A 72,089-nucleotide genomic window follows, 5' to 3' on the forward strand; every position below is an offset into this window, starting at 1 on the left:
AAAGGCTGGCTGGAAAGAAGGAATGGTATATAGGGAGAAAAAACAAGTCTACTGTGAGTGATGGGGACTATAAGGATACAAAGAATATATAGAATATTAGAGTCTATAGGGCAGGGTACAGAGGCTGAGATGATGAAAAGAACAAAATTGGGTACCTTCAATGTGGCTTAAGCATGGCCTTAGAATATAGTGCAACGTTTTTGAGCACAGTTGTTAAAATCACCAACCACAATCCTCTTTCCATTTTTTGCTACATACGGCTTACACACTTGTACAACAAGAGCCATGTTTCCTGTGAGACAGGCAGATGATAAGCACCATGTGCATTCTATATGAAAGAACTGAATGAGGAACAAAAAATATAGCTACATAAATTAAAATAATCAGTGTTGTTTTGCTCACGATGAACCCAGTCATAGTAAATGCAATCGCAACCCTTCGAAATAATTTAAGATTTTGAGATACATTATAAAAATATTTGATAAATCTAAGTATGAAACTAATTAGTACAGCCACATTACCAATAGTTAGTTCCTCAGTGAGGGGAAAATGCATTAAAAAAGTCACCAAGAGTTTGTTTCTTCAATGACCAAAAATGAAACTTATATAGTTTTGAAGGTAAAGTTTGATACTGGAACTTTGCTATTGTAACAAAAAGACCTCAAATATCAGTGGCTTACAGCAACAAATATGCATTTCTTGCCTATATTACAACATTACGTGGGAGCGATTGTGGATGACGGCTGTGACTTCTGCACGTGTATTATTCTGGGATCTAGATTAAGGAACTGACCCTATGTTGGACATGTCTTTCTCATGGCAGAGGGAAAGAGCAAGAGAGTTGGTGGAAACATGCAATGACTCAAAGCTACAATGTTACTTCCTCTTATATTGCATTGGACAAGGTAAGTAATATGACCAAGATGATGATGTGGGAATCATAGCCCTCACACAGAAAGACAAGGAAGGCCCACTGCAGTGGGTGGGAATATATTAAGCACTTATAGGAGTGGCACGTGATTAAGTTTTGACCATCATAAAATCTGCCTCTGGAACATAGCCACAAACGACACTTTTGATGAATCAGGCTTACATTATTTGAGGGTCGTAAGTTGTGGCACATAACAAAATTAATATAGTAAATCCATGAGAACAAGAGAGATACCAAAAGTCTAAAATTGGGCATAAATTCAAGCTTTCTATATGGAAAAAACAAAGTTGATTTCTTAAACTTCAAAGAATTTGGAAATGAGTCTCAGCGAAAGTCTAGAGCATAATTTTCAAGGCATATTTAAAGAACATTCAAGTAAAAAAGGCTAATCATTTGGATCCAGCATGGTTCATGAAGAACAAGTCATGCCAAACTTTGTTGATATAGTATATCAGAATGCAACAAGGCATCTGACAGATTTTCTCATGATATTTTTGGACTAGAATCCAATGAGATAAACTGTCATGCATCCCCCTCCCTCATATTTCCATCTCAACCACAAAAATTTTATGAGAAAATCTGGCAGATTCCTTTTGAAATTCAGATATATTAAGTCAACAAAACTTGGCATAGGGAAATAAGGCTGAAGCAAAAGCAGACTCAAAAGAGAGATGCAGGGGTGACTTTGTTGAGTACCAGAGTATCAGTCTAGAGTTTCTTCAAGTCTTCCCTTCTAAGTCTCTAAATCATCCTATAGACTTGTGCTAAGTCTGCAGGGGGAGCAAACTGACTCTAGGGAGAAGGCAGCCATGATGACTGGGGAGACAGAGACTGAATATCTTCAAAAAGAACTACAGTCTGGTTCTATTAAAACTCCACATTTAATAATAGACCAGCAGTAACCATATGTTATGAAGTGAAGACTTCCAGATATTTTAGCAGTTTCCTCAACGCACATACTTACGGACTGTAGCTACACTGGAGATCAATTTCATTTGAGACCATTTCCTCCCCAATATCCCAGGAAGCTGTGATTTTTTCACGTTATTCCAATCCTGTATCATCTCCTCTACTGGATCCTTTGGTGTTTCCATGTTTTAACCCTTGCCATTTCACAAATCATTATTATTATTTAGTTTTATCTCTGTTTTCTTGATTTGATTGTACTTCCCTTATCATTTATAACAGTTCCATTTCCAACTCTTGATATTGAGCTTCTATTTAGTTTTCCCGTCTTCCTAGAGCTGCCTTTAGTTACACTTAGGAAGATGCTTGTGTGACAGTAGAAACTAGGTACATTAAAAAAAACAAAAACAAAAAGTCGTAATGTATCATTTCCCCCTTCTTCCAACAGTTTTCAGGTTCCTGAACTAATAATGAGACTGCCTTCAAGTTTGACCATCACTGCAACAAGAATTAAAAAAAAAAAACACATTTCTTTCATCCAAAATTAATCCCATAAATGTTTATTATTCTGATTTCACTGTGTTTATACTGTCAGTTTCAGTAGATCAAATTTTATGATGCAAATGTCCAGTAGTGGGGGAAGCATATATTTAAACAAATATAAAAATATATAACAATGTTAAATATTAGGGAAATAGATGTGTTAAAATGGAAGTATGTTGGAGTGAGAAGTTTTAGAATATTTTCAGAAAAAAGGTAACATTTCAAATAAGCCTATAATTGTTAAGACGTATTGGATGTCCAGTATCTAGTGGACATAATTATAGGCTCTTGTCATGTTCTTTTTAATTCTCACAATACTCTTATAAGTTAGGTCTTATTACTTTATCATTATTTTAAAGATGGTGATACTGAGGGTAAATCTAAGCAACTAACCTATCACACAATTAGCAAATATTAGGAAGAGGAATAAAACACAAAACAAACAACTCTGGAGTCAAAGATGTTAACATTACCCTAGGAATTCTCTAGAAGGAAGAGTAGTGGGATGGCTTTTCAAGTAGGGGATGAACTTTTTATTCATTCATTTTTTCCATTCAATAAATGTTTATTGACCCTTGCTTAAATCCCAGGCTCTTGGCTTTGGGGATATAGAAATGTTGAAACAACCTGTATTCCTGGATAAATCCCACTTTGTCACCATATATAATTTTTTATATTTTATATATTTTCTGTATTGTTAAGATTCAATTCCTTAAAGTTTTGTTCAGAATTTTTGCATCTGTGCTGCTGGGATCTAGGATATTAGTAGCTAGGTTTTTGTTTTGCTTCTTCTTTCTTTTTCTTTTTTTTTTCCGTCATTTCTGATATTAGGGTAGTGCTAGACTATAGAACGAATGAGGAAGTATCCCTCCTCTTCAATTTTCTGAAAGAGTTTGTGAAGAATTGGTATTTTTTCCTTAAGTATTTGGTAATATTCTTTATTATTTCCTTTCTCCTACTTACTTTGGATTTCGTTTGCTCTTCTTTTTGTAGTTACTGAAGGTTGAAGCTGAGGTTATATATTTGACACCCTTATTTTTTTTTTAATTGGGATACGTTGCTATAAAATCTCATCTAAATATTGCTAAATTTAGGGGAATTCTGAAAATTTATATGACAATTTATGTTTTCACTAACATTATGTTCAAAGTACACTCTAATTTCACGTTATGTTTCTTCCTTAACTTGTGGGTTATTCAGAAATTTTTTAGTTTCCAAATGTTTTGGAATTTTCCAGATATGGTTTTGTTATTGTAAAAAACTTATAGATAAAAGTTTCATGGACCAAAATATGTTCTATCCTGTTAAATGTTATGAGCGCATTTGAAAAGAATGGACATTTTGCTGTTGTTGGGTGGAGTGTTCTACAAATTTTAATCAGATCCAGTTGATTGATAGTATTTTTGATATCTTCTACATCCTTACTGATTTTCTTTTTATTTATTGTGCTTATTATAATATTTATTTAGAGAGAGAGATTTGAAAACTGACTATACTTGTTGATTTGTCAATTTCATTTTGAGAACCATATGTATGTATGTATGCATGTATGTATTTATGTATGTAATTATCTATTTATCTATCTACTTACCTCTCTATCTATCTCTCATCTATCATCTTTGCTTCGTGTATTTTGGAGCTTGCAAAGGCATAAATGTTTAGCATTTTTATGTTCTTTCAAGTAATTAATCTCTTTATCCTTATGAAAGAACTCTTACACTGGCAATATTATTTGCTTTGAAATCAACTGTATCTTACATTAATGTAGCCACTCCAGTTTCCTTTAGACTAAAGTTAGCATTATATGTTTTCCTATCCTTTTACTTTTAGTTTACTTTTTCTTTATATTTAATGTAGTCAGCATTGTGCTAGTGCTCCCTACAGGCTAGTTATACCTACTACATACTACTTAAAGTATACAGGCAGCAAAGAGTTGGGACTTGCTTTTCACCCAACCCAAAAATCTCTACTTTTAAATTTAGGTGTGTAGATCGTTTATATTCAAGCGATTAATAATATGATTATGTTTATTTATTTTTTATATTTTTACTATCATTTTTTCCAGCTTTATTGAGATGTAATTTGCATACAACATTGGGTAAGTTTAAGGTATACAATGTGTAGATTTGATACACTCAGATGTTGCAAAATGATTACCATGATAGCATTAGCTAAACCTCTATCATGTTGCATAATCACAATTTCTTTTTTGTGATGAGAACATTTAAGAAGCAAGGAAATAATCATCACCATAGCAATGATCTAGAAAGCACACACAATAGGGAGGGTCAACAAATGTAAACTTTGGTTCTTGGAACAGACCAATCAAACTGGAAACCTCTGATGGGATTATGTAGAAAAGAAAAAGGTAGAAAGGGGAATAGAGAGACAGAGAGAGAGGAAGGAAAGGAAGTCAGCAACAGATTAAATCTGGCAACACTGTGGCCACTACATACGTTGAAAATAGGATAAGTAGATATTATGAACAACTTTATGCCAATACAATTTTAAATTTTTATTAAAAATGTTAATTTTGGGCCAGCCCGGTGGCTTAGCGGTTAAGTGCGTGCACTCCGCTACTGGCGGCCCGGGTTTGGATCCCGGGGGCGCACTGACACATTGCTTCTCCGGCCATGCTGAGGCCGCGTCCCACATACAGCAACTAGAAGGATGTGCAACTATGACGTACAACTATCTACTGGGGCTTTGGGGAATGAAAAAAAAAAAGGAGGAGGATTGGCAATAGATGTTAGCTCAGAACCGGTCTTCCTCAGCAAAAAGAGGAGGATTAGCATGGATGTTAGCTCAGGGTTGATCTTCCTCACCAAAAAAAAAAAAAAAAAGTTAATTTTTATTGTTTTAAATTCCTATTATCTATAATAAAATTCCAAAATTTTAAATGTTTTCATAATTTTACACCTGTTAGCACCACCACTCTCAATAAATAGAACAGCTCTATCAGCCTAAAAGATTTCCTCACGCCCTTTACGTCAATCCCCTTCCCCCACTTCCTGCTCTAAGTACCACTGATCTGCTTTCTGCCACAGTTCTGCACTTCTAGAATTTCTTATAAATGATTGCTTATAAAGCATACGGAAGTATTCATTTGTATTTTACTTATAGCAGTTAACATAATGTTTTTGAAATTCATCTATGATTGTACACATTAATATTTAATTTCTATTTATTGCTGAGTAATATTGCATGGTACAGATATACTAAAATTTATCTATTCGCCAACTGGGTTGATTCCAGTTTAAGGTTATCATGAAAAATGTTACTGCAAACCGTTGTGCACGTGTATCTCTGCTGCATTGTTTTCTGCTGCAGTCTGTCCTCAACACTAGAATTTTGCTAGCACAGTGTAGAGCTCATTACGTACTGTGTGCTGTGTACTGCACAGCATACAGAAAAAGAGAGAATGTTGTTCTAAAAAGCAAATAGAGCTTGCCGGCCCACCAATGACACTTTGCATTCCTTTAGGTGAGTCACTTAAAACCCCAATTTAACCTCTACTTGTCAAATGAGAAAAATAATGAGTCCCTGCCTTGGAGGAATGATGTGAGGATTTATAACATAATACCACATATAAAAATTTCTCTGTATTCTATAGAAAGGCGTGCAATTTCAATACAACAAATTATTTGCATATTTTATATCAGCCTGCATCTGTTTCTGGTGTGGCCTGATTAAATCAGTTTAAACAGAAATTAAAAAAAAAATCAACTCTAGTGTTGTTCTAATGCCACAGAATAATTCTAATGATTCCGTAAAAAAATACATCCTGAAGCCAAGTCAATAATTACACAGTAATATTATGTTCTACAATGGAAATATCACTACGAAGTTTTGGAGACTATTTCAACAATTCGTAAACTTCAGCTTCTTACTGTGACCTGGAGATCTTGCTGTACACAGAACAAAATGACTCCTGCAGGCTACACTGCTTGTATATTAGTGTGTGTACGAAATGATCCGTGAGAAGCACATTAGTTAGATATACGACATAACTGCATTTAATTGAATTCACATGCTTCTCTGCAATAAAGTAGAAACGTCAAAAAACGAGTTATACACTAATTTACTTTTCTCTTAGCTACAATGATAAATTGGAATTTCATTTTAGCACCAAATAATCCTCCTCTTGCAGCCTAAAGATGGCAAATTAGAAAGGAAGTGGAAAGAGAAAAATATCAGAGTTAAATTGATTTGGATCACAGCAAGTAGTACAGTTGGAGAACATTAGAGTCTGAGCATCTTAAAATTGTAATGGCTGAAATTTAACAGAATGTAGACACAACTTTGCATAAGTAAGAGTGGAGACAGATATGGAGAAATAGTGGTGTTAAAACACACAGAGTCGATTCACAAAAACACTGAAATCATGGGACTTTCGACAGATTTCACATTCCAGTACAGAGCAAAATGAACACAGCAACTGTACTCATTAAAGTGCAATTAACCAAATAATTGCATAAACTTAAATTTAATCTGTATGTCTTCATTCATACTAGAGAAATTCAGCACAAATTTCCTACATTAGTGATTCTCAAAACTGGCTACACATTAGAATAATCTAGAAGTATAAAAAAAAAAAATCCCACCAGTGTCCAGATACCATCTGGGATATCAGGAGAATTTGGTTTGGAGTGACGCACAGGTGTCAGGATTTTTGACAACTTCCTCCACCGCAGTTGATTCTAATGTAAAGCCAGAGGCAAGGACCTCTGCCTTGGAGAGAACGAGTTATTTGCTTCAGTTCTTAAATTATTCTCTGCCTGGATATTAGATGAATTTGGTACTCTGCCTGATTTCTAATTTACTAAAACGTAACATTTCTCCGTTTCGACTGATATGCACAGTATTATGGTTGTCTACTTGTCTGTCTCACTATTTCTTGTGAAGTTAGCCAGGCAGTAAGCATATATAACTCTTACACCACATACAAAAATCACTATGATCCGTAAGGGGGAAGGACTTGCTAGACTAGTACTGCTGCCCGCAATCTAGATCAGACAGTCGTCAAACCTAATGTCCTCTCCAAAAGTGGGAAAGTCTGGGTAGAAATGGAGAGAAGGGAAAACAGTAGCTATGGGTAAAGGAGTGAATAACTGGGTTGTGTAATGAGGGAAATCCAATATTATGTTAACACCTCAGAAGAGGCTCAGAGCAAGAAATGACACTGTTAGCTTGAGTATGCCAGATGTCTGAAAAAGTGAAGCCATGTACTGCTGACACCACTCCTGCTTTTGGAACCTGACACGATCGAGTGGAAGCCTGCAAACGCGAGTGGCCTTGTCCTGGGAGTCATTTTCACGATATGATGATGGACTGGATAGTTATTAAGGACTGAATGAGATTCTAGTAATGTGCCAGTATCTTTTGATTTTTAAGATTGTTTTACTACAATGAATCTGTTTTCAAAGATCAGGGTGTGAAGCGTGATATTGTGATTCATAATAAGAAATATATATTTGGTCTTCATCCCTGTTCTGGGCATAGAGCTCCTAAAACCCTTATAAAGTCGTAAGCGATAGGAGCACTAGGTGCATCTTTTCTTCTAATGAAGCAACTCTGGATGGGCTCCTGGATGGCTCCTGGATGGGGGCTGGTCACGCAACACCGAGCCATGACTAGAAGCTTGGAATTTTCAGCTGTACCCCCTAATCTCTAGAGAGGGGAGAGGGGCTGGAAACAGAGTTTACAATTGATCATGACTACAGGAGGAAGCCTCCATAAAATCCCAATAGTATGGGGTTCGGAGAGCTTTCAGGTTGGTGAACACATTCACATACCAGGAGGATAATGCACCCCAACACCACGGGGACAGAAGTGCCTGCGCTCCGGACCCTCCAAGACCTCACCCTATGTATCTCTTCATCGGGCTGTTCATCTGTATCTTTTATCATATCCTTTAATAAACTGGTAAATCTAAGTGTTTCCCTGAGTTCCATGAGCCACTTTAGCAAATTAATCAAACCCAAGGAGGGGGTCATGGGAACCTCAGATTTATAGCCAACTGGGCTGAAGCACAGGTGACAGCCTGGACTTGCATTGGCATCTGAAGTGGGGTGGGAGCAGTCTTGTGGGACTGAGCCCTTACCCTCTGGGATCTGACGCTGTCTCCAGGCAGATAGTGTTGGAATTGAGTTGAACTGTAGGATATCCAGCTGGTGTCACAGAGAATTGCTTGGTGGGAGAAAACTCCCATGCATCTGGTGTCAGAAGTGTTACGAGTGTGGTAGTAGTGTGCGAGTAAAGGAGAAAGTCAGGAGGAAAGACCGAATTTTTTTCTTCTCAGCAGTGGAACAAGAAAAAACAGAACAATAACAATAAAATTCTAATTTTTGACTAGTCCTCTGGTTTTTGCCTGCACAAATTTTCCATACTCAGGATCCAACCTACCTTTACAGCTTTACATTTCTCATGTTTAAGGTACTATTGTCGCTTTTCTCTGCATAGGCACACTTTGTACATGCTGAACAAGTGAAAGCTTTCAGAAGAGCAGCGTGGGTCTCAGGCGTTGCCTGTGTGGACCGTCTCTGTTCCCTTGTTCAAACCCTCGCTGCTTTAGCTCCACCTTGTCGATGACTCAGTCAGGTATGTTTTCCAGCTTCCTAGATTTGACCAACTATTCAAACGTTTATTTCCCATGCAAAACTACTGTCCATGATCCAAAGAGTTTTGGGTTAAAAAAAAATTAAACTGTCCTGAAGAAATCTAGCAGGAAATGTCATGCTTTGCCCTTAGGCTAGAAATAATAGGAGAGTGGTTTTCGAACTTTCTCAAAGAGCTGAATATATTTTTTTTGTCAAACAAATGTTTTACAGAACACTCACACACACAGAGTACACACATGCATTCTTAGCAGACAAAGCTGAGTTATTCTCCTAAGAAATAGTGCTTGGGCAATGAGGAACAAAATCTTATGACCATTCAACATGTTTCCTACAGTTGGAAGATGGAAAAATTGAAATACATAGAAGTGTAGAATCACAGAATATTAGAGAGAGATTGGACTTGAGGGAAAACATGGCTTGACATTCTCATAAGATTAACGTTTCATGATTAAGTCTCATGAAACTTAAAGTGGTGCTTAGAGTTATGTAGTGCAATGGTGACTCCGCCAATAAAAACATGGAGCTCCAAGACAGCAGTTAACTTGTCTGAAATCAAACAAATATGAAGGGGTGAAACTGGATTAACACCCACATTTCTGACTCCAAAATCTGTACGCCTAACCCTTGGTGCTACTCAGTCTCTTAAGTATAACTCTTGATTTATACTTATAATTTACTAACTTAATAAAAACTGAGATATGTTAAGAATTTTTTAGATCTATGAAATGATTTATATTAAAAAAAAATCAAAACCAAAAAGTGAATGACAAGAAATAAGTAAGAATGATCAAGAGTCTTTTAAAATGTTACATTTGCGGGCCGGCCCTGTGGCTTAGCAGTTAAGTGCACGCGCTCCGCTGCTGGTGGCCCGGGGTTCGGATCCCGGGCGCGCACCGACGCACAGCTCCTCCGGCCATGCTGAGGCCGAGTCCCAGATACAGCAACTAGAAGGATGTGCTGCTATGACATACAACTATCTACTGGGGCTTTGGGGGGAAAATAAATAAATAAATAAAATTAAAAGTACAATAAAGAAACTGTTGCCAATATGTTTAAAAAAAATAAAAATAAATAAAATGTTACATTTGCAATTAAGGGCAAGTCACAATGGAGAGGCAAATAATCATCCAACGGAAAAAGATCTATTCTGACAAATATATTGGGGTCAAAATTTTTATTATGCTATCATAAATCATTACATCGCTTTTTATGCTTAGAAAGTATCACATGCAGAACAGGAGGCTTCAGGTGGGTTAAAAAGAAAAGAAAAGAAAGAAAGAAATTGGTTTTCATCCTAAAGGTCACCTGAAAAATATGGAAATTTCCATTTTTATACCATCTGGATATAGATGGTACCATGCAGTAGTTAGATCTAGATCCCAGTTAATGACTCTGGTGACAGAGGCTTCCCTAAGGGAGTGAAGTTTAAATAGGGAAATGTCAATGCCCCATTCAGAGACACTAATCTGCTGGGAGATCTGATAGCATTTTAAGTGCGCAGCATTAGGAGGACCTGCTGTGTCTGCTGTTTTTTCTTTTTTCCAAAAGACCAAATCAATATTACAGCAAAAAGGGAGGAAGACTATAAAGAAAACTAGGACCTGTACAAACCAGTAGAATAAATACTTGAACAATATACATTGAGTTTACTTTTAAAGGAATACGAATGCAAGCTATTAAAGGTGTTAGGAAACCTGCATGGTATTCCAGGTCATCTGTGTTTGTCGGCTACTCAGTCTGCATTCTTATTACTCGAGGTCTGTGCTGCTCAGCTACTGCCTCTGGGTGAAATGAAAACATCCTGGGAGGCAGTGGTGGTTGGCTGTCTTTATCCTCTGCCTATACATGTGCCTGCTGAGATGGCTCCAGGTAGTAGAAGGCTGACTAAAAAGAAGGTGGGAACTCAGGTCAATGTTTTTGCTGCATTGCTTTAATGCATAATACCCAAAACAATAGAACCAACAGTTACTGACACCTGAAAGGAAGGAACTCACAAGGTCGAGTTGCTGCACTAATTCCTGCTACTGTGCTGTTGAAGGACGAGAGCGTGAGCTGTGGTCCATCCATTCCTCCCCACTGGAATGCAGTATGATCTCTAAACAGAGCTGGCTATGGCAGAAGAGTCTGAGTGTGTGGTAATAATGCATTAATTGGAGGTATCGCATCTCTGGTACCTATGCTAAATATATGCCAGACCGCATGAGAGAAATGTATTGGAACCAAAGTAGGTGAGGGATAAGAGCCCTTAAGGCGATACAGCAAAAGAACGATGAAAGGCCTGGGAATGTAAACTCCTTCCCGAAAGCGGTCTCTCTTTGAGGAATGACTAATACAAAATTCTAAGGGCAATGAGTCAGCATAAATCAATAGTCCTCCACAGAGGGTGATCCTCCCTCTCTCCCTCAGGATATTTGGCAATATTTGGAGGCATTTTTGGTTATAACAACTTAAAGGGCATCTAGTGGCTGGAGACCAGGGATGCTGCTATGCATCATACAATTCACAGGACAGCCCCATTCAGCCGAGTTTCTTGTCCAAAACACCAGTGGTGCGGAGGTTGAGAAACCCCAGTGTAAAGTAAGTCAGCAAGTAAGGCCTTGATAAAATTCTTCCAAAAAATAATCACATTCAAGAGTAAAGGTTAACTTGGAAAAGTATCACACAGAAATGCATTTTTCTACCAAATGAACCTCTATTATACTGTAAAAGCTACCTGGATATATGTTTCACACATTTTTGATACTGAAATTTAATTTTACATGTCTTAGGGAAAGGTAAAGAGATTCCATGGACCTTGCTTTTTATTTTTAATTTTCTATTTCCATTTCTATAAATTTTGGTCCATACTTGAAACGTGTATCTGGCTTCAATTGACATGAGGGCTATGAAGGATGCGAACAGTTTTCTTTTAATGTTATTTATAGGTTGCCATTAAAATATAAATCTCAATTAATTTGATAATTTAGCTTTATCAAATGAAGACTGTTACATGGAAAAATAATGTCTCTCAATTTCTTCTAACCACATTCTTTGTGACTAACTCACAGAAACTGAAATCTGCATGTATTCTAAATTTTTAATGTCAGTTTTCTTAATCGTGTTTTTTCTTTTACTTTCTAAGTTTCCCTCAAAGGAAAGCAAATTTCTTTGCATGTCACTGTACTAACTGTGGCCACTTCTACATAATTGCCACCATTTTGGGTCATCATATACTGCTCTCTCAACTGCTATGTCGTGGTGCCTTTGTTTGAATTTCTGAGATTAGCATCTGCTGTGACTGTAAATTGTCAAAATAGAAATATTTAAGAAAAAAAGGAAGAAACCATTCTCAACAAAAATAGGTCAAGCAACACTGACATTCTCAAGTGGATAATAGTTAATTTTCTGGATCTTTCAAGCCCAAATTATAACTTGAATAAAACATTCAGTTTAACAAACATTTATTTAGCACCTGTACAGTACAAATAATGTATAATATGCTGTGGAGGATAAAAGGAGAATCCAGTCTCTCCTGGCCATCCCTAGAGACAGATTTTGTTTAAGTCTATGCTACTTAACCTCTTCATGCTTCAGTTTCATCATTTGTAAAATGAGAACAGTTCTACTACCTACATTTTTTAGTGATGTTGTGAGGATGAAATGCTTAAATAGTCCCTGGGCAGTAAGCTAGCAAAAAATTTTAGCTATTTTAGGGCTGGCCCGGAGGTGCAGTGGTTAAGTTCGTTCACTCTGCTTTGGTGGCTGGGTTCGCAGTTTTAGATGCCGGGGGTGGACCTATGCCACTTATCAAGCCATGCTGTGGCAGCAGCCCACATAAAGTAAAGGAAGATGGGCACAGATGTTAGTTCAGGGCCAGTCTTCCTCAGCAAAAGAAGGGGATTGGCAGCAGATGGTAGCTCAGGGCTAATCTTCCTCACCAAAAAAAAAAAAAAATTTTTCTTAAAAAAAAATTTTTAGCCATTTTAAGTACAATTTTACTAAGTGGGAAAAGACTGCCAGATGACAGATCAGCATGAATAAAAGTCTGGAAATAGGAAAATGCAGGATATTTTGAGAAATGATATATGACTTGGTGAACCTGTGTTAATGGAATTCGTTGGAAGACAGGGTCAATTCTAATGAGAAAAGCCAGGTTATGGCCAAAACGCTGAGAGGTTTGAATGTCATGCTAATGAGTTCAGATTTGTGGTGTGTGTGGCTGGGGGCAGGGTGGGGATGAGGGACACAGGCAACAGGATATACTCTAAGGTTTTGAATAAGAATTTCATTTATCTGAGTTTTGAAAAGTGACTCCAATAGCAACATGAAATCTGCTTTGGAAGACAAAAATTGTAGATGGAGAAGAATTTAGGAACTATTGCCATAAATCAGATAAGAAATATCAATGTGTGATCTAAAGTAATGGGATTAAGAAAGGAAAGAGCAGATAATGGACATAGCACAGGAGACTAATGAACAAAATGTTTTGTTTATGTGAGTAGGATGGGAGGAAGAGTCAGCCAGCTGTACTGTTGAGCTTATTTTCACTTATATTGTCCCCTGGCAATTTGCAATTCCGTTTTATCCAAGAATAGTTGATGGGAACTCTCAAGTTACACAGATCTCCTCTTACTGTCAGAAAGTTTACGTAAACTCTGTCTTGATTGTCTAGAGAGATACAATTTTTCCATCACCTCTAGGAAAATATTTTTGAAAAATTACAACTGATCTGTCTGTTCTATCTCTGGGCACATATGGGTCTTGCCCTGTTGGCTGTGGCTTGTTAGGCTATAAGGAAACATAAATGATGCTTCGCCAAGTTATAGATGCAGTATGTAAAAACAGGACATTAAAGAGGATACTCAAGAAACACGAAATATAATTGACATTACAGAATCCTAATTCAGCTCCAAAATTTTATGCATAAAAGTTTACTTTATGACAGCTTCCTTCCTAACCAACTGGAGATTTGGTACTCTCAAGCCGATATTTTATATGAAAAAAAAAGTTTGCTTCAGGCGTAATAACTTTATAGCTTACCAGTATTAATTTCTATTTTCCTAAATAAGGAGAGATATGATCAAAACAGTTTTATGATCAATGAAGCTTAAAACTCGAGCGGGCAAGAATACTCCACTCTTCACCGGACAACATTTCAGGCACGCCGGGAATTTTAACATTACAAAGACTCAGACATGGCGCATGAATATTATTGAGGTTTTCCATGACTGCTAGACTTACTGATAAAACCCTTGAAAAAATTCCAAGTTCAATTCCGCAGCACTAAAGTGGAATGCTGTGGTCTCAAATGAATAGTGGTCTAAAAATGCCCATAAACCAATAAGGAAAAGGCCAATACTTCAACATGAAAAAGACAAGAGGGTTATAAACAGGAAAAGACATTAAGCTGCACTTATAAAAATCACGAAAAGTCTAACCACAACAAGCCACAGGTTTTTGTCCTATCAGATTGACAAAGAACAAAAAAAATTTAATGAAATATTGTGTTGAACAGACACTCGCATATACTACGTATGGGAGAAAGTTGATAGCATGTTTTGTAGGGCAATTTGGCAATATCTCTCAAGTTTAAAATGCACATAACTCTAGAGTGTTTATCCTAGAAGTACACTCCAAATCGGATACCAGGATATTTAGTGCATAATTGTTTGTAACACTAAGTGCTTGGAAACAATTTATATGTCCATCAACTGAGGGACTGTTCAATATATCACTGTACCTCATTCAATAGCATAATAAACAGGCATTAAAAAGGATGAGGTGACTCTGCGTGCACCAATATGAAATAACTTCTAAAATATACTGGTAAGTGAAAAAAACAAGGCATGGATTTCTGTGTATAGAAAGCAAATATTGGTGTGAAAAATGAAAGAATAATTTATATATGTTTGTATTTCAATAGAATATTTCTAGATGGATTCACAAAAAAAAAAAGTAAGAGAAAATATGTTTCAGATGAAGAATTCAGTCTTGGGAGTGACAGAGAGAGGGGGACCTTAGTATTCACGGCGTAAGCTTACGTCCATTTGAATTCTGTATCATGTGCCTGACTTACTTATTCAAAACACATGTTAAATCATAATGTTCATGAAAACATAAAGGAATAATAAATAATGCCTTTCTGACTTCCTTGTAAAGGTAGATTGCTACAAATAATAAAGGTTTTTAATTGCCATCAGAGTCTCAAGAGAGTCTCTCTCAAGAGTAAAATACATTCCTTTCTGTTTTCTTCAAATTTTGTGAATTTATATGCCTATAACTCTTTTTGTATCTTTTTTAAAATTTCTCAACCACAGCACAGCATCTGCCATATAGTAAGAAAATCCTCAATGAATGTTTCAGAATTGAGTAATAGACACAGGGACTCACCTTAGTACACACAGGAAAAAACACCTGAACGTCTCTGATTTCCCTTCATGGTGAAAAGGACAATACTGAGACTTAATCAGATTACATGTATAATATATTCTGAGATTTATGGAAGAAGAGAGTTCTATAACTTCAAATAATTATTATGATATCTACATCTGTTTTTCCATCCATGTATTTTCTTAGAATCCTTGTAGTTGCACAGAGAAATGGGGATCAGTGATGGGTAAACAGCAATTCAGTAAAAACTGGCATATTATTTTAGATTTTGTAACACCAATCATCTTGTAAATAAAATTGCTGTAAAGTGAAATTCAAAATATGCTTTTACAGGTGTGAATGGAATGCTCATGGGTGAGAATAGCAATAAGTGACAATTTCATGGGTTTGTTTAAACATATGCTCCTGAGAAGACATCAAGTAATTTATTTAAAGAGTATATTTAAAAAATAGAGAGAAAGTTAGCCAAATGGATTCACATCCTTTACTGTGCCAAGGTGAAATCACCTGAATTTACGAATTTTTCCTGGAGAATCTAAAGAATTTAGCTGCAGTCATAGAGGCTTATACCAGTGCATCTGGAAAACATATGCTCTCCTTCCAGATTTTTGCATCATTCTTAATAAAACTTTGTTGCATACAATTCAGAGTTCTAATCTAACTTTGCAATGACATGATTACTGCTGTGATTTGGGTAACTATTCTCTTCTCAGGCTAGACTAAATCAAAGCAGCCCAAATACTTCCTGGGATCCTTGTTAGCTTGGGATTTTGCTTATTTGTTTATAATTTGTCTTTTATTTATTTATTTTTTTTGGTAAGGAAGATTAGCCCTGAGCTAACATCTGTTGCCAATCCTCCTCTTTTTGCTGAGGCAGAGTGGCCCTGGGCTAACATCCGTGTCCATCTTCCCCTACTTTATATGTGGGACACCTGCCACAGCATTGCTTGCCAAGCGGTGTGTAGCTCTGTGCCCCAGAACAAACATGTTAACCCTGGGCAGCCAAAGCAGAGTACGCAAACTTAATCACTACACCACCGGGCCAGCCCCTATAAATTGTCTTTTGAAAAAACTTTTTATACCCATAGACATATCTTTATTTTTCTGATGTATCTCTTCCTTTAAGTCTTCTGTCCTAAAGTAAACATCTCTTCCCACTAAAGTTCTCACTTGAGAATGTTAGTTCTCTAAAGCTAGAACCTGAGGCTTTTAATTTCTATAATTATGAGAACCACTGAGATTTAATCTCAGTGTGATAAATGCTATCAAAGTCCTCTCCTGACAAAAATGGAGGCTTTTATGTTTTGTTTTTGAGCAACATTCAGAAATAGCATAGCTTGTTTAACTGATTTATCAAATAAAATAATAATTCTGTCACTTGGCACACAAGGTAAATTAAAAGTCATATTTGAAAAAGAGTGATTATCTATGTATGGAATACATTTGGAGTCAGATTTATAAAAACAAAAATAAACCTGTGTGTGTGTGTGTGTGTGTGTGTGTGTGTGTGTGTGAGATGCTGGAGGGAATGGCATCCTGGCATCCCTGACTCCAGGAATCATTTAATGCTGCCCCTTACCATACATGTTTGTTTTATACTCTTTCAGATGTTGCGCAACCACCAAACCACCCATCATTCCGTCTTCCCTGTGAAACCTGCAATTTATACTCTTCATCAGGAAGACTGGAAGGAAATAATGGTTTTAGCATTCAAGAAAATATAACATAATTTAAACGTCTGCTTTTGTGATTCTTTTACATTTACATCCTTATGCAGCATTTCTTACTAACACATTCAAGATCTGGATTCTAGTTCCAATTCTTCTAAATACTAGACATTGAACTTTGTATTCAAAGTGGGTTTCTTATAGACAACATATGCTTCTTAAAAAAAAAAGTTTTCCGGGGCCGGCCCAGTGGCGCAAGTGGTTAAGTGCACGTGCTCCTGTGCTTCGGCCAGGAGTTCGTGGGTTCGGATCCCGGGTGCGCACCAAGGCACCGCTTGTCAAGCCATGCTGTGGCGGCGTCCCATATAAAGTGGAGGAGGATAGGCACGGATTTTAGCCTGGGGCCAGTCTTCCTCAGCAGAAAAAGAGGATTGGCAGATGTTAGCACAGGGCTGATCTCCTCACAAAAAAAAAAAAGTTTTTGGTTGCCTAAGATTCTAAAATATATATGTTTAAATAATTTCAGTTCACCTGCAAGGACCTTAAAATAGTATATTCCCAATTCTTCCCTCCTATTCTTTTCTTTTTTTCCTGTGTGAGGAAGATTAGCCCTGAGCTAACATCTGTTGCCAATCCTCCTCTTCTTGCCGAGGAATACCGGCCCTGGCCTAACATTCGTGCCCATCTTCCTCTACTTTATATGGGACGCCTCCACAACATGGCTTGCCAAGCTTTTGCATGCCCAGGATCCGGGCCTGTGAACCCTGGGCCGCTGAAGCAGAGCGCATGAACTTAACTGCTGCACCACCAGGTGGGCCCTGTCTTCCCTCCCATTCTTTACGTCATTGTTATCAGTCACTTTAGTTTCAAACACTCTATAAACATACAACACATTCTTCCTATGTTGTCTTATAAAATAATCTTTTAGAGAATTTTTTAAGACAAAAATAGATTTTATTTTTTCTTTATTTTTCCATTACCAATACTTCAAATTCTAACCTCTAAATTGTATCCCTCTGTCTGGAGAACTTCAATATTTCTTGCGCAGTAGGTCTGCTGGCAATAAATTACCTCAATTTCATTTGTCTAAAAGTCTTCATTTCTGTTTTACCTTCAAAGAATATTTTCACTGAGTGTAGAATTCTGGGTTGGTAGGTTTGCTTGTTTTTCTTTTTTTCCTTTTAGCACATAAAGATGTCACTTTTGCCTGCGTGTATTTTGATAAGAAATCTATTGTAATACTTATCCTTGTTTCTCTAGGTAATAAATGCCTTCCCATCTCCATTCCATCCATCACCACCTTCAATATTTTCTTTTTGTTTTTGGTTTCAACAATTTGAATATGATAACCCTAGTTGTTCATTTTTTAAAAATCTCTTTGATATCCCCTAATCTTTTTATATCAATAGTTTGTTGTCTTTCACTAATTTTGGATGTTTCTTGACCATTATTTCTTCAAATATTTCTTTTGCCTTGTTCTCTCTTTCTTCTCATTCTGGAATTCCAATTATATGTATGTTACACCATTTAATACTGTCCCACAGCACTTAAATTACCTATATATTTTTTAAAAACTCTTTATTCCTTTCCTCATTTTAGTTTAGGCAATTCTTATTGACCTATTTTCAAGTTCACTGAACTTTTCTTTGGTTATATTGAGTCTATTGATGAGTCCATCAAAGGAATTCTTCATTTATGCTACTGTGTTTGATTTCTAGGATTTCCATTTTGTTCTTTCTCATACTTTCCATATCTTTGCTGAATTTACCCATCTGATCTTGCATATTGTCTACGCCTCCCATTACATCCCTTAACATATTAATCATAGGTATTTAAAATGTTCAGGCTGATAGTTCCCACATCTGTGGCATGTAGAATTCTGGTTCCGATAATTTCCTTGTCCCATTAAATCTCTCTTCTTTTTTCTTCTCTTATGGTTTGCCTCATAATATTTTTTCTGAAAGCTGGACGTGTTATATGGGATAGTAAATACTATACTAAATATTCTTTTTTATCTTTAGAAATAAGCAACATTTCCTTCTGGTATGCCTTCAGGGCAGGGTCTTAGTAATCTAGTCATGAATTGGGCTGGGTTTGAAATTTTCATTCACGTAATTGCCAGATTTGAAGTATTTTGTTTCTATGGGAACCAGATACTTCAAAATCCTCCGGTAACATATTGTTTTTGTTTTCTTTCTTGGATTTGGGTCTTTTCATCACCCTGTTCCCCAAAAGAAATCTAACTCTTGCTTCTCTACCAACTGCGCTCCTCTGTTGTTTTTACTAATGGCTTGTTACCAGAGGTGGTTGGCGAAGGGGTTGACTTCTCTGATGTTCTCATTAAACCTCAGTCCTCGGCAGAAACTACGAACCTGGGTGTCTTGAGTACGGCCTTCATAAGTGCCCATGCCCCTCCTTTAGGAACAGAGCTTCATTTCCTCTCATTCCACTAACCCACTATAATGAGTATCTACCAATTTCCTCAAACCACAAAACAGATGCTCTTTAAACTTCAGTTCAAGGCTTTTATTACTTGAGGGAGGTAGGGAGGTGAATCTATATGAAGTTTTGGTGGGAGGCCTCCATTCCTGTCCTAGCCACAGTGGGATTCCTCTAGTGCTCCAGGATATAGATTTAATGTTCCTCCATTATTTTGAAGTGAAGATAGCTGAGATAGATCTAAGCAGATTTCAGCAGAGGGTGCTGTTTCCCCCGCCCTAACCAGCACCATGGGGAAATCTTGATGTGGATTCTCCCCAATCTTCCCTGCAAGATCCTGGTGGTGTTTATGGAGAAAAAGTAGCAAGATGTTGGGAACGCTCCTATGTCTGGGGTACCTGCAGGCCTCACACTCTCAAGCTGGCTTATACTGGGCATTCAGCAATCAATTAAACATTTTTAGTCTAATTTTCCTATCATTTTGTATAGCTGCAGAATCTACTTTAGGTATACAAATGCTCTGGTGCTGTTTCTTCCTCAAGGCACCTGTCTCTCCTCAAATTTTGCGTTAGTAGTTTCTCCAGTGATCTTAGTTCTTTGATTGGTTCATGAAAGGTTGTTAATTGGTAGTTTGTTCAGATTTTACCCTTGAAATAAAGATGAGAACAATGTCCTTCCCAGCTCTCTATATCTCTGAGCTGAAACTGTACTCACGATTTGACATTTTAACTCCAGAAAAGTTACAGTCATACAGACTAGAGTAAGGATCGTGGCTCCAATGCTTTTATTTAGGGGAACTTGGGCTTGTCAATTACTTTTCTAAGCCTTGTTTGTTTATCTATAAAATAGTGACATATTCTCTACAGTAGAGAGATATTAAAATATCCTATATTGTAATAAATAAATTAAACATGGATGTTAGCTGGGAATCTCTGCCTCTTGAAATTTGGTTAAAATTACCTTGAATGTCTAAAGTCCTCATTTATGGAACCATGAACTCTTATCAATAATTACATAAATTCCAAAAAGTCTGTCAATTGCCTTATCTCCTCCTCTGAAGTATGCCATTCCATGCGCGAATGTCAACCCCTTTTCAAAAATCTCCTAAATTAGAGTTCTGCTTATAATACAGAGGGATAAGTTCCTTACAAACTGACTTTCCTGAAAATAACAGCTGTAAACTCTGGACAAAGTACAAAACACGCGTATGTGAGTGCCCTGGAGAGTGAAGACAGGCAAGGTGACTTCCGAAGGAAGTCATACTTTGAGAAATAGGCTAAGACAAAGTAACTTCTCTGTTTTGTTTTGGTTTGTTTTATTTTGAGCTTTAGAGCAGGAGGCAAAGGATAGTGAAAAATCTGATAGTAGATCCCAACCTCTTTCTGGATAGAGGAGGCAGGGTCAGGAGATTAACAAATTGGGGCTACTGGATAGTTAGGGAGAGAAAAATCAGAAGGGAAATGCCAGAGAAAAGGAGACTCTAATTCTCAGTAAAAGGAAACTTCCTTGATCTGATAAAGGGCATCCGTAAACGTGTGGCGCAAATGAAATTTAGCTAGTGTCTGTGGCGTAAAAATTGTAAGTGATCTGAGTCACTGCCCGCTACAGACTTGAGACAATTCTATTTGAGTTCAAACAAGTTAATTGCCTGCTAACACAAACCATAAACAATTTTTAGATCAACATAAAATAATGTAGTAAAGAATACATCATTCACAATGGCCAGAATATAATCCAAAATTGCTCAACATACAAAAAGCCAGAGGAAAGTGAGCTACTCTAAAGTCAAAAGACAAGAAAGGGATGCAAGGCTTGAAATGACACTGCTGCTGAAACTATCAAACTAGGAATTGAAAATAGTTATTTTATTACCTTGTCTTTATATAATTATATGTATATTATACTATATATACAATAGTTCATACAATGAAGGCAAAGATAGGATACATCCACAAGAAATAAAAAATATGAAAATAATCACATGGAAACTTAGGAAGTAACAAACATGTAACATCTGAATTTTAAAAGAAATCACTGGATGTGTCTAATATTGTTATAGAATATAAAATTAGAAACCAAAATCAATAACCTTCCATACAAAAATAATAAACATGAGAAATAATGGTAGAGAAAACCCAATTTACAATATCAACAAAAAATGATTAAATCTATAGGGATAAATTTAACAAGAAATGTGCAACTCCTACATGAGAAAAAAATTTAAAATACATAATGCCAATGAATTTGATAAATTAGTTAAATAGATGACTACCCTAAAAGACACAAATCATTAGTAATGACTCAGGAAGAAATAGATAACCTGAACAATGGTATATTTGTTAAATAAAAAATTCATCACTTAAAAAAATTTAGAAAGAAAAATCCAGGCCAAAACAACCTCCCTGGTGCATTCTACCAAAATTTTAAGAAAGAAACAATGCCAAATATGCGCAAAAATCTCTCAGAAATTAGGAAAGTATGGAAGAGTTTCCATTCCATTATATGAGCCCTGCATTACACTCATATAAAACTAAGGAAGTTATATAAGAAACCTACAGATCAATAACATTATTCATTGTACATGCAAATAATCTCAAAATTTTAGCAATTTAATTCTTAAGTATATCAATAGTAACATATCATGATCAATTGGGGTTTATTTTAAGATTGCAGACTTGTTGAACATTCAAAAGTCAAAGAAACCTACTATAGTAACAAAATAAATGTTAAAAAAAATTTGCTTACTTCAGTAGATGCAGGAAAATCATGTGACAAAATTCAACACTCACCCATATGTAAAAAAAAGAAAATACCCAGAAAACTAAGGATAGAAGAAATCTTTCTTGATTTGATAAAGGGCATCTACAAAAACCTACAGCTAATATCATATTTAATGGTGAATGATTAATTTTCCCAAAAGCTGGTAAAAAAGGGGTCAGGATAAATGGCTGGATACACATTTTTACCACTGCTATTAAATTGTGCACTGTAGGTTTTGCCAATGCCATAAGTCAGTAAAAGATATAAAGGTCATGAAAATCAGAAAGGAAGAAGAAAACTCTCTCTATTTGCAGTAGATATGGTTGTTTACATAGGAAATCTGTTCAAAACAAATATTAGAACTAATAAGTAATTTAATAATGTCACAGGATAGAAAGTTAATTTTGAGAGGTAATAATATGTTATACACTAGCAGAAAAAATTGGAAAATGAAATTTAAAATTACAAAATTATAAAAATCTTGTAATTTTAGCAAATGACATGCAATATCTATGTATTGAAAACTACACAATATTGCTAATAGTAATTTAAGGATATAAATAAAGTGAAAAGTATACCGTGTCAGTGAATTGGAAGACTCAATTTATTAAAACGGCAATTTTCCCAAGTTGATCTATAAATTCAATGCAATTTCTATTAAAATTTCAGTTGGCTCTTTTATAGAAATAGAAACTTAAATGAATTAGAATCGTGCACATAATTTTTTTAATTGAAGAACAAAGCTGGAGGACTTACACTATCTGATTTCTGAAGTTATTAGACAAGTGCAGTAATCAAGAAAATGGGCTATGGGCTAAAGTATAGATACATAAATCAATGCACCAGAGTGTTCAGATGTAGATCCACACATATATAGTCAGCTGAGTTTTGACAAAGTTGTCAAGGTAATTCAATAGCGGAAAGAAAATATTTTCAACAAATGGAGCTGGAAAATTGTATATCCATATGGAAAACTTAAAACTCAAATTTTATCTCCCACCATGTGCAAAAAATAACATGAAATGCATCATAGACCTAGATCTAATGGCTAAAAGTATAAAACTACTAAAAGAAAACATAGGAGAAAATCTTTGTTAACAGAAAGTAGGCATGGATTTCTTAGCGCTGACCCCAAGCATCAAGAATAAAAACAAAAGATTGATAAATTATTTTTTTCTAAATTAAAAGCTTTTGTTCTTCAAAAAGCACTGTTAAGGAAATTTAAGAAAACAATCCACAGACAGGGAGAAAATATTTCCAAAAAAAAAAATCTGATAAAAGACTTATTTACAGAGTATATCAGGTATCTATCTATCTATCTATGTATCTATCTATGTATCTATCTATGTATCTATCTATCTATCTACCTACCTATCTGAGTTCTAATAACTTGATACTAACAAGTCAAGTAACTGTAAACAACAATTAAAACAAACAATTAAAATGGGAAAATGTTTGAATGGCTACTTCACCTAGGAAGACATGTGGATGGCAAATAAGCACACGAAAAGCATTTCTACTAAAAAATTCAAATAAAAACCACTACATGCATACTAGAATGGTAAAACGAAAATGATTGCTAAGCACTGACAAGGATGAAGAGAAACTAGAAATTTCATACACTGCTTGTGGGCATCTATAATTATACAGCTACTGCTGAAAATGGAAATACCCGAGGAAGTTAAATACCCACCTCCTATAAAACTAGGTAGCTGTCACTGTGCTAAGTCATATATATTTATTTAATAGATTTAAATATTTATTTAAAATAGAATTACTTATATACGTTTGAAATAGAATTATTTTAATCATTATCAGTTGAGAATCAGTCCTTCTTTGTAATATAGGGGTGTCATAATATCTGTCCTGACATCTTACGTTGCTTTTGTGGAAATTAAATAAGATAATGTACCTAAAAATGTTTGCTAAGTCTAACATGCTGGAAAATGTAATATTAATGTTATTGTTCATTGCACTGCATACAATATGGATATAGTGAAATGGATACTTGTTTGAGAAAGTATGATGTCTTCAAGTCTCGTTACAAACTCTGAAATATGCTCAAGGGAAAGTATTCATCAAATGACACTGTAATTGCAAAGGAGAATAAATTGCTTACTTAAAGAGAATTATTACTATAAGTATATTTATGGTAACTTTTTGTTCTTTTGCTTACTGCTTCATAATATTTGAAAAGGGACAGAAATGCTCCTATAAACCACAGAAAATAATCTTACAGCCTTTGTTCGCTTTGTTGACTTTGTGGACTCCCATTTCAAACACTTTGGTTTGTTCCTCGGTACCTACCTTTTCTTCTCACTCACAGTGCTCATCTGAATCTCCACACCCCCGGCAAATGCTGACAGATCGAGGCTGTCACCTGGAAGATGGGAGCACAGCTGTGATGGAGTGGAACAAACATAGGAAGCGGAGTCCAGTGGATCAACTTCTAGTCTTAGTTGTGCCAGTGGATGAAAGATGTTCCGTAGGCTTATTTATATGCATCCTAAGCTCTTCATTTTTAAGGCAAAGTGATTGACCTAGTGATCTTAGATATCTTTTTTAGCTCATTCTTTGATTATCTATGAACTAGGACAAAAAATAAATAGAAACAAGAGTTCAAATATTGCTTTTGCCTTGTGGCTGATTTCTCTTCCTTCCCCCCAGCCCCCCCTATTATCTGTAAGCTTCAGTTTTTGTTTGTTGATACAGATCTTTGTTTTGGGATTTGACATACATTCAGGAATGTCATCCCTTTGAGACACTATACTTTATTCCATCAATGCTCACATTATTCATTGACAATGTTACTATTTTATCCATCTGTAAGGACTGTCCCCAGAGAATGCTTTGTGTATTTTTAAGAAATTGGTTTTTATTTATTTTTTTATTTATTGCCAAAGAAAAGTTGTAATGGATTACTCTATTCAATGAACCTAAGTCGTCATTGATTATATGATACAACAATATATTTTTTTACTACTGTGAAATAAAGAGACACTGCCAATTATAACTGCCACACCATTTATTATAAGATATATCCCAATTTGAAGGATGTTAAAATGTGAAAAACATGTGCCTTAGAATCAAGGAAATAGATGTTTATTAAACCTTGTATCAACTTACTTTTTATGTAACAAAGTTATGAAAAATCATTCCAAATTTATGTTATTCTTTTTTATTTATTGGTATTTCTCTCCTAGTCAAGAAAACACTTGAGATGAGTTTTTGAAAGTATTATTCACTATGTCTCCAAAAACGTCCTTTGGAAAGAATCTTCTACATTATTATTCTTTACTAATGCACTCAAGGAATCTTCACAGTATGCAGAAGTTTTTAAACTATCTGACCTAACATTAAAGCAATGATATTTTAACACTTTACTCCACTTGGTCTTCACAGTTCCATGTCTAGAGAAATCAAAAACTGGTTTCTAGGGGGCTGGCCCATGGCCGAGTGGTTCAAGTTCCATGTACTCTTCTTTGGCGACCTGGGTTCTCGGGTTTGAATCCCAGGAGCACACCACCTCCACTCATCAGCCATGGTGTGGAGGCATCCCACATACAAAATAGAGGAAGACTGGCACAGATGTTAACTCAGGGCTAATCTTCCTCAACCAAAAAAAAAAAAAAAAGAAGAAGAAGATTGAAAATGAATGTTAGCTCAGGGGGAATCTTCCTCACCAAAAAAACAAACAAACAAAATAGTTAAAAACTGATTTCTAATAGTTGCTTTCTGGGCAGCATTTTCTATTACAACAAGGAGGTGAGACAACCTGGAAGATTTTATGCCTGTACAGCTCCAATCAGGCCCAGAGACAGAGAATTTTAATTAAAAGACTTTCCACCCGTAATCCAATGACCCTTCAGATTGTTCACTCCAATTCATAGACACACGCTTCTAAAACTGCCAACATCTCATGACTCTTCCCTTTTATCTCAGCTTATCAATTGTCTTTTGAAATTACTTTCTTTTCTATTTAAAAAGGCCTAAAATGCCCTTCCTCCCTATGTTTCCTTAGCTTAATTCTACTCATATTTTAATATTTAGCCCAAGGATCACCCTCTCTGTGAAGCTTTTTCTAATTTTTTTTCTTTTTGCCAACAATTTATTATTTCCCATGTTATGACATTCACCAAAATGTATTCTCATTATTGTTTCCAAGTCAACTGCATTAGTTTTCTATTGCTGCTGTAACAAATTACCACAGATTAGTGGCTTATACCAACACAATTGTATTGTCTCACAATTCTGGAGATGAGGAGTCAAGAATGGGTCAGCAGGGCTGCATTAATTCTGGAACCTCTAGGAGAGAATTAGTTCCGCTGCCTTTTCCAGCTTCTGGAGGCTGCCTGTATTCCTTGGCTCATGCTCATGCATAGCTCTGATCTTTTCTTCTGTTGTCTTGTCTTCTGATCCCTCTCCCTCTCTCTTATAATGACCCTTGAGATTACATTGGGCCCGCCTGGATAATCAAGGATGCTTTCCCTACTCAAGATCTTTAAGTTAGTTACATCGACAAAGTCTCTCTTGCTAGGTAAAGTAACATATTAATCAGTCTGGGGATTAGGATGTGGACATCCTGTGGGACCATTATTCTGCCTATCACATTAACCTCCCCCATTAAACTTTGAAATTTAGTACGTGTTATGAACAGAATTGTGTCCTTCTCCCAAACTCCTATGTTGAATCTCTAACCCCCAGTGTGACTGTATTTGGAGATTGGGCCTTTGAAGAGGTAAGTAGGGTTAAATGAAGTCATATGGGCCCTTATCCAATAGGCCTGTGTCCTTATAAGAAGAGGAAGAGACACTAGGTACATGCACACAGAGGAAGGGCCGCGTGAGGACACAGCAAGAGGGCAGCCATCTGCCAGCTACAGAGACAGGTCTCAGGAGAAACCAGACCTGCCAGCACCTTGTTCTTGGACTTCCAACTTCAGAACTGTGAGAAAATAGATTTCTGTTGTTTAAGCTATCCAGTTTGTCGTATTTTGTTATGGCAGCCCTAGCTGACTAATATAGTATGCATGTTCTTTTTTTTAATTTCAGAATTTAGCTTAGTGACTGCACTAAACAATATGCAGCAGGCATAAAATTACGGTAACAAACATACTTGAAGAAATGTATCTTTAAGAAAATTTTAAATAATTTCAAATAAGCAATGATCCCCATTTAAGCTAATGCTTAAGTTGGTCACGTAATTTATTTAGTTATATTGAAACCTTATCCTATTTGGGGAAACTGTTTATTCAGATTCAAGGTTCCCACCCTCCTGTAACCTTTTCAGGAGGGCAGGTTCAGGGTGAGATTCCTCACTGCGATATCAATAGAGGAATTTTGTGCATCTGGGTCTTGGGTTCTTGCTGTGCTCATCCTTAAAAATAGTAAGTGACTACATGAGGTCTGGTTCCTAGAAATAAGCTGTTTCCCTGTGAAATGTTCTGACTGTACTGATTTTATCTGCTATGGTGTCTCAGAATAAGTTATGCAAAAAGAGACCATATTTAAATTTATCTAGACTTGCTGGCATGGAGGACTTTGAACAGCCAAGTGGTCTCCCTTTGTTGCTTCTAGAAGTACAGTAAAATGTCCTCCAGGACAGCAGCCCACCTCTCAGCTGAAATTGGGGTCTCCTGGCTCGGGATCAGGGTACTGGGTTCAGCCCCTGTATCCAGCTGAGAACTGGGAAGAGAGAATGTGTCTGTACTCTCCCACATAGATTTACTCAAACTGTTTTCACGGAGTATTCAGGGGACCTCCATCAATCAGAAATAAAGAGGTGAAAACATTTCCAGCCCCATATTTTCAAAATTGTTCCCATGAACCATGAAAGACAATCTTTCTTCTTCATACCTTCTTCCAAAAATCAACCTCGTATGCCGTGTGCATACACTCCCTGTCCACATCAGCTATTCTGCTCTTTGAAAATTACTTTTCTTAACGTCATCTTTCAGACTTGCTGTACTGCTATACAGCTCACCTTTTGCAGTGGGGCAAAGGTGGAGAGACAGAATGGACCTGAGATTTTTGTTTTGCATATTCTTCCAACTGGAGATATATTTGCTAAAACTAGCATTTACATGCATTTTGGGATTCTGGAGGAGGAGAATGTGGAAGATGTTTATGAGAATGTGGGGAGAAAAACAGATCTCATCATTCTGTTTCATTTGTTTTAATATTTCATTGTAAGTGTTTGGGAAACGAATGAATGATGAATGAATGAATAAATTAACTTCTAATTACTGCAAAGAAATTACAGTTGGGAAACTTATAAACTGGTCCCCCTGACGTATCAGCTGCAGAACAGAACTTTTGCAAAAAATCTAGGCAAGCTTGGTTGAGTAGTATGTTTCTGTCATCGTCATCTCCACCAACTTTGTGTCTTAGATTTTGCTTCTTCTGTTGGAATATATTTTATTTCTATGCCCTGATTCCTCCAACTTGAATCTAATAAATATGGAGTAGCTTGTGTTTCAGACACACTAGGATATTAAAATATCCCTCTAGAATAAAATCAAGAAGAAAACGAAATGTCCTTCTCATCCTCAAAGCAAAAGCACACATTTTAGTTCTTTTGGATTAAATTTATCTATATTTCCTCACATTCAATGTGGGTAACATGCTTATGGTTTATCATTTTAGAAAATACTCAGGCTTACTTTTTGTTCTTAATTGATTTGGAAATCATAATGAGATTCTATCTTTATTCTATTTATTGATGATTTTTAAATGGACACCCATAGCTTCAGGATTCCATTGTAATTCTGTACTTGACCATTTGATTCCTTTCCTATTAATTCTTACATTGCAGAAACTTACTTAATATACACAACTTGGGTGTGATTTACTCAATTGTGAAGTACTTGTGTGAAAGATATCATGTAAGAACTAAAGCAAGTATGAAACATGAAGAGAGTTGATTTATACAATCAACTGAAAATTAACATGATATTTTATTTCTTGCTTCTAAGAAATGGTAAAAAAAAAAAAAAAAAAAGGTCAACAAGTACATTTCCATGAAGTATAACACAAATTCCAGGATCACTTAAAAAATAACAATATACTCCTGGGTCATCTGCTAAATGCTATGCATCATTACAATTTGAATCAATCAAAAAGAATCATAATAACCTTTCCAATCAAGGTAGCACTCCTAAACCGTTTTACTAACACATGTTACTTCAATTTAAAATATTAAAAATAAATATATCCCTGCTTCACAAGGGGACTCATAACTTAAAAGGATGTGTTATGTTTTTAGAAAATTTCAATGTAGTTCCACATTTTCAACAGAGCATATATGGGGTAAATCCTGATTTTAAAACTTTAAATACAGAAGATCTACTTTTAAAGGTTCCAGTCAGCTTTTTCCCCTAGAATTCTTAACATTTATCATTCCTAAATAATGGGAAACTGAACAAATTAGGCATAATATTGTAGTAGATAAATATTAGCTAAACGTAAAGAGACTTCAAAGAGATCTATAAAATATCCAGAATTAATCCAAGTTTTAACCCTGAAAACAGAGTAGAGATTAACATCCTCTGAAACAGACCTTCATTTGGGACCCATTAATCTCACCTTGATGAAGAGGACAATTGTCTACCCTACTGTTCTCCACCCTACTACTTCTATCTAAAAGACACATCCATTTTGCAGTACAACATTCCAAGTGAGAAACTGATATTTTAAAAAGAGTTCTGAATCCACAAGACAGATCAAATATCCAGAAAATATGAACTCCTAGGATAGATTGAAAGAGCAAAATTCCTCACCCTGACAGACAAAACAACCAAGGGTGAACCAAGGGTGAAAGTTAACAGGATACCATGATGTAAACGATTTCTCCCAATGACTTCAGTGATAAAAGACAGCTGGCTAGCTGTTCACTGGCCTCCAGGCGTAGATAATTCAGACATCAGTGGAGTCTCATATGCCCATGGTCTAAAATTACTACGCCATTAGATGAATTAGGGCAAATCCAAAATGCTTCTTTTGAAATATTAAATGAATACTGCTGTCCATTACTTCTTATGGTACCTTGAATATAATATTCAAGAAGACAGTTATTTTCCTCATAATTTACACTGTGGAATTAGAAAGGAGATCCCTCAGATAGACTGCAAATATTTACATGCAATAAACTGTACAACCTTGGCATTCTTTCCATAGTTTTGACTTTCTCTATATTTTAACGATTCTTAGCTATGTGATTTTTATGTAGTACATTTTTTTGGATCTATACATACACATACACCTGCTCAAATAAGTTAATATGTCCATATGTTCATATGTTGCATGACTTAATTGGGCTGTGGACAGTTATTTCCAACTTTAACTTCTAGTAATGGCAGAATGATTATACTGGACTAGCTCTCTCATGGTAAACAACCATTAAACTGAAAAAATACTCAATACAAGTGGGGTAAAAAATAGAAAAAAAATCTGCTGACAGTAAGAGAAGGGCAGAAACTGTCCTGATCCCAGACCATTAGAAATCCTGCACATATGGAGGAGGGTCAGAGTCACTGTGAAAGCCTCAAATCTGAGACCCAGCGACACAAACACAGCCAAAATCTGCAATTGAAATAGGATAACAGAGAATGCCACCACTGCATCACACCCCCAGGCTAGCAAGTGGCAGCAATAGGTAACAGTACTTTATCCCTGGGGGCAGAGACAACAACCTGGAGAGAGAATCTCTTGGAGGCCGGAAATCACCAGGATAACCTGAAGCTGAGAAAAGAACAGAAACATTGAGCAAAAATCTCCATCAACCCAGCCCCGCAAGAACCATGGGCAACACTTGAGGAATTTGAAGCCAGTACTGTAATGATTCTAATAATAGCAACAATAACTTGATTCCCGACTATATTGACAAAAACTTTCATACTAAAGTTCTAGCAAAGGAAGCATGCCCATAGTAGGTTCCGGATATCTAACGTACAGCTTGGTGACTGTAGTTAATAAAGTATCATATACTTGAAATTTGCTGACCATAGATCTTAAGTGTTCTCACTACACACACACACACACACACACACACACACAAACACACACAAAAGTTAAATATGTAAGATGATAGGTTAGTTAGCTTGATTGGGGGAATCATTTCACAACATATACAAATATCAAAACATGATGCTGTACACCTTAAATATATATAATGTTTATTTGTCAATCATACCTTAACAAAGCTGGAAAAAAAGAAGCATGCAAATTTTGAAGCATAAACACTAGCTCTGTCTCTCTTAACCTACAGGTGATGTAGAGCTTTCGTTCAAAAATTATGCAACAAAGCAAGTAAGAAATAACACAAGGGACAAAATAGACAAAGCCATGAAAAGAAGTGGCTCTGATATGACCAAGATTTTGGAACTCCCAGAGAATTTAAAATAGTTATGATTAATATATCAAGGGCTATAGTGGAGATGATGGACAAGATGCAAAAACAGATGAGGAATACCTGCAAAGAAATGGAAAGTATAAGTAACAATCAAAATGACATGATAGAAATTTTTAAAAAGTAATGGTAACAGAGATAAAGAATGTCTTCAATAAGATTATCAATAGACTTGATAGTCCAACTTAAGAGAACTTGAAGATAAGTAAATAAAAACTTGAACTGAACACAAAAAGAAATGTGAAAATCAAACAAAAAAGAGATCATCCAAGATCTTTGGGAAAACATCAAAGATTCTAACATTCATGTAATCGAAATCTTAGACTGAGTGAGAGAAATAACAGGGAGGAAAAAATAGATGTTGATCAAGAACTTTCTGAAAAATAATGCAAGGCATTAAGCCACAGATACAAGAAGCTCAGAGAACAAAATGAAGATTAAATATAAACAAAGAAACAACGTATTACGTTGAACCTGCTGGAGACAAACAATAAAGAGAAAATTAGGAAGAATAACAGAGAAAAAAAGACACAACACATACTGAGAAATACAGATAAAAATTAGAGCAGATTTCTTGTCAGAAACCACGTAAGCAAGGAGACAATGGAGTACTATCATTCAAGTACCGGAAAAAGGACAACCCAGAATTTTACACAAAAGTTAGAAGTAAAAAAACAACAAAAATAATAATAGATGAAGATGAGTCACCCCAACACAAACAAAACTAAAGTAACAAGTAATTCTACTTTCCCACAAAAAAAGTCTAATTCCAAAGCAGTGTGGTTATGGTGAATATTTTAAAATATATATAACTTGCAAATATTTAAGGAATTTTAGTAGAATAAGACATATAAAACAAGGCACGTGCTATGAACAAAATATATATGAAATACATAAACTTAAATTTTATATTTAGTAGATATGATCACAAGGAGGCTCAGATAAGCTTCATTTAATAGGACTATAACACTGTTCCATTTTAATTTTCCAGAAAAGCTCACAGCATTTCACTCCAGCTCTGTCTCCACAAGCTTATCTCCTCTGTCAGCTTCTGTCTGGTGGATGTAAGCACTCGTTGATGTATCTGATAGGCAGCAGCTGTTTATGAGAAGCTCTAACAGAAGCCTTGAGTAGTTATGGACTTTATTATTAGCAGAATCAAAGAGACAACAAATATTGTGCTATCTGCCACTGATCAAGAATAAAAAATCAGGGAACAGAAATGTCATATCATTTCAGATAAAATAGGAGATACTTGGAAAAGAGTATTAAAAACAGAGCTTTCATATTTAAGGATAGAATAACAAATTGTGCATGTGTGTGAAATGGATTAAACTATTGGCAGATTGCTGTTAGAAATAAGAGTTCAAATTCTAACTCACATCACGAAGTACAGTTTATAAAAATAAGTACAGTTTCAGCTGCCTGTTAATAAATAGTACTCACATAATAGAGCTCATCAGTGTGTGGGCGAAGAGGTAGTCTTATTTGTTTCACGTGAAAGCCTTTCAGGTTTCAGAAGAAGTTATTGAAAGCAGTTTCCAATACTAGTTCACACATGATTTATTTTTCCTCCCATGGGTATCAAGCTTAAATCAACCTCCCTCCAAAATAAATTAAAAGATCAACTTTTATTAACAGTGGACCAGTTTCCCAATCTCTATAGTAGCTACAAAGTCCTTCTTTAAGAATTCAAAGATCCATTTTTAAAAATATTGTATATGTAAATATAAGATTTATATTTAAATAAAAAGGTTTTAATTTTAAATAAAAGAAAAATTAATTGATCTGAGAAGGAAACAAGCTACTAGATAACATTTGCTGTTAACTAACGAAAATAAAATAGTTCTCTATTCCTATGTTTGATTACCCTTGCATTGACTTAAATTGAGAGGAATACGTATTTTGAACATATTAAGGAAAAAGCTTCTATCTGTTATTGACACCTATGAGAATTACCTTAAATACTATTGGAGGAGTAAAGAAACACAAAGTTTCATTTTCAATTTATTCCTTTCATTTAAAAAGTTTCCACTGAAAAATAGTTATGCTCATCATAGTTGCTTAACCATTTCATAATTTAGTAATTTAAGGTCCTAACCTACCGCAAGCTTCTCTATTTAATTCAGAGATTTAAAAAATTCGTATTTCTTTTCTGCTTTGATTTCTCTGACTCCTAGCTCTGACTTTTTGCCTATACGTTTCCCATTGCACACCCCACGTGGCAAATTTCTGGAAGTATTAGAAATAAGTAAATACTGTTAAAAGGATTACTCTGGTTTAGAAATTCTTCCTTAGTAGCAATTTATTCCGTCAATAATTTGTGCAAACCTGTAAAATAAGTAGTGGCAGTGAGGCTGAACTTCAGACAAACTTCTCTCTTTTCCTTCCTGGAAATTATATTTTGAAAATGGAGTATTCTTAATAGGCTCATAGAATTTGTTACTTTTCTGTGGTCATGCAAATCTCATAGGCAACATACATATAATCTTTCCTCTTTTCATAAGTTTTTTTTTTTTTAAGAAAAATTCTCTTGGGAAGGGAAATTGTGGGCTAGTCCTCTACGGGCAAATCGAAGAGGCAAGAAGTAAGGAAACTGATAATTAAAGTAAAAAATAAATCGAATGCCCTCAGTTTTAAAATAGAGCTTGGATAAGACCAGGTAGTGCCAGACTTTCACTTTTGCTCACTGAATATTTTATAGGCAGGTGGTTATTTTGCAATCCTGTAGGTTTTTTTGCCAACTGTTGGCGATATTGCATTTTAGCTTCTGAATTTTTATTTCTGCCATACTTTTGGCTTTTCTACTAGGTTGTCTGTGACACATTCTTTAACTAACATTTCATAAAAACCCAATAGGATTCTAGTCATTAATGTGGGAATTCTCAATTTGTCCATTTAAATCTCTAAGAAACTCTTTACTCATTTACTATTAGTTATTTTTAAAGCAACTAATAGTTTAACATTTATATTTGCTCACAAGAAGCTAAAATGACAGATATATATCCAGAAGAGTTTTGAACTATAGAAAAATTATTCTAAAATGTTATGTTCTTAGAAATATGTTAAATTACATATGTGTGTAGTTTGGAACTCTAAATAGAATCCAGTATATAAGAGGAATGGCTAACACAAGTGAAGGTATGGAATTGGTATCATTGATAATTTTGTGGGGTTGGCCCAGTGGCACAGCGGTAAGTTCACGCACTCTGCTTTGGCAGTGGCCCGGGTTTCACAGGTTCGGATCCTGGGTGTGGACCTCCTCACAGCTCATCAAGCCATGCTGGGGTGGCGTCCCATGTAGAAGAGCTATAACTCTACAACTATGATACACAACTACGTACTGGGGCTTTAGGGAGAAAAAAGGAAAAAAAAAAAGAAGGTTGGCAACAGATGTTAGCACAGGGCCAAGCTTCCTCAAAAAAAGAAAAAAAAAAGATAGCTTTGTAAGTCTAGAGAATAGGGATGAAGAGAAAAGGCAGGTAAGCTGTTACCACTTTGAATTTTATGATTACATTCAACAATCAGATAGGTTTGAAATAGTGTTTTCTTTTATGGTGACAGGGTTCTAGGTGTAGCCTGTTGTTGATAACTTAACCTAAAATTCTTTTTATCCCTCTCACATCCTATATACCTCTCCAAGAAAAAAAAAAGTTTATTTTACTAAACCATTACTAATTAGTTAGTTATCAATATACATGACTTAGTTCAATCATATTTATATAAATAAAGCAATTTATTCATGTTTGAGAACTGCACCTACCAAAAATTGATGAATGGGATGGCAGAGGTATTTGAAGTCATCTAAGGAGATGAGAAGAGTAAGTGGATAAATAATTGTGATTTGTGTTAGAAAATACCTGAAGAGCTCTGGTGTTCCCTAATTATAATGCTTGAACCATTAAATGGAAGTTATCTATCTGCTATAATCACTGGGAGTTGGTACAAATGTGCTGATTAGTTTATAGCATTTTCTCCATGATTTATAATATCCAATTAGATTAATGATATATACACTCTCCTCTCAACTGACTCTCAATATTCTCTTAAACATGACACCTGGTTCTGACTAATGTGCTGTATTGATTCTTTATGTTTATCTAAGGCAATTAATTTTGCTTTTATCTTTTGTAATTTTGTTTTACTATATTTCTTTTTTTACCAAGTAATCAAAACACATTTTTGTTGGTAATTTCACATGCAGAAATTAAAGTCAAACTATATTGTAATAAGAATTTAATGGTTCTTTCCACTCCCTTTCTTTTCCTGGGATAAGATTTTCAGGTCAGCATTATGTCCCTATGAGAGGTATTTATAGTAAATGTCGCCCCCATGAAATGTTTCAGATGGATGACTCTGCTCAGTCATCCTCTCTATCCAAAGAAATCATACATCACTTGTGGAATTATTTTCAATTCATATAATTTGATAGGCCTCTGATGTAATTCAAAGAGATTAACGGAAAGGAATTGTTTAATGCTCCAGTAATAGGAATTGTATATTTGATGGGCTTAAATTTCAAAATTTCATTTATTTTTAGCAGAGTCATTGCTTTCTAATTATGAATCTTCTATTTTGCTTGGTTATGCACTATTGTATGGGCAACCTAGTTTGCAAGGGAGGTATCCTGTAATTAGCTACTTCCTTGATGTGGTAAAACTCAGTTTCACTTGGATAAACTAAAGAGAAAAAGAGTCATCAGAGAGGGTGATTTTTGATTATTCAGTATAATCTTTCATTTTCAATTAAAATATCTGTTCTACCCTAATATTTACTGACTTGCATACCATCTTATGGTTAAGTTTAATGTCTTCATACAGCCAAATATAAACCAAACCAACTTTGTCTTCTTTATATTTTATTTAACCTTCTTCTTTTAAATCAATTCAAAATTTAACCTTCTAGTTTATGCAATCATACTTATTATTGCGTCTTTAAAATATCCAGTACACATATATATTGACCAGTGTCATGGGACTATATTTTTAAATGATTTCAATAGGTGTGTTTGAGCACATTTGAAATTATTAAAAAATAGGATAGAAAAGAGAAATGAATTAAATCCTCCTGAGATAGCAACAAAAAAAATCACATCATATTTCTACCAAATGAAATACTAGACATTCATTACAAACTCTATGCACAGTCTAAGAATGGAGCGATAAGATCACTTACATGTAAAATTGAATTGCTTCATCAGCTTCCATTTATAATTTGTGCATTTATATATTAAAATCCCAATATTCATGAGAGATTGAATCCACATGCTTCAGAATTTTTCATGAGAATACAAGAAAATTGAAAACTTCTGATTCCACCCCAGTGGGAAAAAAGTATTACAATATTGAAAATTAAAGTTTTTATAACTTAAAAATAAAGTTTTATTTTTGGTTCAATCTAAGGGCTGACTACTATTTTATATGAAACATTACAGTTTGTAAAATAATATTTTTTTGCAAATATACAAGAAGCAGAGAAAGTTCAGGAAAATCAAAAATCTGAGCATTCATTGGCTGTTCCCAGCTGCATTATACTTATGTATTTCCAAGAAATATTCAAATAGTGCCTATAGTACAATTATAATATAGGCCTCAAAATTTGACCCTAAAATATGCCTAACAAAAGTCTTGATCCCACAGCGATTGCACACGTTGGGGTTGTATGACTGCGCTGACTTGCTAGAACGCAAGCATTCCTTTTCTCAGTGACGGCCCCTGGAAACACATTTCTCCAATGTGAGAGTCCATAAAAGGACAGGAGGGAGGTGGTGGTAGCCAGGACAAGGAGCCATCTGAGCAGATCAAACATTCAAATAAATATTTTTGATCAGAAATTTCTGTATTGAAGAAATATATAGGTAAGTGAAATAACTGGCCTGGTTAACTATTTCATCAGATAGACCTAGGTTTGATTTGCAAAACACCGCCATCATCTGTGGGCACTAAATTGCCTTTTTGTGTGTGTGAGACTGAGGAAGATTAGCCTGGACTGACATCTTCTGCCAATCCTCCTCTTTTTGCTGAGGAAGATTGGCCCTGGGCTAACACCCATGCCCATCTTCCTCTATTTTATGTGAGACGTCCACCACAGCATGGCTTGACAGGCGGTGTGTAAGTCTGTACCTAGGATCCGAACCTGCGAACCCTGGGCCACCAAAGCTGAGCGCGCAAACTTAACCACTACGCCACCTGCGGCCCCTACTTTTTTTTGCCACTGTATCAACTAAAGTTAAAGTCAACATATAATTTTATTTCTCATGTTATAGAGGTCCAGTAAAATGATCTATACTAGGGAACTTTTAACTTCAGTTAGTCATTTTTCTAAAAGGAGAAAAAAGATCCTCAAAGAAGAATTTTGAATATGTCATTCTGAGTTTATGGGAAAGGAAAGTAGAGGGTCATATAATTATTTGTGATGATTTTCAGTAAACCCTCTCTTATCTCCAAAGAAAAAATGACGGAAAATGAGCTCACTGATATCTAAAGTTACAAATTGGATACTTATTCTTTTGGTCTGGTGCTCTGACTTTCATTTTCATTAAAATGCGAATATCCTAAGGAGGAGGCTCATTACTTCATTCACTCATTTATACTTTCCTGTAAACAATGGGTATACAATCAATATTTCTTCATTTATACTGTTAGATGATTTATTAAGAGACAGCATGATTGATTTTCAGAGGGGAAAGAAAAATAAAGAAACAATTCTGAATAAGGCACATAGTGGAGGAGGAGAAAAGTAAAATTGGGAAAAGAGCTCAAAGACTTTTACTTATTTCACAGTTTTGCTGAGGGTTGACCTTGCTTCTAATTCGGAGAAAACCCATAACATGAAACAAGTTCTGTGTTATTGTAGTATACTTAGTGATAAAATGCGTATCAGAGATAGCTAATACTAGAAAGCATTTTTTATGGTATTGGTTACTGAACATCTTGAACACAATATGAAGAATGAGTCGAGATTGTAAAATTTCCTAATATCTCAATATTAAACAAAACACATTTCCTCCCTTGTGTAAATAAATTTGAGAAGACTGGAAGAAACAGGTTCTTATGCATATGCTTATGCATATTGAAATGCAGTGCATTAAGCCTTTGCTTTTCAATAGTCCTTAAAGATTCTGGGGGGGGGTAGGCTACTCTAAATTACGGTGGTCATTCGGATTAGTTGAGTTTTAGTAGAAAACAATCTCCATGAGTTGCGTTATTGGAGGAGAGTTTAATAAAGAGGTTTTTGGTTTGTTTTTTATTTTGTTTTTAAATTTTTAAAATGTATACACAGTAAAATTAACTTTTTTGTTGGATAGATATGTGTATTTATATACTTACATAAACTCTTATAACCACCATCACTGAAAGGACACAGAACAATTCCAACACCCAAAAGAATTCCTTTATATTCTGACCCTGTCCCTTCATTGTCCCCTGCAACCACTATCTATTTTCCATTGCTATAGTTTTCTCTTTTTTTTCAGAACATTATAAAAATGAAATCATACAGTATGTAACATCTTCAGGTTAACCTCTTTAACTTGGCATAATGCTACTGAGATTCATTCATGTTGTTGCATATACTGATAGTTTGTTTCCTTCTATTGCTGAGTAAGTAGTGTTTCACTGTGTGGATATACCAAAGTCTATTTATCCGTTCACTTGTCGAAGGATATATGGATTTACAGTTTGTGGCAATAATGAATACTGTTGCTATACATATTCATTTGAAGGTTTTTGTGCACATGTAAGTTTTCATTTTTCTAGGATAAATAGCTAGAGGTGGGATTGCTGGGTCAATCTATTTGTAAATCAATCAATGTAATTCAGCATATCAATAACCTAAAGAAGAAAAACCATACTGTCATATTAATTCATGTATGGAAAGCATTTGACAAAATTCAACCTCAATTCATGATGCAAACTCTCACTGAACTAGCAGTCTCTGATCACATCAGGATCTACAAATTGTAGCTCTGACCAATGAAAAGAGACTACTGTCTGGAGTGTGATGGGTTTCTACTTGTCAAATAAAATAGTAATAAAAGAAAAATATTAGATTGTATTCAATTATTCCCAAGATTTGCTGATTTAGGAAACAGCTAAGAAAAGACCAAACAAAAAGAAATGGAATTTGGTGTTTTGAGCTAAATAACAAAACAACCTTTAGATCTACCTCCTTTTGAAGAAACATCTCTTTTGCTTGTTTAGAAATTCAGAACTAAGATGATATTCTATTTACTCAGCCGTATGACTGTAGGCTCGTATTCCATGAAATCCTCTAAGTCAGTACCCAGCTACATAGTACCACAAATACAAGACTCCTGAAAATTTGTATAATATTAAACAGAAAAATCACAATAGAACATTATTTAGAATTAGTGCATTCATATCAGCCATTCACTTGACAAATATTATTGATCACTTAGTATGTGGTAGGAATAGCATGAGGACTGAATATTGTTTTCTGAGTAATGTAAGCTTTCTCTGAGTATTACTTTCCTCAATTACTTCTTCAGAGCCTTCAACACCATTGGTATTGATATTGGTTATTATGGGATGAAAGAATTAAATATGTTTTAATTCTACAAATATTTCTTAACATACACTTCAACTTGCTAGCCAATGGGCACATGTTAGGGATGCTTGGAACAATGCCATTTTTTCCTTCATCTATATGTACTCAATTTCATTCTTATCATTCATTGTTCTGTTCTTTATTAAAAGAATACAAACCTCTAAAAATTAAATTTCCTAGACCCCTCTGCCAGCTGGATTCTAGTTAGTATTGGCTAGGGAGAGGAACTAGTAGGATTTATTTATTTATGCATTTATTACTTTTTATTTTGAAATAATTATATTTTCATAGTAATTTGCAAAGAAAGCACAGAAAGGCCCAGTACTCTCTCTCTCTTTTTTTTTTTTCTGTGAGGAAGATCAGCCCTGAGGTAACATCCGTGCTAATCCTCCTCTTTTTGCTGAAGAAGACCGGCTCTGAGCTAACATCTATTGCCAATCCTCCTCCTTTGTTTCCCTGAAGCCCCAGTAGATAGTTGTATGTCATAGTTGCACATCCTTCTAGTTACTGTATGTGGGACGCGGCCTCAGCATGGCCGGAGAAGCGGTGTGTCGGTGAGCGCCCGAGATCCGAACCCGGGCTGCCAGCAGTGGAGCGCGTGCACTCAACCGCGAAGCCACGGGGCCAGCCCCACAGTATACTCTTTACCTGGTTTTCCCCAATTGTTACACACTATGTAATTCTAGCACAATATTAGCACCAGGCATTGACATTTGTAAAATGTATGTCTAGTTCTGCTTCGTCTTATCATTTGTATAGATTTATGTAACCATCACCAGATCAAGATACTAACCTATGTCGTTGCCACAAAGATTTCTCTCATTTTATCCTTTTATAGTCGCTCCTTACCTCCTCCACCCCTTCACCATCCCTAACCCCTGGCAAACAATAATATGTTTTCCATATCTATCATTTTGTCATTTCAAGAATGTTATCTAAATGGAATCATCAAGCATGTGACCTTTAGGGATTTGTTTGCTTTTCTCAGCGTAATGCCCTCAGCGCTGGTAGGATTTAGGAGGAAGGAGTGTAGAAGCCCGTGAGCTGTGATGGACTTTGGTGACTTTGGTATCCCAGCAGAAGCAGCAATGGGTGACTGCCAGCAGCTGCTGGGGCCACCGGCTTCAGAGGCTCGGCAGCGCTGACGGCTACAGCGGTGAGGAGCTGCAGGCCTCAGCAGCCCTCGTAGGGTCTGGCGTCAGCAGCTTTTAGCAGAGTCAAGGGCACATGTGCACCTGGCCTCCAGAAACACTTCCTCCCTGCCTTTGGTTTTTCCAGTGCTCTGGGATGGGAGAAGCTTCCTGAAATTATCAATCCCTAGTTACTTCAAAAATCTTCCTTTTGCTCCTATACCCTTCTAACACCTTTGTAACCAGTTCTTAGCCTTTAATATCTTCCATATGAATTAACTAGCGTAACTTTTGCTTTCCTGACTGGACCCTGACAGAGGCATCATCAAACAGCTTTGATGTTAAGAAGCTAGCCATACATAGTATTGTAAAAACATACTGATAGCATCAATATTATTACTAATATTAATAATAAACGAGCTACTGTTTATTGGGAATCTATTTTGTGCCAGGCATTTTGTATAACAGCTTCCTTTCAAATCGCTTACACATACAAGAGGCAATGAAGAGAGTCGAGTAAGAAGAGTAAAGCTATGCCAGCTCTGAGCATACTCTTTTTTAATTGTATGCATTAAAAGCATATTCTAGGTATATTTGATGAATAAAAAATTAAAGTCAATGCTCAGAGTCATCTGTTTTGAAGTTAATCTGTCTCGCATGACAGCTCACTTAGGAGTCCAATGGTCATCCAACTGTCAATATGGTTAAGTTTTTGATGTTTAATGACGGATCCAGAATATGATTCCAATAAAACGTCCTGGTGCAGTAACACTCACATTGGGAAATGCTGCCCAGTCAAGCATTTCAGATGCCAAGTCCAATCCAATATTCTTTAACTTGTGAAAATACTTTTGGCGTCACATTTTATGTTTGCTGAAAAGTCGTCTCGCTCAAAATGAATAGTTTGGTGCCGCCAATTGAGGCTCTGTGCAGCTGGCAACTTCTAATTGTTTCCTGTACAGCTTCAAATGACAGTGATGCCAGTGGCCTGCTTTAATAATTGATTACTTATTTGAAAGAAGCTTTATGTTTTGCTTTGATGGGCTACGTTTAAAAAAAAACTGTCTCTAAAAGAGAGAAAATTGCATAAAATTCTCCTACTCTAATAAAAACCAAAGTCTTTATGTCTCAAGTTCCTTTGGAAAAATTTTAACCTGTATCTTAAATATTTAGTTATCCAAATCTTCTTAATCAATGACTGATTATCACTTATTAATTTCTCCAGGAATTTTTTTTTTTTTTTTTTTTTTGTGAGGAGATCAGCCCTGTGCTAACATCCGCCAATCCTCCTCTTTTTTTTTTTTTTTGCTGAGGAAGACGGCCCTGGGCTAACATCTGTGCCCATCTTCCTCCACTTTATATGGGACGCCGCCACAGCATGGCTTGCCAAGCAGTGCGTCGGTGCGCGCCCGGGATCCGAACCAGCGAACCCCAGGCCGCCGCAGCGGAGCGCGCGCACTTAACCGCTTGCGCCACCGGGCCGGCCCCTCCAGGAATTTTTAAGTGATGTCTAGTCCAAATTGAATTCCTTCTAACAAATGGTATTTTATATTAATTGTATCATATATTTTGTGTTATATCTTACTATTTTTACAAAAAAAATTTGTTTCTGAAATTGGTCAATCTCCAGTAATATTGAGTACATGTATTTTATATTCTTGTGCTCCTTAAGGATAAATATTACGAATATGTCAATATTTGTGTATGTAAGCTCTTGCACTCATAAAATATCCAACTAATTTGTTTCTATATCTGTGTTTTTTTGTGTGTGTGAGGAAGATCAGCCCTGAGCTAATATCTGATGCCAATCCTCCTCTTTTTTTCCTGAGGAAGACTGGCCCTGGGCTAACATCCATGCCCATCTCCCTCTACTTTATATGGGACACTGCCACAGCATGGCTTGACGAGCAGTGCATCCGTGCGCACCCAGGATCCGAACCGGCGAACCCCGGGCGGCCGCAGGGGAGGGCATGCACTTAACCCCTTGTGCCACCGGACCGGCCCCTATATCTGTGTTTTAGTGTTTACAACTACTACTTTAATAGTCAATTGCTAAAGCATTCCCTCTTAAAATGGAGAATTATACCACTTCAGAATACATATACCCCTCTGATCACAGATTCCATCTGGTTTGTGTGCTCTCTGCCTTATTGGCTAGTGATTCAACTGGATATTTATTCAGCAATCATTGTCTCAGTGCTAATCGCCAAGTGAAAACACAGTCAGTGCGACAAACACGTTCCCTACTCTCATAAAACTCTTATTCAAGAAACATAAATAAGAAAATATTAAATAAAAAGATAATTCCTCATGATAATAATGTTATAAAGAGTGTAAATCGCAGAAATATTTTCTGAGGAAGAATGATCATAAATAAGTCAAGAAAGAAATCCTCTTAGAGGGCAGGATAGTCAAGCTGAGAACTAAATTTTGTGAACAATTTGTTCAGATAATCAGAAGAAGAAACATTTCAGTCTATGACTGGCATGAAGTCCCAGAGGTGGGAAGAAGCTTGACTTACTTGAATAAGATTTTCTTTCTTTCCTTTTCTAAAATTAGAGTAAGCAGTTTAGATTTTATACCAAGAACAATAGAAAACATTTTTTTTTTTTGGTTTTGAATAAGAGAGTAATCTTATTTTATTTGAATTTATAACAGTGAATCGGGGTGCTTTTATGAAATGTGAATTAAAGGTTGCAAAATACAAGCGTTCCCTAGTTCTAGGTGAGAGGCAATGGTTGTTTAGGATGGTATCAACAGAAAGAAAGAGAAACAGCCTTATTTGCAATATTTCTGTTGGCGAAATTAAAAACATTTGGTGATGAATTAGATGTGAAAGATGAGGGATATAAAAAATTAGGTGTACTTATGAAAATTTTAGGGAAAGCTAATGGGAAAGCTCTTTGACAATGTTAAGAAAACTTTTATTTCTGTCAAGCTTTACTGCTTATAACCAGCCAAATCTTATTTAATCCTCTCAATAATGGTATGAAATAATTATTCTTACTCTGAAAACGAGTTCACTGAATATCAAGAAAATTAAATCAATGCCTTAAGATCGCAGAGCTTTCTTTAAGGCAAAGTTAGTAACATAAAATAAACCTTCAGAATCTATGCTAAAATGTATGGTAGAAATACCACAGAAACATAATCTGAACCTAGTGTTTTTCCAGTTGGAGGTAGTCGAGATGAGAACATGTAATCAATTATTTTTTTTTTTTTTTTTTTTTTTTTTTTGTGAGGAGATCAGCCCTGAGCTAACATCCGCCAATCCTCCTCTTTTTTTGCTGAGGAAGACGGCCCTGGGCTAACATCCGTACCCATCTTCCTCCACTTTATATGGGACGCCACCACAGCATGGCCTACCAAGCAGTGCGTCGGTGCGCGCCCGGGATCCGAACCAGCGAACCCCGGGCCGCCGCAGCGGAGCGCGCGCACTTAACCGCTTGCGCCACTGGGCCGGCCCCTCAATTATTTTTTAACATATAAGTTGCTCATAACTGTGTGCTTCTGAAATGTTTGTATCCTAAGGTACAAGTTAGCAAAACTGTCATTAAAGGAAATATTTTTACCAAATCATTTGACACAGATTTCTTACACGTAAAATTTTAAATTTCATGAAAAATGACCAGAAAAATTCATTCTTCACTACCGTACAATTTAATACGAAAAATTTTTATTTAAATCAGAAGTTCATTAGGAATTAATTTAGCAAATTAAACTTGAAGTATTGATATTATTGTATTATTATTATGTTTGTTATAATTAAGTACTTACTAAGTGCTAGTCACTTTCAATGTTATTTCACTTAATTATTAAAAATATATTATGATACAGAAAATACATAGATTTTTCCAATGAGGATACTGAGGGGACAGTTCAAGTAATGTGGTCAAGATTACAAGGTTTAAACAGCCTAACTGGGATGTGACTCTCAACTATACTTAATTCTAATTTATAATAAATACTTAAGTACATACTACTTTTCCAGCATTAGCGCCTCATGTTTGTGTAGTATAGAAAACCTAGAAATTTTGTCATGTATAGTTATAAAACAACAAAAGTTAGTTTCCCAGGGATATAAATAATAATTAAATTATTTATTGAATCTATATCTTGAAAAATGCACGAATCCTAAGTGCAACTCAACAAATTTTTACAAAGTCACATCCTTACGTGACTACCATCCAGTTCAGGAAATAAAATCATGCTCACAAACCAGGAGCCTCCCTGCCTCCCCCATCTCCTTCCAATCTTTATCCCCTCTGTTCTTACCAAAGACAACTAGTATCTTCACTTGTAACACTGGAGATTGGTTTTGCCTGTATTGGGCCTTTACAGAAACATAATCATTTAGGATGCATTCTTTTGTGATGGCTTCTTTCATCAACATTATGTTTGCGACAACATGTAATGCATGTCATTTATTTCATTCTCATACAGCATTGCATTTTTTACATGCAACAATTCATGTACGCAGTCTACTCGTGTTAAACTGAGTTGTGTCCAGTTTGGAACCACCACAAATAATTTTTCTTATGACAGCTCAATTGACAAAGCAACATTTATAAAAGTTGATTCTCCATTGCTATTCTGTGTCATCTTTGTATGAATGAAGTGTTCATATGAAGTGTTCTACACTCACTTGTTCTATTAGTCTACTTTGTTTTTTAACCTTGCGTGAATACTCCACTGTCAAAATAACTTATTTCATAGTAAGTCTTGATATTCAGTAGAATAACTCCTCCTACCTTTTTTCCTTTCCTTGGAGTCTTACTATTTTTGGCCTTTGAATTTCTAATAATTTAGACATGTTTGCCAGTTTTAGTAAAAGTTATGCATAAATTTGTTTGGGAGCATCTTGATCCTACAGATCAATTTGTAAGGAACTGACATCTTTCCAATATTGTCTTTCAATTCGTGGATGCGGTATATTCCCTTATGTGTTTAGTTTAAAAAAAATTCCCTTGACAATATTTTATATTGTTCAGTAAAAGTCTTTTGTGTCTTATCCTAATTTACATATTCCTAGGTATTTGATACTGTTGATGCTGTTCCAAATGGGGTCTGTGTGTGTGTATGTGTGCTGTGCACATGTGTGTATTCATTCCTGCTTTAAATCTAGAAATGCAGTAGAGATTTTATTGACCTTGTATCCAGCAATGTTGCTAACCTCATTTATTAGACCTAACAACTTACAGGTTGTTTAAATTATCTACATACAGAATCATATAAACTATTCACTCTAGTATTTTCTTTTCAATCCTTATACGTTTTGTAATTTTTTCTTTATTATTGAACTGGCTAGGACCTCTAATACAACGTTAGATAGAAATGACGATAAAGGGCTTTCATGTCTCACTCCCAATCTTAGTGGGAATGCTTTTCAAAATTTCACCATGCAGAGAAATTGTTTTTGTAGTATTCTGTATATACACTCCATCAATATTCCTTGAATAAGCTCCTTTTTTTGTGATGTTATGCATTTTATCAGTGGATTTAATTTGTTAATGTTAGAGTTTTTCACCTACGTTCATGATATTGTAAAATATTTAAAATTTTTTTATAATGTCCTCCTCAGATTTTGGTATCAAGGATATACTGGCCTCATGAAAGGAACTAGCAAGTCTTCGCTTTTATCCTCTTCTCTGGAAGAGTTTGTTATAGGATGAAAATCATGTATTGCTTCTGTTTGAAAGCATTCTTAGTGGAGCACCTTAGCCTGGATTTATTATTGTTGGTATGTTTATAAGTGCAGATTCTATTTCTTCAATATATAATAGGCTAATTAGAATAACCCTTTATTCGTGTGTCATTTTTACTAAGTTGTATTTTGATTCCTGTAGGAATTTTCCTCTTTAATTTTTTAAACAGTTATTGGCATTAGTTGTTCACAGTACTCTTTTTGCACTTTTTTTTAAATACCTGCAGTATCCGTGTTCATATCCTTTATTCCTTACTGATATTGCCTATTTTGTTTCCAAGCTCTCTCTCTTTCTGTCTCTCTCTCTTCTTTCCATTCTCAGGAAGTTATGACTTTTTGCGTGTCTATTCAAAGAAATAACTTTGTTGTTTCTCTCTTTTGTAATTTGGATATATCATACATTCATTGACATTTAGTACATAATATTTTCTAATTACCATTATAATTTATTTTTTGTGCTATGAATTATTTAGGAAAAAGCTTTACATTTCTAAACATATGATGGTTTTCAAGTTATATTTTGTTATGACTTTCTAACTTGCTTCCATTATTCTGTAATGAGAATGACTCTGAATGACTTAAATTCTTTAACCATGTCAACATTTGCTTAGTGGCACAGCATATAGTGAAATTTTATTAATGTTGCAAGTGTACTTGAAAAGGATGTGCTTTCTGCAACTGTTTTTAGCAGTCTTCTATAAATAAAATTTGGATCAAGTTTGGTAATCAGAGAGTTCAAATTTTATATTCTCACTCATTTTTGGTCTGATTGTCCTATCAAGTATTGACAAAAGTATGTTAAAATCTCCCACTATAATTATGGATTTTTATATTTATCTTTTTTGTTTTGTCAAATTTTACTTTATCTGTTTTGATGTTATATTATCCGACCACAAATTAAGATCTGCTATATTTTCCTGATTACTTAAGCATTTTATCATCATAAATTTTTTCTTTATCTTTTTCCCTTAAATTCAACTGTGTCTGAGTAATAGCTCCATCCATTTCTTTTGGTTGGTATTTGCATAGTATTTGATTTTCCATGCTTTTAGTTTTAAATGCTGTTTATTTGATATGTTTCTCTTATTAGCAATTTATAACTTATTTAATGTCTAATAATTATTGTCTGTTTATTAAATATAAATTCTATTTATATTTAATGTGCTTTCTGATATTTTGGGGTTTAATTAAACCTTTTTATTGTTTCCCTTCTATTTATTCTGCCTATGTGTTTCTTTTATCACTTATTCGACTTCTATGTATTGATTTTTAAAAATTATTCCATTTTCTTTCTATTATCCATCTAATTACTCATCCTTTTATCACTATATTAGCAGTTTTCAGATTATATCATATTTTTCTATCTTATCAAAATCTAATAAAAATAACCATCCATATTTCAAGCTGGAAATGTCAAGGGCTTTGGGTCACGTTAGCTCTATTTATCTCTCTCTGAACTTTTATCCTCTTGCTCTCGTGTACATTAATTTTTTAAAACTTTATTAGATGTCACTATAATGTCTTAAGTAGCTAATATTCATCTTAATTTATCAAAATGTTTCCCTTTTTAGATATCCTCTATTCTTTCCTGTTTTTCTGATCTTCTGTCTGGTTTTATTTACATTTTGTTTGAAGATAACCCTATAATACTTCCCTTATCACCAGGAATGCTAGTGATACATTTTCTCAGCTTTTTTTTTAATAAAAACGTTTTAATTTCATCTTTTTGAGGATAATTTTGCTAAAATTCTAGGCTGGAAGCCCCCCATCACCAAATTTTTTAATATTATATTCAATCATGTTCTTGCTTCTCTTGTATTCTCTGAGAAGTTATGCATCAGTATCGTCATTGATTATTTGAAGACACTCACTTGTATCTCATGGCAACTTCCTACTTTTCTATCTTTATTTCTTTTTATATATCCATTTGCAAGAAATATTGATGTCATTACTTTTGCTAGGATTACTGCATTTAGTCTGCCCAATAATATTTTATGTCTTTGCGCAGTGATTCTAAGGTTTGCATGGGTGAGGTTAATTCAAATTGGAGATTTAAGCTGAACCCTCCATTTACTTATTTACCTTTCAATAATGATACAATTGCCTACATCAACTCGGTTTAAAAATATTTTAAGTTTAAACTTACCTTTACCTGTTATTTATATAAACACACACACACAGATTTTTCACAGTGACTCCATGAAATTCAAGTTTAGAATTAAATAAGCATAACTAAAATAATTCTTATATTTTTCATGCTTTAAAATAAACTTGAGTTCTACTACTCTTTGTTAGAACGTAGAATGATGGTATGGCCTGTACTCTCATGGTAGCAAAAAGAAAAATATAGACAAAATAATTAAAATACAATAGCCTTTATTTTATTTTTTTTTGTGAGGAAGATCCACCCTGAGCTAACATCTGCCAATCATCCTCTTTTTGCTGAGGAAGACTGGCCCTGGGCTAACATCCACATCCATCTTCCTCCACTTCACATGGGACGCCACCACAGCATGGCCTGACAAGCGGTGTGTTGGTGCGTGCCCAGGATCTGAACCGGCGAACCCCGGGCCACCAAAGTGGAGCACATGCACTTAACCGCTTATGCCACCGGGCCGGCCCCTATAATAGTCTTTTATAGGAGGCTATTGTAGAGTAGTAGATGCAAGGAAGCCTGAAAAACTGAATTCCGGAGAAAAATATGTCTTCCACAGGTGAACAGACAGCCATAGCTAAAGAGGAAAAAAACCACACTATTTCTGGGTGCAGGTAGTAGACGAATAGGCAGAGATTTAAATGACAATTTGAAATAGCAAGATAAATTAGTATCCAAAAACCTTCAAATGTAAAATTAAATTACTCAACCTAAAATTTCTCCTCTCATGAATTTTGCTGAAAAATAAGTAGTGAAATAGCAGCTGGAAACCAGAGAATTTATGAAGTCTTCATGATTTTCAAAGAGACTAGATTCATAGACCCTGACACAAAACTCTGTGAAGTAGCACTCCAACAACATTCCAGATCAAATGTTTACAAGACTAGAGAGATTAGCCCTTCACAATTGTGATGTGAATGGCTAGGGTTTTTACTAACAAGGGGTAAAAGCAACCATATTAAAACAGCACGTAAATTGATAGAATCTGAATGTTTAGCTCCTTATCCTAGCTGCTAGATAGAGGATAGAGCTTCTAAGCTCAGAGATGCAAATAAAAAAAATGTCTTTTGTTCTTCTTCTTCATTTCATTTTCCCTAACTGTTATTTTATACCCATTGTCCAGAAAATAAAAGACAAGGAAAAATGTGAGAAGAGGAAAAACAGGAAAACTTGATATATAATTAATACAAAAAGATATTCAATAGAAGCAGACCCACAGATGACTCAGATGTTGGCATTAACATTTAAACAATGATGATAAAATATATATTATAGCCTCAAGGAGGAAAACAATCTGGCTGTTTTCACAGCAGAGGCAATGAAGTACCTTTTGATGCTTCTTCTCTAAACAGTAAACTTTTTGTTTTTCCATTATGGTTCTACAGAAAGAAACAAAGTGAAGGCTACTTCACTAAGGAATAGGATATGAGATAGAAGTGCCTGTCAAATAGAAAGAGGAAAAGCTGCTTCTTTCACCACTTTTGAAGTACAGAAAGGAGGACAGAAGTAGAAGTAGGGCAAGCAGGTCAGATGGGACTACGGACCTAAACTTTGGGGTTTGAGAAGGTTGCCGCTATGCAGATATCCGTGTTTGTATGGAGGAAAGACACAGAGCTAGTGCTGCTCATCACCAGCAGATTACCACCACTTGGCACCATTTAACATGGAGGGGGAGTGCTCCACTGGTGGAAGGAGTAAACTAAGGTAGTTTTTCTAATTCCCCTTTCCTTCAAGTAGCAACGAGTAATCGAGAAATTCCTAAATGCCACAGGAAGGGAACATGGAGGGGTAGGGTTAAAGGGGCCATAATGTGAAATCTTTGAATCCAGAGGCCAATCTCTATTACCCCAGAGATCAGTAGTGGATGCCACATCATCCCGAAAAATTACCTAGGACTAGTCATAACTTGGCAGACATGAATTAAGGGACCAAAACAGATCAGCCATTTTGCATCAGAGAAGAGCAAGAGATCATGACATTCCTAACTGATGGAGTCTCCCCTCTCACCAGCTTCTATGGAGTTACAAAAGTCACTCTAGGTACTTAGTGCCAATTTGGAGAGGACTATGGCAGATATGTGTAACACTGAACATTTACCTATGAGTCCAGAAAAGAACTCTTAACTTGAAAAGACTGACCTACCATTAATGGACAAGTTTCTAGCTGTTTGTTTGTTTATTTGTACACTTGGAGGTTTATGAATAAGACTAGTCCAGTTATTGGAAAATAAACAAACAAAATAAATAAGTAGCAAAAATCTACCGCATTATCTTTACCCATTTGAGAAGTTGAGAAATAGCATGAGTAAATTTATAATTCACTATCTGAACAACTGCAGAGGCATCTTAGAATATAATTTTATTTTTTAACACATATAGGCCTTCTTTTTGAGAACCAGTTGATAGCCTACAGGGCATAACTCTAAAATGGCTTTAAGTTCTTCTTTTGATGTCTAACACGTAAAAAAAAAAAAAAAGAAAAAAAACTATGCGTTTAATTAATCAAATATCTAGCTTTGTCCCAATCTCCCATAACATCATCTAGAATGGAGGAAACAGACTCAGTGCATTTGGTCCCCTCACACCGTCAGGACATCCAGGGAAAAGCCAAAGCAGGACCCTCAATAATGCAGGGCCCAGGACAAAGGCCCCTTGTGCCTGTGTCTAAGGATGGTACTGTCTCCAGCAGTGCTATGCTTCTGTGATAATATTAATGGGAACCAAAGAGGGAAACGTGGGGATGTTAAAAAGAAGCATCAGTAGAGACCCAGCTAGGAATGTGAGAGATATTATACTTATGTAATGCAGACTAAAGTCAAATGCAGAGATATGTTAATTCTGTGAGCTGCAGCTGGGATGAGTCATAGCTTGTAAATGGTTCTTATTAGGCCATTAGTAACCTGAAGTTATAAAATTATGTGGCTTTAAGATCAACCTAACAGGGCACTGCTGTTAATAAGATATCTTCCTGATTTCCCACCAACCTACACACTGAGTCATCATGTTTCTGATATCTATCAGGCTGATTCACCAACATGTGGATTGTTTTCCCCTAAAAAGAGAGTGTAACCTATAGTGACAGTCATTCTGACAGAATATGACAAACTAAAATTCATGTAATCAACTTTGAAAAGGCGTGGCTCTAACTCACCCCGTCCAGTGTTCTGCATATTTTAATATCTATTCAGAAAGTCTAATCAAACAATTCTTCTAGATTGAAGAGAAACAGTGCTTTTCCCTGATTGTTGAGTGCTTTTCAAGCAGTCTATTATCGAAGATTCTTAATGAAGACAGACCACCTCCATTCGTACAGGATACACTCCATTAATATCAATTATTTGAGTTCATGTAAAACATACAGATATGGTATAAAAATTGTAAGGGAAAGCTAATTCAAGTATTTGAATGATTAACTATTGTTTAATCATTACTTGTTAGTTGTATTATAAAGTTTGCTTTAATATGTATTGCATTAGAAACAATAATAATGTAACTAATAGTAATATATCTTTCAATAAAAAGCCCCAAAGGCACCAGTAAGGTAGAAGTGGTGAGAAAGAATGTAATTCATCTTTTTTAACCTTTAGGATAACTGTAGTATGAAAATATTCAAGCATTTACTCTAGTCAACAAAGCAAGCCAATAATGTGAATTTAATCCAAAGTGAGTTATTCTGATTTCCATAGTTATTTTACCACCAATAAAAACAATCAGCAATTTTGGATTCATTAACTATGAATAGCGTCCCTATTATTTGCATTCCTATGTTCAAATCACATCATGACTGATTAACCTCGAAGAAATAAACAAAAGCCAGTTTTAATAGGCTGTCCATATAAAATCTGCCTAGACCAGCCCTACTCACCTTCACCACTGTAGTGTGCATCTCTGGTCCCTGGCTTCCACTTTCACATTTGCACTTGATTTTAGGTTAATAATTCATTAAAAAGGAAAACTGTTTTGCTCCATCCTCACTGGCACACATTTTTAATTATAAGCCTTTATAAGATTTAATTATAAGACTTTATATTATAATCCAAATATATTTTATTCTTCATGGTGCAAATAGTTCAATATCAGTGTCAGAAATCTAATTGCCTTTTATTTACTGATAACTTCATGGGATACAATCAGCATAATCAAGCAGATCTTGAAGGTTAGTGAAGATTCAGAAAAAAATTCTCTAGGGAAAATAGAAAGTGACAACTCTAGTAAATTGACTATTCTTCGGTTTCTTAAAGATCTAGGGTTTGTTCTAATGTCTCTGGTCAAAGAAGAACAAAGTTCCATGTCTCTTGCGTTGCTCCATTAGCCATGCTGATGATAAACAGAGCGTTTAAAGAGATGATCTCATGCTGTGGCTGCAGTTGTGGAGCCCAAAGCTGGAAGACTGATTGCAAATAAAAAGATAATCATCAAACTATTCTCTCTCCAGTGCCTCACTGCACTAGGAAAGGAAATTAAAGTCAAATGAGCTTAAAAGATGAATTCTTTACAAAGGAAGTTTTTCTGTATAGTTGGGCCATTTTATTTATCCAATAACAACTATAATATAGTAAATGATTTGATTTTTAATGAAATAATGCAAATTCTCCAAAATTCTATATTTTATGTTAAAACACTTTTAGATTTACAGAAAAAAATGTGACTATAGTAATACACCCAGGTTCCCCTATTATTAATATTTTACATTAGTATGGCACAATTGTTACAATTAATGACCTGATATTGGTACATCACAAATAAGTAAAGTCCATGCTTTATTAAGGCATCTTTATTTTTTATCTAATTTCCTTTTTTTCTGTTCCAGATCCCATCCAGTATACGACATTACATTTAGTTGTCATGTCTCCTTAGGCTACTCTTGGCTGTAAGTTTCTCAGACTGTTCTTGTGTTTGATGACCTTGACAGTTTCAAGGAGAGCTATTCAGGTATTTTGTAGCTGTCCCTTAATAAGAATTTGTCTGGTAGTTTTCTCATGATTAGATTTGGATTATGTGTTTTTGGTAAGAAGAGCACAGAGGGAAAGTGCTGCTTTCATCACATCCTTTCAGGGTATATGCTGCCAACAGGACTATCACTCTTGATGTTGACCTTGATCACTTGGCTGTGGTAGTGGTTATCAGATTTATCCATGTGAAGTTACTCTTTTTTCCCTCCCTCCATATTTTACCCTTTGGAAAGAAAGTTACTATGCACAGCCCACACTTAAGGAGTGGGGAGTCATGCCCCACCTCTTTGAGCGTAGAGCGTATACGTAAATTGTTTGGAATTGTTTTGCATAGATTTGTGTATTTTACCCACTTATTTACTTATTCAATTATTTATTTATATCAGTATGGACTCATAGATATTTATTTTGTACTTTGGCTTATAATCCAATATTACTATGTCTGTTTTGTTGTTCAAACTGTTTCAGATTTGGCCACTGGGAACTGTTACAGTTGACTACTGTCTACCTACTGCATCTCTTTGATATATCCACATCATATTGTTTTTTTTCTTTTTCTAAACTTCTTTACTTTCTGGTACTGAAAGGTACTCCAGGCTCATCTTGTACATTTCTATCCCAGTCCTAAAATCAGCCATTTCTCCAAGGAGCTCTAGTTTCTTTAACTGAAAATCACATTATAATCTAAGATCTGGGTACAAGGTGTGCTCATTGTCACTGGGGTGTCATTTCTAGTCCCTCTCAAATGACTGAGCAAGGAATGATATGTGTATGTACTAACTACTGTGTATGCACATATCTGTAAAATTTCTTTTAGAAATTTTGTGTTGTGTAACCGCCTATATCTACATTAAGCTAAACATGAGTGAATACTGATGTCTCCACCTCCAATACATTACAGTAAATCATTCTAGCCTCCTCCGTTTCCTATCTGTAAACTCTCACTTCAACAATGAGAAGCCTGGCCCCACCATCCACCTTCTATTTACTTGATTGTTTAATTTCAGTATACATATATATTGTTAACTTGTTTCCTCTGTGACAAACAACTTTGTGAACTGGAGGACAGTACTTAGGAGCAATTACTTCTGCTTTAGTCTTATAGACTCTGCTCATTTCCAAAGTTACTTAGGTCAGCACCATTTTCCCCATGCCCTTCAGTAAGGTTGTTTCTTAAGTCTGTAATACAGTTAGATTGTTTTGTTGTCACGTTTTGCATTCCACCCAGGGATCCCTTGATCTTCTAAGTAATTCTTTTTAAAATTTATATACATTAAGGGTCAGTCTTTGTGCTGTGAATTTATATAGGTTTTGAGAAAGGCATGGCACCATATGTCCTCTATTACAGTATCATACAAACTAGTTTCACTGCTCTAAAAAGTCCCCTTTGCTTCACCCGACCAATCCTTTTTCCCCATCTCCCAGGAGCCCCTGACAACCCTGATCTTTTTACCACCACTATAGTTTTACCTTTTCCAGATTGTCAAAGAGTTGGAATCATACGATATGTAGCCTTTTCAGACTGACTTTTTTCACTTAGCAATATGTATTTAAGATACATTCATGTCTTTTCATGGCTTTAAAGCTCCTTCCCTTTTTTCGCTGACGTGTGGATATACCATGTGTGTTGATCCATTCATCTATGAAGGATATCTCTCTTGCTTCCAGTTGTTGGCAATTGTGAATAAAGCTGCTATAAGCATCCATGTGCAAGTGTTTGTGTAGACATAAATTTTCAAATCAGTTGGTTAAATACCTAGGAGGGTGATTGTTGGACTATATGTTATTACTATGTTTGTTTTGCAAAAAAACTGCCATTCTATCTCCCAAAGTACCTACCCTGTTTTGCATTCCCATCAGCACTGAATGAAGGTTCCCGTTGTCCCATAATCTCACCAGTAATTAGATTGTCAGTATTTTGAGTTTTAGCCGTTCTAAAAGGTGAGAAGTGGTGTCCCATCGTTGTTTTAGATTGGAATTCCCTAAAGAAAAATTTTGTACAGCATCTTTTCATTTGATGTTTGCCATTTGTATATTTCTTTAGTGAAATATCTGCCCAGATATTTTCATTGATTTTTAATTGGACTGTTTGATTTTTTATCATATTGTTTAAAATGTTCTTCATATATATTGGACATAAGTCTTGTATCAGATATGTAATTTGCAAGAATTTTCTCTCAGTTTGTGGCTTGTTTTTGATTCATTTGACAAAATCCTTCACAAAACAAAAGTTCTTAATTTTAATAAGGTCAAAGTTATTAGTTTTTTTCATTGATCATCATTTTGGGGTTTTATCTAAAAAGTCATCACCAAACCCAGTGTCTCCTAGATTTACTCCTGTTTTCTTATAGAAGTTTAATAGTTTTCTTTTTGAAACTTAGGTCCATGGTCCATTTTGAATTAATTTTTACGATAGGTATAAGTTCTGTGAATATTTCCAGCACCATTGGTTTAAAAGATCATCCTTTCTCCATTGAAGTACTTTTGTTTCTTTGTCAAAGATGAGTTGATTACAGTCATGTGGGTCTATTTCTGGACTCCATTATGTTCTATTGATCTATGTGTCTTTTTTGCACCATATCACACAGTCTTGCTTACTGTAGATTTATAGTGAGTCTTGAAATTGGGTAGTGTTACTCCTTCAAATTTGTTCCTCTTCAGTATTGTGCTGGATATTCTAGATCTTTTGCCTTCCTTTATAAATTTTAGAATCTTTTTGTCAATATTAAGAATTTAACTTGCTGGGGTTTTGATTGGGATTTCACTGAATGTATTGATCACGGAAAGAATTGGCATCTTAATATTGAATCTGCAAAGCCATGAACACAGACTGTTTCACTCTTTATTTAGTTCTTCTTTAACTTATTACATCAAAGTTTTGCAGGTTTTCACATATATATCCTGTACATATTTTGTTAGATTTATAGCTAAGTATTTAATTTTTAGTGCTATTTTAATTGTTTTATTTTTTCTATTCAAATTCCAATTGTTCATTGATTCTATATAGGAAAGCGATTGACTTCTCTATATTAATCATGTTTTCTATGACCTTTTTACACCTGCTTTTTAGTTCCAGGACCTTTTGCTGATTCTTTAGGATGTTCTTCATAGACAATCATGTCATCTGCCAACAGTAAGAGTTTTATTTCTTCCTTCCCAATCTGTACACCTTTTATTTCCTTTGTTTGCCTTATTGGATTAGCTAAGGTTTCCATTACAATATTGACTAGGAGTAGTAAGAGGGGACATACGTCTTTGTTCCCAGTCTTAGTTGAAAATGATCCAGCATCTCACCATTAAGTATAATATTAACTGTAGGATTTTTCTAGTTGTTCTTTGTTAAGTTGAGGAAGTTCCGTCCTGTTCCTTGTTTGCTGAGAGTTCTTATGATAAGTGGGAGTTGAATTTTTGTCAAATGCTTTTTCTGTATCTATTGATATGATCCTATGATTTTCTTCTTTAACTATTGTGGTGGATTACACTGATTAACTTTGTAAATTTCTTTTTAACTTTTTTTGGTGAGAAAGATTGACCCTGAGCTAACATTTCTTGCCAATCTTCCTCTTTTTGCTTGAGGAAGATTGTCCCTGAGCTAATATCTGTGCCAATCTTCCACTATTTTGTATATGGAATGCCACCACAGCATGGCTTGATGAGCGGTATGTAGGTCTGCACGTGGGATCTGAACCCTCGAAACCCTGGCAGCTGAAGCAGAGCCACGAACTTAACCACTCTGCCACTGGGCTGACCCCTCTTTTTTATTTTTAAAACCTTAATTTTTTTAGAGCAGTTTTAGGTTTACAACAAAATTAACGGGAAGGTACAGAGGTTTCCTGTATACCCACTGACCCCACACATACATAGCCTCTCCCAGTGAAATCATCTGAACCCTGTGCTCTCTTTTTTTGGAATGCTATTCTTTTTTGAGTTAATATATTAATATATGTTAGCCTATTCAGATTATCTATGCCCCCAATGTGAATTTTGCTAGTTTGTGTCTTTCAAGGACTTGGTCCATTTCATCAAATTTATCAACACCTCTAATTCATTTTCTTTTGATTCTTTTATAGCATTTTTCTCTCACTGCTTACATTACACATTTATTTTTCCATGTTGTCTACTTTATCCATTAGAGTCCTTTATAATAATCATAATTATTTTAACTTCCTTGTCTGATGATTCCAACAACCGTGTCAAAGCTTCATGTGGTTCTAAGACTGTCTGTATCTATTCAGTCTGTGTTTTTTCTTGCCTTTTTGCAATTTTTGTTGAAAGCCAGACGATGTATCAGGCAAAAGGAATTGGTAAAAATGAGCTTTTCTTGTGAGATTTTACGTTAATCTGACTATGTTTAATGTTTGCTATAGCTGTAAGTAAGAGGATTCAAATTCCTCTAGTGTCCTGGTTTATGTTTCTGCTGTTGACTTTGGGCTCTCCTAAGCACTCATCTTCAGAAGGAGTCTGCATCTTTCAGATCTTGCACATGTAATCCATTGTTATTATACTGGAGTCCTATTGGTGTAGTATCAAGGTGTAAGTGAGGGGAAGCATTCTATAAGTTTATATTTAAATCTCAGTTTTTTAGTGAGCCTGCGTCTTTGGGCTGTGACCTTCACAAGTGTTTCATGGTTTTTTTCCCCACTTAGATGTGACAAGAAGGCTAGAGGAGACTGAAGTGATAGAAATGCCCTTTCTCCTGGTAGAGTAAGTCTCTGTTAAAGTCTTTTATCCTGGAGAGTAGGTCTTTGCAATAAAGAATGCTCTGTGTGTACTTCACAATGGTTAATCTTCCCCTCCCTCTGCTAGAGGGAAAAAAATGGATCTTTCTTTGCTGTTAATCTTGAGAACCTAGCGGGGTTTCTGGAGTTAAAACTCATGAAAAGTGTGAGACCCCCAACGGTGTCCAGGAGTTTCATTCTCAAGCTAGTCCACACTCAGCTTCCTGCAATTTATCAAAATTACCATTGAAGTGTTTCTACCAGTTCATGACTTCAGTGACTTCTGTTATTGGAGGTAGATCTCAGTTGTGACAACCTTGATTTGCCTGTCTGTCCAAACTTTAGTGTGGCTGTATGTCCTCTGATCTCAGTTTTCTGTTAGGTCCAGGTAGAGTCATTGATCTTCAGTTCGTTCAAATTTTCTTAATGTAAAAATGGGAGGGATGACTTCTAAGTTCTTTACATGTTGGAGCTGAAATTGGAAGGCGATGACTATATTTCTATTAATTTTTTTCTTGATTTTAGAATTCGAATTTGTTAATTTTTTTCTTATATACATATTTAAGAGTGGAAGTTGACATTTTAAAAACTCCATAAAAGAAAATAAATTGTAATTCTCGTATCCTTCTTTCTATGAATGTAGCATGGAGTTTCACACAAAAGCAAGCTACCAGAATGCCTTATTCATGATTTTATACTAAAAAAATTTGAAGGAAGCAAAAAAATAAAGCCAGGCATGGAGAGAAAGAAGAAAAACATAGAGTGTAATGACTATGACTAGATTTCTTTTCTTGCTATTTTTTTAATAGGTGGTTTAAAATAATTCGTTCTGTAACTTTTAAAACATCGATTTAAAAAATACCAACAAAAGAAATGTAGTCTTTGTATTCCAGAGACTTAATATGTGTTCTATGGATCTTGTCCCAGGGCACAAATTCAGGAGTTTATGGTCTTAGATGGGAAAATAATAGATTTATATTTTCATTTAACTCTAACTGAAATTGAGCATTTCCTTCAATATGAATGTAGGTAAAAATCCACAGTGATAAAAGCAGTAGCTGGCACTTTAGAACTTGTAACAATAAAAATCACAGATATTTTCATATCACCCATAGTCACTGCAGAATTTTTGAAATATTGCTGTTAATCAGTACTCTGAAATTACAATAGTTCTCAGACTCACCTTTTAGATCTTTTTATCTAATACATTAATAAACAAACCACAAATATTTCCACATCACAAATATGATATTTTAAAATAGTTTAGTAAGTATTTTAGTAAATTATTGTCTTCTGCCAATCAATGTACTTCATGCATTTAAAAATACTACTCTTGAGAAGAGGTACACGGTATAACTGGCCTGCAGAAAGGTCCTCGGCATACGTTAAGGAGATTGACACACTGACAGGAAGAAAAGAAAAGACACCACAAAAACAACTGAATGACTAGACATTTTATACATAAATACTGTGATTATCCTTATGGGTTCTTATCTTGATGGGAACTTTAAAATTTTTATTACTAGGGGTACTTACTGCAATAAAAACCACAGGTATTTGTCATCGGTTTAGTAGCATTAAAAAAATCCCAAAAACTCAGTACCACCTTCAGTTGCAGGGTGCTATTTTCCTGCATTGACCCTTCCTGCCATTCCAGATGACCAAGGAAGCTGAGAGACTGCCTCATTCTGTTGCACAGACATACCACACAGCCATTTCTTCTTTGGGGGACATGACAACTTCATAAACGCTTTCTAGGAAGGAGATCCAAGTCCTTTCTGTTCTTGGATCCCCCGACTTTGCTGGATACTTAGGATTTTAAACAAGCCCTCTACGTGTAGCTCAAAGATAGGGTAGGAACAGAACACAGAACATTCTCTCTGAAAACCACAGAATCTGTGTTTTCCTCACTTCCTATGATACTCACTCTCTTCTCTGAACAAGAAATTTTGATCATCTGTTTGGTGGTCTGTGCTAGAGGTATTCTGATTCCAATAGGTTGAAGAAACAAAAAATCAAAAGTTAGGAGAATTCTCCCTCACCTCCCCTCTCGACTTTCTATGTTTATCTTTTCTTGAGGCAAAGAGTACTGAAAGTTTAGCTGATTGAATATGGAAAAAGCCATTTGTAACACAATATTTTTAAGTTATTCTATTGATTAATATTTCAAAGTATCATGTTTTAGTAACTTCTTTTGCATTTTTCATTTTTCTGATTACGAGAAATATGTGCATCTTAATAATCTTATAAATTGCATTAATCGTGCCTTTTTATTTTCTGTATTTTCTGATGTTTTAACATCTGGAGACTTGCTGGTCCTGGAGACACTGCCCTTCCCAGGCTAGCCAAGTCCTAGAGATAGTAAAGGGCTCACCTGCAAGTGAACCTTTCATATGCAAACCAACCAATCCAAAGCCCACACCCCCTCACCTACCTTCTTTACCTAGCTCTTACCCTGTGGACCACTGTCCATCTACCCTCATCACCCCAGGACCAGGTACCACAAAACTAGGGACAGCCCCTATGTCCAGGGCCTGCTGAAATCATTCAAACCAGTCAATCTTTATCCTGCTTACCCTGTCTTGCTTTCCCATGGAAACCACATTACGGCTCTTGCCTATGTTTTCCCCTCACTCCCTCTGGGAACGGTCCTGAATGACCCTGTACTTTCCCTTGTAGACTTGAGCGGTGCGGTATGTACCCTCCTTTGGGGACTGTGAGTAACAAACCATCCTTTCAGTGACAGTCGTCTCCTGATCTGTTGGCCTCATCATACCTGAATAATAATAAAACCTACATTGTAAAACATAAGTAAGGATAATTATGTATTGAACAATGCATCTGATAATTTTATTAGGCCAAGTTACTAAAAACTTAAATGCTTTGTAAAAGTATATATTTTTAAGATGTTTGATATCAATTGCCTAAAAACTCTGAAAAAGTGAAACAATTTACATTCTTTCCTACACTGCTTGGGAGTATTCATTTCCTCAAGTCTCTGACAGGACCTTGTAAAATAATGCATTATAAAATTTGCCAATATGCTAAGATCAAAGAATTTTTCTTGTCAGTGTGCATTTTTGATTACTAGTGGTGCTGAGTATTTATTATTTATTTACTAGCATTAAAAAAATATTTCTCTGTAAATTGCATATTTTTTCAGGAAGTTCATTTTTTTTACTACTTAAGAGCCCTTATTGATAACACATGTTAACCTTTATTCTAATAATAATTTTCAAATATTATTTTCCCAGATAAACACTCTTCTTTCAATAACAGTTATGGAATTTACTGTAGTAAGTATGTTTTAAATTTTATCTTCACGAATCTATTATTTCCTTTATGTTTTCCATGTTTTGTGCTGTTGATACAGAGGCCATCAGTAGTGAAAGCTTATATGAATTGCTGCCTAATTTTCTATAATATTTTTATTTTTTTAATATTTAACTATTTAATGCACTAAGAAGTAGTGTTCTTGGGTGTTGTGCTATATGAATAAAATTTTTGGCACCCAATATGCAGCCGCTTATTTAAAATAAACAAACTAAAGTAAAACAAACAAATAAATCCCACATTCCACCAAAGCACTTGGATTTTTTTTTTTTTTTAAAGATTTTATTTATTTATTTTTCCCCCAAAGCCCCTGTAGATAGTTGTATGTCACAGCTGCACATCCTTCCAGTTGCTGTATGTGGGACGCGGCCTCAGCATGGCCAGGCCGGAGAAGCGGTGCGTCGGTGCGCGCCCGGGATCCAAACCCGGGGCCACCAGTAGCGGAGCGCGCGCACTTAACCGCTAAGCCACGGGGCTGGCCCAAAGCACTTGGATTATTACCCACTTCTCTGCTTGCCTGTGGCAAAGACTGTTAGATGGTCTTAAATCTGTTTCCCCTTCTGGGCACGTATGAAGATGACTCTCCAAGGCTCACTGGATTTTAGGCTGGATTGTGACTGCGAAATAGCCAGTGACGTATGAGGAGAAAGAGCACGTGTTCCTCTAGACCAGACTTGTGAACAGCTGGCACTGTAATCCTTAAAGGTTTTTCTCCACCTGGTGGCTGAATGTAGAGGATAACGAGGGATCCATCCTAGAGGAGAGTGGTACCTGGGATGATCCTATTGATTTAGCATAATTGTTTCTCTCTGAATTTTTAAACATTACTTAAACCCTGCTTTCTTCATAGTTGACAATTATAATTTATCTGGGGTATGGCTCAATGTTTTATGCTTTTCAACAATTTTTTCCAGTACATGGTGACCTCTTTGTTATTTCAAATTGAAGATTTTCCTTGGTTTTGACATTTTTTCCCTTTTTTGGGGCACATTCTTATGTTCAATTAATTGTATTACTTTGTTCAGATATAACAATTAGCCAAAAATACTGCTCTTCAGAGCTTGTTCTCCGTGGGATTTGGGGTCAAGTTGACCTCCTTTCAAATCAGCCGTTTGATAACTGCATTGCCTTCGGCAAATCACTTAATGTTTCTCAACATCAGTGTCCACATCCACAACTTTCACTTCACGAAGTTATGGTGAAAGAAATTGATCATTAAATTTAGTTTAAATATATATGTAAATGTTTATTATGGTACTAGTATATTGTAATCAGTTCATAAGTGGTGATTGATATTAGGCCTCCTATCTGCCCCAAGCTCTTTCCTCCTTCAGAATATTGCCCTATCTTGTCGCCTTGCCCATATGTTGTTATTGTTGATAATGTTAGTTCGTTTTTAAGGCTCATCTATACGCCTTCTTTACAGACAAACCTTTACTCGCCATCCCATCTAATGGGGGGGCACCTCCTGTTGATTTCTGACTTAGTCTTTGAATTTCTTATTTGATTACACTTATAATTTGGAATGATTTTGTTTATTTTTCACCAAAAATGAAAGCGTTATGAAGGTGGAATCTTCTTTAATTCCTTCTTTCCTTCCTTCCTTTCTTTTTTTTTTTCTATTCATATCCCTGTTAGGTTCTACAATGCCAAGAAATAGTGAGTGTTCAATAAATATGTGAATTGTTTCATCAGTATAGTCATGTACCGCATAATATTTTGGTCAACGACAGACTGCACATACAATGTTAATCCCGTAAGATTAGTACCATATGGCCTAGGTGTATAGTAGGTTGTACCATCTAGGTTTGTGTAAGTACACTCTATGACGTTCGCACAATGACAAAAATGGCCTAACAATGCATTTCTCAGAATGTATCCCATCATTAAGTGATGCATGACTGTATATTTCCCCACTGACTCCAAAACTTCTTTCTTAATTATTTTCTTCAAGTTCCTTTTCATTTTGCTGCACTATACATTTTGTTTTTGTCAATTTCTAAAGCTTTCACTCTTCTGATGATCTAAAATTTTTGCATTATTTGTCAAACTCCGCCAATCTTCTCATCTCAGACTCTGACCTTAATATTTCCTCTTTCACTTCCTTCATTTCCTTAAAAGGACTAAAACGATGCTGTCAAAAATACATCTTTTTTTCCTGAATATAAGTAATCCTTTTGCATTATTGATCGTCCTGTATGTTTTGCATGGTGTAATTATTATCTGCTTTATTTGTTCAACTTTTTCATAGGTTGCATGTTGCCTTTTGTTATTTACTCATTCTTAAATGAGATCAAGTGTCCCCAGGCCTGACCAAATGGCATAACTGAACTCTTTCTGTGTCCTCTCACAGTTTATCTGAATGTTCTTGAAGCCCTCCTTGTGATCTTAATCTGCAGAGATATATGCTGTATATATTTAAAATTTTATATCATCTATCTATCTATCTATCTATCTATCTATCTATCTATCTATCTATCTATCATCATCATCTACCACTGAGACATTTAGAGACTCTGGGAGTCTGAGAAAAGAACTAGTGCCAAACATTTTCATTAAGGGGTGATCTCTTTGCCTGATTTTTCTCTCTCATTGCCCCGGGAAGGATCTTTCCAAATCTAGTATAACAGATTAAATTTTCACATTCTATACACTGATGTGGAAAAAGAAGTAGCATTTTTTTTTTTCTGAAAGCATCTTGGCAAGTTCAGAAGCTTATATTTCCACCAACGGTGGTAGAAAACAAAGCCAAAAATTAAGAACAAATACCAAAGCCTTACAGTTGACAAAAGTGTCTGAGTTTTTCAGGTTGGAGACAGTTTCAGGGGATCTGAGGCTCTTTTGTGTGCTCTCTCTCTATATCTCATGTAACCTAGTCTGATGCGGTCTCCCTTTTGTCCACACTACCCTCTGTCTTGGAGATTTGCCTGTATGAATTACAAAAAAGAATTGCCAGCCCTCTCGTTTCTATTTGGGTTGCCAATGGAGAGTCTAGGGAGAGTTAAGGGAGAGAGAAGAGTGAGACTGAGGGTGTTTATTGCCCTGGGCTGTCCCTGCTGAGTCACCCTGGCTCATTATATCTGTAACAGTGGCCCTCCACCGCAGATCATCTCTGGATTCCCATTACAGCTCCTCTCTCTTGCTTATGCATGCCGGAGTGGCAATGAAACTGTTACCAGCTCTAGAAGTCGGCACTATTCCTTCTGTTTTCCTATATCCAGCAACATCTTTGTACATAGTCCTTTTAAACTGTCCTCTAACTACCCAATTTAAAAGTGTAATCTTTACCTGCTGAGTCCCTGACTGTTACGGCTAAATTGTCATTTTTGCTCCAAAATTGAATTGCAGAATAGGGGAATTATCCAGTATTATGATGAAATGGAAAAGATGCCACCACACATTGTGCTGACTTCTGAATTCTTACTGCCTTGGTGGAATTAACCTCCTGCAGGATCAACATCCTCCCCCATAGTGGTACATTTATTACACTTGATGAACCTACATTGACACATCTTTATTACCCAAAGTCTATAGTTTAAACCAGAGCTCACTCTTGGTGTTGTACATTGTAAGGTGTTGAGAGCTTAGCCAAACTACTGCATAATATTGCTGCCTTGGCATCCAGTTTGTGTGGCCAAGCAGCTTATGGAGGCCTTGAACTGACACTAGCCCTTCCTTCCAGCACATGCTCTAGATAACAGCATGCAGAGTCACAAGCAAATGTAAGTTCCTGATATGACTGGTATGGCCACCCTTGTAATAAGCACTCTACTTCAGCTCCCAGGGCTTTCCTTAGATAAGAACCCCCACTTCCCCGAGAAGCTTACCAAAACCTGGTTCTTTTTGGTTTGAATTGACCAATCCACCCTTAGCCTGGTAACCCCAATGCACTCCATCTAAGGTCCCTAATAAAAGTAGGTGGCCTAGGTTATGCCACGCTTTCTCTGCCTGCACTCTGCCTTGACCTCCCCGTGATGGCCCCTCAACGTGTGCCATGTACCTCCTCCAGGACCTGCGAGTAATGAACTACTCTACTTCACTTTCCCTTGTGGTCTTTTGTTGAACCATGGCTCACCACCCAACACACTAGAGCTCTACTTAACAAATGTTAATTTAACAGAATCATAAAATAAGGGTTTGGACAATGTTTAATGCCATGTATTGACTACTATAATATCATACAGAGTAGTTTCACTGCCTTAAAAATCCTCCTGCTTCTCCTATCCATACCTCCATCCATCCTAGCTCCTAGCAACCACTGATCTTTTTACTGTTTTCATGGTTTTGTCTTTTCCAGAATGTCCTATAGTTGGACTCATACAGCATGTAGCCTTTTCAGATTGGCATTGTTCACTTAGTAATATACACTTAAGGTTCCTCTATGGCTTGTCTTAGCCTGATAGCTCATTTCTTTTTAGTACTGAGTGAATATTCCATTTTATGGATGCACCGCGATTTATTTATCCATTTACCTACTGAAGGACATCTTGGTTTCTTCCAACTTTTGCATTTATGTATGAAGTCGCAATAAACATCTGTGTATAGGTTTTTGTGTGGAAGTGAGTTTTCAACTCCTTTGTGAAAATACCCAGGAACATGATTGCTGGATCACATGGTAAGAGTATGCCTAGTTTTGTAAGAAGCCACCAAACTGTTCTCCAAAGTGGCTGTGCCATTTTGCTTTCCCACCAATAATAATGAGAGTTTCTGTTGCTCCATATCCTCACCAGCATTTGCTGTGGTCAGTGTTCGAGATTATGGTCATTCTAATGGTTGTATATCATTGTTTTAATATGCATTTCCCTGATAACATATGATGTGGAGCATCTTTCCATATGATTTTTTGCCATCTATATATTTTCTTTGGTGAGGTGTCTGTTTACGTCTTTGGCCATATTTTTAAATCAGGTTGTTTGTTTTCTTATTGTCGAGTTTTAAGAGTTCTTTGTATGTTATGAATAACAGCCCTTTATCAGAAGTCTCCATTGCAAATATTTTCTCCCAGTATATGACTTGCCTTTTCATTCTATTGATGGTGTCTCTTGAAGAAGAGGAATTTTAATTTTAATCAAGTCCACCTTATCAATTATTTATTTCATGGATTGTGCCTTTGATGGTGTATCTAAAAAGTCATCATACCTCAAGTCATCTAGATATTCTTCTATGTTATTTTCTATGTGTTTTATAGTTTTATGTTTACATGCTGTATCATCCATTTTGAGCTAATCTTGGGAAAAGTATAAGATCTGTGTCTAGATTCATTTTTTTGCATATGGATATCCAGTTGTTTCAGCACCATTTGTTGAAGACTATCTTTGCTCTATTGTATTACCTTTAACCCTTTGTCTAAGATCAGTTGACTATATTTATATGAGTCTATTTCAGGGTTCTCTACTCAGTTCCATTGATCAATTTTTCTATTCTTTCACCAATACCACACTGTCTTGATTACTGTAGCTTTAAGGTAAGTCTTGAAGTCAGATAGTATCAGTCATCCAACTTTATTCTTCTTGTTCAATATTGTGTTAGGCATACTGAGTGTTTTGCCTCTCCATATAAACTTTAGAATCAATTTGTCGATCTTCACAAAATAATTTGCAAGGATTTTGTTTGGGATTGTGTTGAATCTATAGAACAAGTAGATAAATCCTGCTTGATCATGATATATAATTATTTTTATACATTATTTGGTTCGATTTGCTAATTTTTTTGAGGGCTTTTGCATCTATGTTCGCAAGAGATATTGGTCTATAGTTTTCTTTCCTTGTAATGTCTTTATCTGGCTCTGATATTACAGTAATACTGGTCTCACAGAATGAGTTATGAGGTATTCCCTCTGCTATTTTCCTCTGAAGGAGATGGTAGAGAATTGGTATAATTTCTTCCTTAATTGTTTGGTAGAATTCACCAGTGAACCTATCTGGACCTGGTGCTTTCTGTTTTGGAAGGTTATTAATAATTGATTCAATTTCTTTAGTAGATACAGCCCTGTTCAGATTGTCTGTTTCTTCTTGTGTGTTTTGACAGATTGTGTCTTTCAAGGAATTGGTCCATTCTATCTAGGTTATCAAATATGTGAGCATAAGTTTTGTTCATAAATTTCCTTTTTTATCCTTTTAATGTCCATGAAAACTACAGTTATATTTCCTCTTTCATTTTTGATGTTAATAATCTGAATGTTACTTTTTTTTATTAGCCTGGCTATAGGCTTATTTATTTTATTGATCTTTTCAAAGATCAAAAATAAACTAGATTTCTAGTTTAATTCCACTGCAGTCTGAGAACAGACACTGTATGATTTCCACTTTTTAAATGTGTTAATTTATGTTTTATGGCCCAGAAGGGGGTCTATCTTGGTGACTGTTTCAGGTGAGCTTGAGAAGAATGTGTATTCTGCTGTTGTTAAAGTAGCCTATAGATGTCCATTATACTCAGTTGATTGATGGTGCTATTGAGTTCAACTATGTACTTACTGATTTTTGCTTGCTGAACCTGTCCATTTCTGATAGAGAGGTATTGAAATCTCCAGATATAATAGTGGATTCATCTATTTCTCCTTACAGTTCTATTAGTTTTTGCTTCATGTATTTTGACACTCTGCTGTTAGGGACATACGTGTTAAGTATTGTCATATCTTCTTGGAGAATTGACCCCTTTATCATTATGTAATGCTCCTCTCTCTCTATCCCTGATAACTTTTCTTACTCTAACGTCTCCTCTGTCTGAATTTAATATAGCTACTCTTCCTTTATTTTAATTAGTATTAGGATGGTATATTTTTATCCATCCATTTACTTTAATCTATATGTGTTTTTATACATAAAGTGGGCTTCTTATAGACAGTATATAGTTTAGTCTTGTTTTTTGATCACTCTGACAATCTCTGTCTTTCAATTGGTGCATTTAGACCATTAACATTCTAAGCAATTGTTGAAATAGTTGGATTAATATTTACCATATTTGTTACTATTTTTTATTTGTTGCCTTTGTTCTTCTTCCTATTTCATCTTCTACTCTTTTCCTGCCTTTTGTGGTTTTAATTGAGCATTTTATAAGCATTCATTTTATGTCCTTTCCTAGCATATGTTACTTTTTTTTTTTTTTACTTTTTTTAGTGATTTCCCTAGAGCTTGCAATACACATTTACAACTAATGCATCCACTTTCAAATAACACTATGTTGTTTCACAGGTAGTGCAAGTACTTTATGATAACAAATAATCCTAATTCCTCCCTCTCATCCATTGTTTCACTGTTGTCATTCATACTTGGTGGAGGAAATAGTTAGCTTAAGGATACTTGACTGGGTATTTCCCCCCATTAATTTCTAAACTACCACTTGAGAGGCACAATCTTTCTCCAGTCCCATGATAAATGCAGAGATTTTTCTAAGGGTCTTTCAGTTTTCCTGGGCTTTGTTACCTGAGTCTATACTTTACAGAAGACTGTCCCAACCGCCTCCACTTCAACACATTTCTGAGATTATAATGGTGAAAAATTAACATGAAATATCTATTTTATGGGGGAAGAAATTAAAAACTTCATTGTCTTCACATATAATTTTTTATAATCTACATTACATTGATTTTCTGTTTGACTTGGTCTCTGCCATAGATAACGATTGTGTCTATGTATAGTCAATTTTCTTGGTTATTTTGCTAGCCAATTTGGAGGGAATTAAAATTTTCTCATTTAACTGAGATTTTTATTCTTGCTTTAAGAGCTTTCCTACAGACAATCATTTGTACCATAAGAGGAAGAAATTTATTCAGGGTCAATACCTATTCTTGTCCGTGCTATTGTTGTGCCTGCACATATTTTTTGTTCCTCTATTTTTCGAAAAAATTTTGATTCTTGAGGATAAAATCTCTCTCTCATAGGGTAGGAGTGTCTGTCTTTTCTATGTTACAAATAACACTCTAGACCTCATTTTACTAGTTGGAATACTTCTCTTTTGACTTAGGATAAAACTTACTGATGCCTGAGTTATTTCAAGCCCCTGTTGGGAAGTCAGTCAGAGTAAAGACAAGCTAACCACAGACTTCCATTTGTTGTAGCTTCACACTTGCTGCAGTCTCAGAATACTGTACTTTCATTGAAGCAAAAGTGTCTCTTATTGGAGGAGGCAGAGATACCCATAAAATACCATCCTCATTGTGTTCCTTCAAAATATTTGTCTCCGAATTTTGGAGATTTCAAGATTTTCTTCATCTATTTCATATAACACTGAATAGCTTTTGCAGAAATGGGAGGGAAGTGTTGGCAACGGAAAAACTCCTTCAGTATAATACCGTCTTCACTATATCTGGGAGAAATTCTACTCAGTACTTGGTTTTCACCATGTTCTAATTTCAACATTAAATTTTTTTCCCTTTTGACAAATTCAATGAGTTCTTGGAACAGAGATTTTGAATATCATTCTTCTTCTGTCATCTTTTCTGGAGGTTCTTGGGCTTGGTTTGGAGGAATAAGTAGGAATTAGGCAGGTGAGGAGAAGTAGAATGATCTTCCAGACAAAGAAAATAGCAATAATAAATACATACAAGGTCTCCAGAGTAAATCATCACATTACATGACGTGTTCTTTGCCATGATCCCAGAAATATAATGAAAGATTTCAATAACAATTGTGTGTAGAATTTAAGAAACTGATAAAAATTTACTAGTTTACTTTCCATATAATCAGAATTTGCAGTATTATAGGATAATATATATATATTTTTCTAGATTTATTGTTCATAAAGTGTTCATACAACGAAAACTTTTACTACCTTTAAAATTTATATCTATAGACAGGAAACGATCACTTCAACCTCAATCATATTTCCCTAAAATTCAAAATGTCCTGTTTTCTTGTCTAATAATAAAACTTTGCAGTCAGTCATGAACATGCTAGCCAAAATAAAAAAAAAATCTATCATTCCATAAATTTGTAGGTTGAATTTAGTGAGGGTTAACACAGTGGAAAGAGTATTATTTAATAATGTCTAATATTTGAAACATATCTATTGACATATTAAGCAATTTGCCTTACAAGGACATGCGACACGTGCATCATTTTCCCCCATGCCATCCCATACAAGAACTCAAAGTTCCATTCACATACCACATGAATGGACTTAGCTCCTTCAAAGTAACTGTATTTTTGAAATCTTGTTGTTAAATTCTACATGACGTTATCTCTTTTTAATGCTGTGATCACTGGCTTGGGACAACGATTCTCCCGAAACATTTTCTAAAATACTATTATTAATAATCTTGTAAGTAAGAATTAATCAAAGTTGTTTTATTTCAATTCCTCGACCTTCTCCATTCTTCAGCCTCCTCTCTTCACTGGTCTCTATCACTAGGCTCATAGCGAGAGGAAATGATAAAGAAATATTATTCTTCCACATGCACTGCACAGAACATCACACCATTTGGCTTTAGAACTCACGCTGTTTTCTTCATGAGTTTAATGTATTTTGTATACATTTCTAACAGGTGTTGAAAACCTCTGTCCCCTGCTTACAGAAAAGCTATATTTCACAGCTAGAAATGCGATGTAAATGGAGGGTTATATTTCACTGGAACAAATACGTGTGTAAGCTAGTAATTACCATTTGTAGTGCTGTCCTTAACATGTTTCACAGCCCGTTGGCTCCCCTACACCATTCATGCTAATTTTCAGACAAGAATTTCCCACTGAAAACAAACACTATAAATCTTTAAAAGTGGTCATGAAGATACTCTTTGTGAAACTACAAAAACCATTAAGTTGACAATGATAATAGTGTGTGTATGGACATATATCTTAAACCCATGGATCTATATCATTTAGCAACAGGAACTCAATAGGCTACACAAGTAGCAAGCACTGTGCAATTATCCCCATTATCAAGACAGACAAAGT

This window comes from Diceros bicornis, chromosome 15 (genome assembly GCF_020826845.1).
Source record: "Diceros bicornis minor isolate mBicDic1 chromosome 15, mDicBic1.mat.cur, whole genome shotgun sequence".
NCBI classification, from domain to species: Eukaryota; Metazoa; Chordata; class Mammalia; order Perissodactyla; family Rhinocerotidae; genus Diceros; species Diceros bicornis.